Genomic DNA, 72,089 nt, shown 5'->3' with positions numbered 1-72,089 from the left:
CAGCCCCAGCTCTCTCAGTCTGGCCTTGTAGGAAAGATATTCCATCCCTTGGATCATTTTTTGGCTCTCTTCTGGACAGGTTCCAACAGGTCCTGTACTGAGGACTCCACATCTGGATGCAGTACTCCAGGTGAGATCTCACCAGCACAGAGTAGAGAAAAACTTAACATGAGCCAGCAGTGTGTGCTTGCAGCACAGAAGGCCAATGATATCCTGGGTACAGTCACAAGAGGAGTGTCTAGTAAGGCAAGGGAAGTGATTGTCCCTCTCTTACTCTGCTCTCATGTGACAAGAGCTAGGGTGCTGAGTCCCAGTCTGGGACCTCCAGCACTGGAAAATGTGGAGCTTTTGGAGAGGGGTGCTATAAAGATGATCAGAGGGCTGGAGCACCTCTCCTATGAAGACAGGCTAGAGGAGCTGGTCTTGTTCAGTCTGGAGAAGAGAAGGCTGCAGGGAGACCTCATTGCAGCCTTCCAGTATTTAAAGGGAGCTTATAAACAGGAGAGAAAGCAAGTGTACGTAGTGATAGGATAAGTAAACTAAGGGAGGGAAGATTTAGATGAGATGTCAAGGGAAATTTTTTCACCAACAAGTCTGTGAAGTGATGGAACAGGCTGCCCAGAGGGGTAGTGGATGGAGATGTTCAATATCCAATGTATGTATCAATGGAAATTGGTAGGTTCAGCTTGGTTGACAGGAAAAGATTCTTCACCTGGGGGTGGTGGGTGGGCACAGCCCTGAGCTACCAGAATTTAAGAAGCATCTGGACAATGTTGTCAGATACATGGTCAGATGTTTGGGTGGTTCTGTCTGGAACCAGGAGTTGGACTTAATGGATTCTTCCAAACTTAAGTTATTCTGTGATTCTGTGATTCTGCGTTTTTTTGATTCTACAAAGTTAGTTTTCTCCATATATTTCAAGCCAACCACACAAAAAAGAAAATAGTCAAAAATGGTTTTTGCTCTGTAAACAAAACTAAGAATCTTCCTGTGCTTCCTGTCAATAAAATCAAACACTTTCAAGATAATAGCTGTATTGTGAGGAATATGTTTCTGATTGTCAGTAAGTTGTTAACCTAAGTCACTGTTCACCTTTTTCTTCCAGTCAATTTAAATTGTTTAGGTACAGTTAGAGTGATTCTGGTATCATCCAACAGTAAAAATAAAGCAGAAAAGATTTTGTTCATACTGATAATTGATTTTCTGTATTGCATTTCTTTTAATCTGGTTGTTTGAATGTTGTTTGCATGTCTGCACATGCAGTAGGTTTAGCCATCAATTTCAGGATTTATTAACTTTGCCCATAATGCATGAAAAATACAAAACAAAACAACACACAACAAACCAATAAACAAACTAACAATAGAAAAACACTGCTAGCCTCAATAAAGTATACAAAGCAAACAAATAACTTTCAAGTTCAAATTCACAAATATTGAATGAAATTGAAATGCATTTCAACAGGTTAAAATATTTCACTGTACAAATTTGTACTATGGATGCAAACTGGTTTCTGTTAAAATTTTGTCCATCAGCTGGAGAAAAATGGAGACAGCATGAATTTGTTGTTCTGACTGCAAAAGTAATAAGAAGAAATGTAATGCATCTGTCTGCAATCCCGAATTGTATTAAACCTGGAAAGGGTATTTCAAAATATCAGTTAGTGCTACAGAAGAAACATTGAAGTAAGAAGAGTGTTTTTGTGTCTTTACTTTAACTATGAGAAGTAGAATTTCAAATAAATTCATAGTTCACGCTCATACAAAACAATCTGGCTTTGTAGGTCTCAGAATTTACAAACCCACACTGGATCCTTCTGTTCCAACATACAAGGATTGCTCCAAAAGTAATAACTCCTATTTATGAAGGCTGCTCTGAAAGCAATGTCCCCTATTTCATGTAGATTATTCCAAAAAATTATTCCTCCTTTTTATTTCCATGGAAAATACAACAGATACAAAGAGTACAGTAACAGTATTTGATAGAGCAAATTCTCAGATAAGAAACTCTGTTTTTCAACATGGCCACCACCATTAGCCAATTTGTGTGAATGAGTTGATTAAGGCACTCTTCATTTCATAGTGTGACATCTGTATATAAGCATCGGGAGCATGGCTTGTTTTTCACATTACTGTTGCCACTCCTGAAATGCACCACTCTCCCCACTTCACTGTGTTCTCATCCACTGTTCATTCACCATAAACATTCAATAGATGTTGATGGGTATCACTGGGTGCAACTTTTTCCACATGGAGGAATTCACTTCCATATCTTTGCTTCATACTCACTTCCATGCCAGATGACATTTTGTCAGACTGCCCCCTTACTGCTATCTGTCACACAGCAACAAAATGTAACATAATCATTGGTGGGAAGGTTCAATCTCTACTGGCATACCATCAAAATCTGCCTCTGACATCATGGGCCAACATAATAGGCATTACATTTGGAGCTGTATTAGTACATCTGGTATTGTTGTCTTATCTCTACAGCAGGTGAGCAGATGTAGGATGGGATTGTAGGGGTATGCTTTTACTTAAATTTTGTTGACCAACATGTTAGATTCAGGAATTTCTGCCATCTGCCTAAATACTTTTTCTTATTGCACTTCTCTTGCACACATATCTGTGAAATGTGAGCAAAGTAGGTTGCAGGACATCCTTGTTGCCATCAGGAAAGGTATCTGGAACCATGTATCAACTTACAGTTTTAAAACATCTGCTTGAAGCTGCCAAGTGTACTTTAGACAGTGGAAGAAGGGCTATATTTCTGAAGAAGATTGTTTAAGAAATAAGGTTTTCAGTTTAATTGCAAATCCTGAAACTTGTCTCTTTTTCAATGAAAATAAATATATGTTAAGAAATTTGGTAATAGCTCTACGAAAGTCTCTAAAACATCCTGAAATACAGCAAAAACTTTTTTACAGAAATATAATACAGAAACAAACACCTACAGAAATATATTGAAAGCTTACCTCAATTGAAGCCAATGGTAACATATCTAATCTTTACAGAAAGAAGTGCAGAATAATTACTATTGATTAATTTTACACTAAAATTAGACAGTTAATCCTTTCTGAGTTTTCTAGCTTCCAATCACCCTAGAAACCTAAAGACGATATAAACATGCTGGGAATTAAGGCATTCCTATTCCTATAGACCATAGTTAAAGCATGTAAATTATTGTCTCAAGATGCTATAAAGTCTAAAGATACAAATGAGTTCAAAATAGATTGGACCAATGAACAGAAAATGGGTCTATAGGGGCTGCTAAACATGATCCTGAGGATGTAACCTCTGGCTTGGAAAAGTCCCTGAACTGCTGATTATGGAAAGCTGTTAGCTGCATAACCAACAGAATTGCTATATCTGAGCCTTAGCTTACATGCACTTTTTCTTTCTCTCTGACCATTTAAAAGGGATACATTTAGCTTCTGTATGACCCTATACGGCAGCTCTTACTTTGCTTCAGATCTTTCCTGTGTTGGATACAACCTAGTTCAATCACAACTATGCCACCAGACTGAGTTAATTTGCAGGTTTTGTTGTTGTTGGTGTTTGTTTGTTAAAGACATCAGTGATCTTTTTTTCAGCCTTTTTACATTGTTTCTTTAATCCCTTGTCCACTAATCTACTTTTTAGTCTAATATAAGTTTAAAGTCATCCCTCATTTTATTAACAAGAACATTTTTATTCCTGATATCTGGCTTTGCTCTTTTGAAAAGAAATACTGAAGGCAACTTGCAGAAGACTTCTGAAGATAAATCTGTCTTTTTTTCTTGTTTTTCTTGTTATTTTTTTTATTTGTTTGTTTTTTTCCCCATCAATATTTTCCTAATTTCTTTAAAAAATGAAGAATAAAACGAGTATTTTGAAAATTTGTGTTAGCATTTATCTTATCTTAATTTAGCACCTACATATTCTTTTATTAATATTCAGATCATTATAACAGTTATCAAAGCATTGATAAGTTAACCATTCAGTGATGTATTACACAGATGATAACTCTGTAAGATATTGCAAGCAAATGAAGGCGCCATGACCCCACACGTCTAGAGCAGACAGTCTCTTTGAAGTAGATGTGCCCTCATAAACAAGGTTTGAGATCCCACTATTATTTTACTTGGTGTCCTATTTCTAAAATCACAAAATCACTAGAAATTTTCTAAGCTATCTGGACACTACTCGTAAGTTTCCTGTAGTAAAATAAGCATTACATAACCAAAAAGAAACACATGAAATATCATTAAACTACTGATCACTTTTTCAACCTTCAAATACTTTTTTATAGTGATATTTTCATATCTTGGCAGTATATTGAAACTTGTAATTAATTACGTTTATCCAATCATTTACTTTGTAAAACTCCTGGAATAAGATTATAGGGTTGGTTTATGTTTTTTTGTCTTTTTTTTTTTTTGTCTTTTTTTTTTCCAGCTCAATAGAAACAATCTCCTTCCCCAGTATAAGTGCATACAGTAGTGTAGGCAAGCATCATCAGTTAAGCTGACAACAAATCGGATAGGATATTCTCTTTAATGTGCACATCCACATTTAGCTTCCTCATCTGCATGAGGACATTTTGTTTACAAGCTGGACTAAAAACCCTTTTTCACAATGGCAATTTCAGAAAGTTTTGCTTTCTGATCGTTTTTTTATGGCATAGTCTTACTATGCTAATAAACCTAATGTCATCCATGTTCTATTGGCAGAAGCATAAATATGGAAACACACAAACACTTTCCCAGTTACTTAGACCTTTTACATAGCCTTCTAATATATATTTTGAAAATATGATAATGTCTTTGACTAATGAAATACAAGTAGCATAGGGCAACACAACAGATTTATCTAAAAACATTGCACAAATGTATTCTTTATACACTAAAACTATTCTTTATACACTAAAACTAGTGCAATATAAGTTTAGATAGAAATCCCCTGAGAGAAAAATTCCCTAATTCGCTTATCATCATTGTCTATCTTAAATAAATATCCACATCAGGCCAGGGCTGCCTGTTTCTTAAACTGTGCCAGTTGTTTTCCTGCCAGGATCCCATGCCTTACAAGTTTCACAGAACCAAAACCTTTGAAGGGAGTGTATAAACAGGAGGGGAATGACTGTTTTCAAGGGCTATTGAGTGATAGGACAAGAGGGAATGGTTTTAAACTAAGACAGGGGAGGTTTAGATTCAATATTAGGAGGAAGGTTTTCACACAGAGGGTGGTGAAGCACTGAAACTTGTTGCCCAAGGACTGGATGTGGCTCTGGGCAGCCTGGTCTGGTGGTTGACAACCCTGCACATAGCAGGGGGGTTGAAACTAGATGATCATTGTGGTCCTTTTCTACCCAGGCAAATAGAAAACAAACAGAAAAACATCAAAACTTCCTCTCCAGTATGTTTCTGTCAATATTATTGTTATGCTATACCACAAGTGGCCAGTATAATCAACTCCATTACAAGTTTTCTACATAATATAAACAAATGTTAATTCTGAATCAGAAATGTAGATGTAAGAGGTGGCTGACATTTCAAGTAGACCTCAAGATGCCAAACTAGTCTGAAGACTGCAAGCCGTCTGCAACAACAGGCAGAAAGCTCACTGCAGTTTAATATATCATTTTGACAGAGGTTTCTAGTACTTAAACTCACTACACTTGCTTTACTCTCTTAATGCACTTACTTTTCAAAAGGGTGGATTTTTCATTGCTAACTGTATAAATGCATCTTTCCAGTCAATTAAGATTGAAACAGCAGAAAACATCTAGGAGTTAAACTGTTTAGATTCCTGCTCTCATCATTATTATAAAGCAGGTGTTCACGGTTTTTACTGGGCTATTGTAAATATTCTAAAAATTAATAATACTTTTGCTGCTATGACAGGGTACCTTACGAATGTTTACGTATATACAGGGTACCTTACGAATGTTTAAGTAAAAAACTAATATCCATAACGAGGGAGCCATTTATCATAATTACAGCAGCATACATTGTGGGTGACACTCATCACTGATGTGATTCCATTGATTCAGGAGTAGTTTGTCCAGTTGAGCTTAGAAGAAAAAGAAATCACATCTCTAGTCCTGCAGTTCAGAATTAATATTTGTGTATCTCATACCACTTATACACAGAATGCTGCTCACTAAAAATGGAGAAACATGGGAAATTCAGGATTAGAAAGTGGTTTGTCTTCTCACAGTCAGAAATCCCTTTTCATGAGTTATTCCTGAATAATCTGAAAAGGATGCAGAGCTCAAAAGACCAGCAGAGGCCTAGAAAATCAATTCTATTTTCCAACATTTGCTAAAAAACCTAAAAAACCTGCTTTTGCCTAGCTCTTTTTATGCTTGGTATTGGAGCAGCAGAATAAAGTTTGCCTTATCTACATATTTTCTTTGCTTTTCTCTGGTACACTCTTCAGGAAAACATGAAGAGTGTAGTATCTGAAATAATGTTTACTGCATCTGTAGAATGGATGCAATTGTAGCCACAGGCTAAATTGTCAGAGTGTTGGCCCTTCAATAGAGTTTGCCAAGATTTCTAAAGATCATTTATTTGCTTCTAAGGAGTACTCACAAAGTCTGACATCTAGATTTAAATTAGATAGCTCTTCAGGCCTTCTGTTTAGTCAAAGGAAAGAATTATGTTCTGCTTGATTGGACCTAAGTTAGATTCCAGCCTTGGCTCACCCTTAGAGGAGTGTTTTTCTCTGTTGACTGAAGACGGAAACAGAAGCGACTCGTCTGCTAACTCAGAGCTCTGATGGATGAGTGTCGAAATCATGCCTTAGAATGGTACACCCACCTCTCGATCTTACTCTGAATTGATGGACTCCTGACCTGCTCATTAATCAATTCCTGAACCTCTCAGCTTTTTACAGTAAGATATCACTGATACCACTTTCCCTTGAGACATCCTGTTATAAACTGCAGGTGGTGATTGATGGGTGGGAATGGCTTAACTCAGATTGGGGACCAGTATCCATCTGTGCTCTACCCTTGCTGCAGGGACATCTGAAATGGACATTAATCAAATCCTAAGCAACTAGTGTTTACAGTGCAATTTTCTGTGGGGGAAAAAAAAAAAGAAAGCTAACTGCAATCAACAGATGGAAGGGATGTTTGACAAAGAACTCAGAAATCTGTCCAGCAATTAGTTAGAATGGACAGCAAAGGATAGTAAATTCATCAGTTGTCTCAAGTGTCATCATCCTTGCTTGACAGTAAAACCTACGTATGATAAGTCTAACATTGGAGAGTGCAAACACTTTTTTTTAATAACTCACTTTCTAAAGAGATTATGTATGTAGGTGCCATCAGTTTCTCTCCTGATCAAGATTGGTTCTACAGCAGCCACACTGAGATCTTTGGATGCTTATGCAGAGGTTATGAAAGAGTTTCCACTGGCTACCACTAGCAATAGTTATAGCATGACTGTTAAACTGTTAAAATCTTGTATTTTGTATGGCTTCATTAGGAACTTTTTAAATAAGACCTTACTATCACAAACTTTCATTTGTATACCCGATTAATAATTTTCAGGTTTCCAGTTTTATATTCAGTTAATATTATGCAAGCAATGAAATGTGGTGTTTTTCAATGAACTATATCTAAACTGGTGTGTACTATTTTAAAATATAATCTGAAAGGCCATAGTGTTGAGATATGGAAGAAAACTGAAGTGTTGCACCTGATGACCTTACCTTAGAATCAAGATTCAGAAATCCTTGCTTTTGCAGTGTAAAATTATTTTTCTACATAATCTTTTAATCAAATGAAGAATAATTTAAAAAATCCTGTATGAATATGCTTGATAAAACAACTGCAAGATAGAGAGAAAAAACAGTATAATCTTATATATCCATCTTAGTTGATTTTATAGTACTAATACAGGAGAATCAAAATGGAATTGATCATGAACTGTTTATTTAAAAGCAAGAACACAGGAATCAGTATTTGAATTCAAATTTTTAAGAATATAATTTAAATGAAATTCATTATGTTTTTTATTTAGCTACCACTGAGCTGCTTTACTCTTGCAACTTTCTTTATTGTTTCTGCCAAATATTAAAACCATTTGAGGAATCATTGTGCTCTGACTGATGCTGACATATACACAAATGGTCATCTTGTAATGATAGAAACAGAGACTGGACTATATTGAACAGGAGGTTTAGAGATGACATAATGTTTATAGGTTTGATATCAAGAAGTGTAGTAGGATGAAGAGTCTACGAATATATATAGAAATTAAAGCAAAACTAAACTAAATTCTGCTTCAAAGATGTGAATCTCACTTATTCACTCCACTCAAGAGCTAGTTATTGTGCCATCCTTTGTATGCCTTGGACAGCTAACAAAATTTGCTTAAATTGTTTGTGGATAATTCACTGTGGATGTAAGCTAAAATACTATTTATATTATAAAAGTAGTTGTTTTTTTTGTTGTTGTTGTTTTGTGGTCAAAGTTAGAAAGTATACTTCCCACTCTTCGTCTTTCATTTGATTTGAGAAATACTAAGTGATTATATTTAATTGGACCTTAAAGTCATTTACAAGCTATTTTTGACACAACAAAGTTACTTTAACAGAAAAACAAACAAACAAACAAAAAAAAAACAAAAAACCAAACCAAACCAAAAAAAAAAAACAAACAAACAAAAAAAAAAAACCAGAAAAGAAAGGAATGTAGAAGGAAGTTGCAATGTCTTTTCTCAGGATACATAGTTTTTCATTTTTCTATTCGCTATTTTATCTTTATGAGATTCTAAATTATTTAACTTACTGTCTTCTCCTCTCTTTATAAATGGGTATTACACTTCAGAAGCAAAGAAATTTATTGAAAATATTGTGCACTATTCTGCAGAAGGGATAAAAAAAAATCCACTAACACATTTATTTTATTGTTTTAATTTCCGCTAGACCAAAATGTGAAATGACAAGGACAAACAGCTCTTTGAGTAAGGACATTTCCAAACTGTCATTACCCAGTAGAAGGTGCTGCGGCTTTATCTTGGCCCCCATTGCTGCATTCAGGTTTACTTAAAAATCCCTGATTTTCTAAGGGAACTGTGAAAATTTTGCCATAACATCTGCTTGATATTCAGAAAACCATATTTTCTGATAATAAAGCCTGGAGAAAAGAAGGCTGTGGGGTAACCTCATTGCAGCCTTTCAGTACCTAAAGGGAGCCTACAAACAGGAGGGGAATCAACTCTTTGAAAGAGTAGATAACTGCAGGACAAGGGGAAATGGTTTTAAGTTGATGGAGGGAAGATTTAGGTTGGATGCCAGGGGAAAATTCTTTACAGAGAAAGTGGTGAGGTGCTGGAACAGGCTGCCCAGAGAGATTGTGGATGCCCCATCCCTGGAGGTGTTCAAGGCTGTATTGGATGGGGCCTTGTGGCAGGGGGTTTGGAGCTTCATGATCCTTGAGGTCCCTTCTAACCCTAGCCATTCTGTGATTCTGTGATTCTGAGAATAAAATACCTAGAAAAGCAAGGAAAAGAACTAGGTACAGGTTATGAATTGCTGATGGCACTTAGCAGTATGATATTTGGTAGACATTGATGCAACCCCAATTTCTTAATGAAGCTTTGTGTTCCTGCAAATGTCAGAAGACTTGACAACACATATTACCATAAGTTGTTAACAAGGGCAGGGCTAAAATTTCCTGAACTCCTTTCCTCCTAAGCCATTCAGGAAGTCTTTCATTCTGGAAGCCCCTATCAGTCCAGTATATATATCACCTCCTGAGAGAGTGACAGTGATGACAAAGCAAAAGATGACAATACAGGTATGACATATACAGAAACAAATTTGAAGTGGAAATGAAAATCAAGTTTTTTACTATTGGTGATAAGGATTACAGAACAGCATGCAGGGACAATCCATTCTAACAGCTTTATGATAAGGTCTATCATAAACAATATATAGGAGGTAACAGTAGCCCTTTCTTGGATCTGGTGCTTACCTCAGTTCTTCTGTCAAAAATACCCAAAGGTGTAGATTTAAGTCTAGTTCTAGAACTGCAAGGGATGTGGTAGATCACGTCAGGAGGGAATGCAGTATCATCTGTCTGCTCTACTTTTGCCAGAACTAAAGAGGTGTGTGCTGCTCCCTTCAGTGCTAAGTGAATATCTGGGCATAGTGGACCCTGGGGATCTGAAGTAAGTCTCATCATTAACAGTTTTTGCTCTCAAACTTCACATTTCACCCGCTGTCCCCATGCACCTGTGATAGCCAAAGGATAGGCTGTCTCTCCTGAGCTCCCTATTTTGATCTTCATTCTGGCAGTGGTAAAATTTAATTTTGCCATGGCTACCAAGAAACCTTAGAAGCATAGAATCATTAAAATTGGAAAAGACCTCTAAGATCATCTAATCCAATCATCAACCCATCACCACGTTGCTCACCAACCATGTCCCTCAGTGTTGCATCTCCACGGTTCTTGAGCAACTCCAGAGGCGGTGACTCTACCATCTCCTTGGGCAGCCTGTGCCAGTGCCTCACTGCTCTCCCTTGGCAGATTTTTTTCCTAATTTCCAAACAGAATCTCCTCTGGCACAATTTAAATTCATTTCCTGTATCCTTTTGCACGGGAAAAGAGGCTGACCCTCACCTCACCACAACCTCTTTTCAGGGAGTTGTAGAAAATATTCCTGATACTCCTCTTTTCCAGACAGAAAATCCCATAAGTCAATTTATAATTGAAAATAAAGTTTTTTACAAAATTCTTTGTGAATCTTTTGTTATTTCAGTTTAAATTCAATTATTGTCTTCCTTAATTGGCTTTTACATTGAAATACAGCATGAAATTGATTGTTTCAGATGCATTTCTGTACTGAGTCTGACTAGAATGGAGTTTTCATCATAGCAGTCCACATAATGCCTTACTTCACATGTGGCTAGAGACAGTGATCACAATATATAGTTGTTTTTGCCATTGCTGAACAGTGTTCACATAATATCATATATTTCTCCCTCCAGCTCCTCTCACTGACAGAGGTCAGTAGGCTGTGGGTAGGTTGGGACACAGCCACAACAGCTGACCCCACCTTACCAAAGAATATCCCATACTATGTAACATCATGCTCAGCAACTGAAGCTGAGGGAAAGGAGGAAGGGGAAGCATTTGTGGTGGTAGTGCTTGTATTTTCAATCTCCTGCTATGCGTGCTGAGGCCTTGCTTCTCAGGAAATGGACAGACACCTGCCTGCTGATGGGAAGTGGTGAATAAATTCTTTATTTTGCTTTGTATGTGTGTGTATGTGGCTTTTGCTTTTCTTATTAAACTGACTTGACCTCAACCCACGAGCATTTCTATCTTATTTTCTCTCCCACTCCTGTTTAACAGAGTGAATGGGAAAAGAAATGGGTAGAGGTCTACCAGCATGCAAAGTCAACCTCCTACCTAGAGTTTATCAACAATAAAATACTTCTAGGTAAGCCTTTTGTTTCATTTGCCATACTCCTTAGAGTTAAACTATTTCTCTCTTGCTCTTATTTTGACCATGAGTCAAAATTATGTCCCTTATTTTTCTCACTTGTGCCTGCCACAAAACCTGCAAGAAGATAATGAAATTTTATCATTATGGAAAATCTTTTTCTTATGCTTGCTGATAACCACATAATTGGATATATATTTAGTAATTCAGAGACGATCAATAAAAATAGCCACTTACAATGGAAAAAAAAAGCCAAACTAATGAGCAGGGATGTTACTCTATTAAATGCTAGAAGACCAATAGTGTTTATTTTTATTCTTTGATGACTACCCACTGTCTGAATTGTTTAGAGTGGACTTTCCTTTAGATAGTCTACTGGGGATTTTTTTTATTATTTTTATTGATTATATGTTTAATATATATTCATTTATTTTATTCCTTGTGCTTTAGAAGATAGATCGTTGCTCTCTATTTTAAGATGTGTAAGTCAGCTTACAAAGTCAGGTAGTATTAGCCAGGACTTGAATGTGAACATCTACAATATATATAATAGTTATTTGAAGTCTACATACACTTACAGGCAGGTTTGCAAAGGAATCTGATGCATAGCTCTGGAATTATCCAGTATGTGTAGACACCTTTTTATTTATGCTTCATGTGAACAAGAAGGAATTCCCTGGTCCCTGGATTAATCTGTGGATAGTCAAGTAACTCATGAAGACAGGAAGTCTCATTCTTCTCCAACACCACATGATGTAAAAAGTAGCTCATTACAATTAATAACTCTATATTGTGACTGCTGTTGTCTATATTAGATCACAATTATACTTTAATTAAAACTTAGCTGTTTTCTTTCTTGGACTACACAGCAAAAAGATTTTGTCTGCATTTACAATAGGCACAATCTAGATGAGATGAGAGACAGTACCGATAAAACAGAGGGAATGTTGTCTTTAATTCACCACTGGGCTTCCAGCACTGACTTAAACTGGAGATGTTTTTGGAGGTCAGGCAGTAAATAAGTTTGGCTTTCACGTACTTTTCTGAGATAACCTCTGCTGCTTTTAGTCAATTTACATCAGATGTTACAAGAAAACATTTAGCTTGTGAGTCTCACACACCTCTTTTCCAGTGTATTTATTCTGAAAGACTTGCTCGGCCCTTCCTGTGTTACAAATACAACTGAGCAACTTGAAAAGCTTCAGAGAGTCTGAAACTTTCTTTCTCTTATCCTGTCTCCTGACTATGAAAGGTACCATAGCTTGCCTAGGCAATTTGCTGCTCCACAGGCTAACTGCTGAATACCTAAGATGCAAGTGCTTAATTTCCACTGGCTATCCCTCATGTGGGCACTGCACCAGCCACTGACATCTGGAAGTGGAGCTTGTGGAGACAAGTGGCATCTCAACTACTCCTTCCAGCTCCTTTACTCTATGGCAAATGCCATTTTTGGCAGAAATTAGATCAGATCCCTCTTCTCCACTGAGCAACAATTACAAATTTGGGCACATTCTTTCTTATGACAGACTGAGCACCTGTAAATTGTACCACCCACAAGTATGTAAGAGTGGATTAGTATCAAGAATGCCTCAGATGGCTGGGACCTTACTTCAGTCTGCTTTTATAGATCAACAGTTTGTAGTAGATTCTTTTATAATGTTAGGCTGCAAAAGAAGACAGGATGAAAAAAAAGATTTTTATTAGTGGTTTTCATACTTAACCACACAACATAAATGTTAACACTGACTTTCTGCTGTTGGCAATTCACAGAATCACAGAATCACAGCGTAATCCAAATTTGAAGAGACCTATTAGGACCTATTAGTATCCTTGCATATAGCATGGGGGTTGAAACTAGGTGATCTTAAAGATCCCTTCCAACCCAAACCATTCTATGATTCTATGATTCTATGATTCTATGATTCTGGAGGCCAACTCCTGGCTCCAAATAGTACCACCTAAAATTCAGATCATAATTCACATTATCATGGTAAATTTATTATATGCATTATTAATTTAGTACTTAGTGCACAATACTAAAATTTGATTAGTTTTGATTCCTGTTTCTTATGCACAATCATGTAAAATATTATTGATGTTTTCTTAGATTTACACAATCATAAAATTTAGTTTTTTTAAAAAAATCCAATATTTATTGTGTGGTCATTGAAGAATAATATGTGATTTTACCAGTTGTTTCATTTCATAGTTATGTATGTATTCACGTGTTTTTCTTTTTTTTTTCTGCTACCTGGAGAGCAATACTGTGGTATTCAGAATTGTTTCACATTGGATGAACATTCTGGTTTAATAGGCTAAAAAAAATATTTTCTAGAAAAACAGACAACCCCCCCCCCCCCCCCCCCCCACAAATATTTGATTTTCTAATGCATAAATGTACATAACTCCATTGAAATCAGAGCACAGATTTTGTTACTTCCAGCAATATATGTGACAAAATTTAAAGTTGCTTAGCAAATACTTCCATAAATATGAGTAAAATGCCATCCAGATGAAGTCATAATGTACAGTTTTGATCTGATGTTGTTGTAGCAACCCAGTAGAAATCAATTGCACAATCTAGGCTGTTAATAATAACCAATATGCTTGTGGAGTCATAAAGTGAGGCAAAAGAATCAATGAATGCTTCTGAGCCACAGTGCTATGGTTCTGCAAGACTTAGTCACTCGACTCCTACTGACACTAGTGGAATTTCCAAAGTTGGGATTTTCAAAGTTGCATATGTGACAGCTATTTTGTTTATCTCTAAATCCAAGTAAGTTTTACTTACTCTTTCTAAATCAACATAGACATATGGCTAGTATGGTAATTTTCATCCTTCAAACATTTCTCTGAATTGTTTTTTAGAGAACAAAATATCATCTCTTAAACAAAGCACAGGTAAGATTTTCAGGGATTATATTGGTCAGTTTATTTGCAGTATTCAGGCCATTCTGTCTAGCTCACAACATATGCATGAATGTTGTTAATATTTAACAGAAAATGCAACAGTAAATTACATTAGCAAGCCCACATGTAGTTGATTTTTTCTTGTAGATTTATTGTTTTCTAATGCTTTCCCAATTAGAACACTTGCTTTTAAATATTTATCTGATGAAAATTACATTCTTACACTGTGTGCCTATTTCCACTTCTTTACAAAATGTGCTTTGAAGTGCATTTAACAGTTCATGCAAGAAGCAGGGAGTTTTTGAAAACTATTTTACAGTCATATCCCTCTTCTTTTTTTTTTTCCTTTTCAGTTATTGTAATGTAACACTTTCAATAAAACTTTTCCAAGTAAGGAAAACATAACAAAATCTCTTAGAAGTAGTTGAGACTTCATACAGCTGGTGCCTCAGATTCAAACTGGTATTTCAGACTCAAATGGCCTAGTGTCTCATAAATACATAAATGACCAGAATGGCAAGAACTTTTGGACAAGGCAGCCTTTAGTGGGAAAGTTTAAAAGAATTTTAAACATGATTGCTTTACATCATGATCACTGTATCTTCTCTGTTCACACTGAATGCATTCAGACAGTTCTGTCTTTTCTCTGCAATTTTCTAGAGGTTATATATAAAATTTGTTAGTATTGTCTGCTATAAAACAATATTTATTTGTAGAATAAAAAGCAATGCATTTTTTTCCTGAGACTGAAATTTATAATACCTTGTATTACATTTCTGAAACATTACACTGAATGATTCTGAATTGTGCTATTACTTCTTGCAAATGCATGAAAATATCAATTTTTGTCAAACACTGAAATTGGATTATTTTATTTTATTATTGATTATTTCTGATTAGCTAAAGAATGAACATCTTTAATCTGATTCTCTCTAGGTTTCTGACAGGTAACTCTGGCAACAAATTGGAACTTGTCATTAAATCAATCTTTATCTAAACTTCCTTGTTTTGAGAGCAACTCATTTTAAACACTGGAAAATATTTTTCTTGAACATAACTCTGGTCTTCTGGGAAAGAGCTGTATTCGCTGTAGTGGAATGATATGGCAACTTAAATTATAGTTCACAAATGTATAACTCTTGTAGAACTGAATTTACCTGGAACTTCAAGTCCCACAGGGTTTAAAAGTAGAAAATACTCCTTGGGTCTAATAGTGTAAGAGCTAAGAACATCGAATGGCATCATCACTGAACAGGCAGAAACAAACAAGAAATGCATTTTTACCAGAAAATATACACTGTGGAACTCTGCCAAACAATATTCCAGATGTCAAAAGAGCAAATTGGTTCAAAAAGCAATAAGACAAACACATGGAAGAGAAATGTTTCAGAACTTTTGCAAACAAAATATCTCTGCCTTCAGAAATCCTTAAATAATCTGCTGGAAGCAGAGAGCAGAAAACATGTAAAATAAGCCTGTATCTTAGATTCTTGCCTAGTTCTCACAGGCTTTGTCTAATCAGCTGCGACTTCCTACTGTCAAACACAGATCTTCAGTCCTGTCTGGTATGTTTTTCTATTGTCTGAGATGTGATACATCTCTCCAGACCCGCAAGTCTCCTATTCACACATTTGATCTGAATGGGTCAGTTTATCTCTCACAGTGGAGATGCTGAAGAAACTCTAAACTTGCACAGACGGGGGGATGTGGGAGATAAAAAAAAATGTACCAATTTTATGAACCATATTTGTTCTCACTCAGAGAAGAGCCCGAAGGAACAGCAGATCTGTGAGAAAAGCTATTCTTAAAAGAAAAATGACTATTCTGTTGCTGTCACCCACACTAAGGATCCCGAGCCTTCTGTTGTTGTTGTCACTAGAGACGTAATTTATAAAGCACCAAAGGGGCTGGTAGACTCAGACTAGAGCCTGTACTGAAAATATTCTCTAGTTAAGACAGAAGTTATGAAAATGTACACATTAAAGGTACTGTTTAGATTGTCTGCTCTACACATGGGCATACCTTATGACACCATGTCCCATGGCTGTTTAGCCTTTTGTCTACAAGTAACAATGTCTGCCAAGATATTCTTTCATGCTACACTGCAGCAAGTTATTTGTCTCTTACTCATGTTTCATTATTTATCGTGTACATGCTTAAGTTTGACTTCAAGCAAAATTTTATCACCAATATTTGCTGCAGAATTACAGGGAACTGGGGGAGAAAATGGCAAATCTGACACAAGACAATTTGTAAAATTAACAGATTAATCAAGATACTGTTTTGGATTTTTTTTTCATAGAAATTCTATCTTTCAGTATTATTTTTTTATCTCTTTAAGCTTAGTGCTGAAAAGCAATTAAGTTGAAAAATTTAGCTTAGTTAATGTACCTTTATAGTCTCAATATTTAAACTTTAAGAAATATCTATGGTTTGTGTTTATTTTTTTTTTCTTTGCTTGTATTCAAGTAGAAGGTGCACAATTTACTTCATAGACATAAATGTTCAATTAGAAAATCTCAGGTTATAATTAACTGTTGTGAGAATACCTAGCCCTCTTGAAGATTCACAGCAAGAATTACAAAACATGAGTCTACCATCAAAATTGGATGTAAGAATTCAACATTTTGTCTTGGAAAAACTTCCAAGGAAAATAAATATTTTTATGTTAAACATGTTTAGAAAATTTTCTTTAAACTTATCCTGGCAGGAATGGAGTTAAAGCAGCCTATACAGTTTTGTGCTTTGCATTTATGGCCTAAACAGCATTGATAACACACCGGTGATCTTACTGTTGCTAAATAGTGCATCAAGGCTTTCTTTTTCACACTTCCCTGTCCCCACCTTTTCAGAGAGCAGACCAGGAATGAGCAAGGAGATGAGAGAGGATACAATCAGGACAACTGACCAAGCCATATGGCATTGTACTTAGCAGTAAAACATCAGGGAAAGGAGGAAAAAAGGAGACATCATAGTTATGGTATTTATCCTCTCAAATAACTGCCATGCATGCTGTGGCCCAGATTTCCTGTAAGTGAATGGATATTTGCTTACTGATGGCATGTCACAAATGATTTCCTTCTTTTACTTTGTCTGTGCATGAAGTTTTTCCTCGACCTATTAAGTTCTTTTTATTTCTTTCCATGAGTCTTTTCGCATTCTTTTTATTTTCCTGCTGTATTGTGGAAGAGGAGACTGAACAAATGGCTGGGTGAGCATTTAGCTGTTAGCAAGACTCAATCATAACAACATGACTCAGTTTTATTTCCAACAGTAAACTGAAATGTGATTATTTAATTCACCTCAGAGCCTTCTCCTCTCCAGGCTGAACAGCCCCAACTCTCTCAGCTTGTTCTCATAGAAGAGGTGTTCCATCCCTTGCATCATTTTTGTGGTCTTCCTCTGGACATGCTCCAACAGCTCCATGTCTCTGCTGTACTGAGGACTCCATATTTGAACACAGTACTCCAGGTGAGGACTCCAGCGTAGAGCAGAGAGGCAGGATTACCTCCCTTGTCCTGCTCACCACACTACTTTAGATGCAGTCCAAGGTATAGTTGGCTTTTTTTGGCATTGAGGACAGACTGCTGTTTCATGTCCAGCTTATCATCTACCAGTACTGCCAAGTCCTTTTCAGCAAGGCTGAGCTCTATCCTTTTGTCTACCACCTTGTGTTGATAGTGGAGGTCGTCATGACTCAGGTGCAGACCTTGCACTTGGATTTTTCAAACTTCATGTGGTTCACCTGGGCTCACTGCTTGAGCCTAAGTCTCTGTGAATGGCATACCGACCCTCAGGTGTGTTGACTGCAATGCACAGCTTAATGTCATCTACAAACTTGCTGAGAGTGCACTCAATCCTACAGTTGATGGCACTGATAAAGATGTTAAAGAGCACTATTGCCAGTACTCAACCCTGAAGGATACCACTCATTACTGATCTCCATCCAGACATTGAGCTATTGACCACTACTCTCTCAGTATGATCTTGCAACCAGTTCATCATCCACTGAACTATCAACCTGTAAAATCCACCTTTATTGAGGTTTATTGAAAAATGTAAGGAAAAACAACATCCCATTGGAAAGGAAAAATTACAATAGTTTTTTTTTTCTTTTTAATTGAATTTTAAAAGGTTTTTTTTTTTTTTTTTTTTTAACCTATCCACTTTCTTCTATTTCTCTGTTTAATAGGAAGTGCCCTGGAATGCACTTGTGCCCTCAATCCCCCTTTTTTTTAAATTTATTTTTTACAAACTTCAATTTTAGCATGACTCTTATTCTATATCTTTACTTACTGCTGCTTTAAGCTAACCCTTAAAACTACAAATAGACAAGTTAAAAACAGTGTAACTGAATATCAAATTTATCAGATAGTTTCTCTTATTTTCACCAAATAAACAGAAGTGTATCTTGAGAAATCACTTTCAGTAACAAAAGAAAAAAAGTGTTTAAAACCAAACCAGAACAGTGAGAAATAAAATAATTTGAATTTTTCTGAAAAAATAAAAAAGGGACATGTGAAAAAAATAGTGTGATATCAGAGATACGGTTCAATATAAGCTCAAAAAAAAAAAAAAAAAAAAAAAAAAAAAGCCTACACCTGACCGTGTTATTCAGGTATGGTCCTTTTTTAGAGATTTACGTACTTTAATAAAAAACACTAAGTTTGCCCTCAGATTGCCTCCTCACTTTCACTCGTAATGGAAGCAGAGGATTAGAGACTCAAATATAGAGGTTGTACTGAGGAGATGAAGACCATTACATACATGTTGCCTTCTCTATTTATGCTATCTTTGCAATCTCACTGTTTAAGTGGTGATAAAATGTTGATTCCAAATCTATTTACTGCTTTTTTCAATATTAATTCTTAAGACAGTACATCAAAAGTAAATGGAACCTATACCAGGCTTTCAGAATGGAACTGAACTGTTATTTTTTTCTTCTGAAGTAACTTTGTCAAAGTAGACTCTTATTCTGTCAGTATAACTCCTTAGACCTGGACTCCCTTTAGTCACCTGGAAAATCTATGTAACTTTTGTCGCTAACTACAGGTCAGGGCTAAGTTCACTGTGCTAGCATGTAAAAGCAAATGTGAAAAGAAATATTGGCTTTTTCCTACTTCACATAGGCAGACAGATTCAGGAAGAGATTGATCTGAAACAAGATATGTCACTGTCACCAGGAGCTCATCTATACTATAGTTTATTTACTTTAAATATTCTACAGGAAATATTTCTAATTGTATATCTATCACAAGATTTAATCTACCATTTGCCCACTATTGGAAATGATTTTTTTTTGTTTTTTATTTTTTACAGGGCCTCTGATCTTACCACACTCCCTTGTTTATACTGAAGTTTTCTATCTTGAGTTTCTGAATCATTTTAAAACGAAGTGTGAGTAAAGTGTTTATACTGAAATTGGAAAGATGACGTTGTTGGGTTGTATTAAAGACTCTAGTGAGAAAGCCAATATTGATACTGCTTAACTAGGAGACAAGGTCTTAGTGTTTCGACAGCTGACAATACGTCTTTAGTTTCTGGATTCTCTATGAAAGTGATTCAGTGTAGAACTATACCCAAACACCCCCAACAACTGTACAATAGTGGAAGCTGGAGAGTTTCATGGTTCACTTTGTGAGGATTCTGTATGCCACGTGCATGCTGTGAGACTGTGATGCTTCAGCTGAGTAAAAGTGTGAGTGCAGTTTTTGCTCCTGGGTGCCAAGAGATCATTGGAAGTGAAGCCTGAGTACAGACAGGCTGACTGTGAGCAGTTTGGAGCACAAAGAAACTACTCCACAGCTCAGGAGAAAAGATGAAAGGTCCAGAGGAATTAGAGAACAAAATAAGGCAGTCTGGGCAGTCTGCAGGTATCCTCAGTCCTCACTTTTGTCTTCTGTCAACAAATATCTGGGAAAGATGTGGGTGCTGATGTTATTACTTTTCGTATTTTTACACAGAATTGCAAGGGTTGGAAGGGACCTCAGGAGATCATGGAGTCTAAATTCCCTGCTAAGGAATTCTCCCTAAAACAGGTAGAACAGGTAGGTGTCCAGAGAGGTCTTGAATATCCCTATAGTAGAAGATTCCACAACCATTCTGAGCAACCTGCTCCAGTGCTCTGTTACCCTTACTGTGAAGAGATTCTTCCCCATGTTAATGTGAAAATTCCTATGTTCAAGTTTTAGGCCACTGCTCCTTGTCCTATAGCTACGCACCATTAAGAAGAGCCTTGCCTCATCCATTTGCCTCCCGCCTCCCTTTACATATTTATAAACATTAATCAGTTTCTCTCTTAGTCTCCTTATCCCCAGGCTTAATAGACATAAATTACCCAGCCTTTCCTCATATGAGAGACGCTCCAGGTTCTTCATCATCTCTGTGGCTCTCCACTGGACTTTTTCTAAGAGATCCCTATCATTTTTGAACTGGGGAGCCAAGAACTGGACAGACTATTCTAAATGTGTTCTCACTAGTGCAGAGCAGGGGGGAGGATCACCTCCCTCAACCTGCTGGTCATGCTCTTTTTAGTGCACCTCAGCATACCATTGACCTTCTTGACCACAAGGCCATACTGCTGACTTTTGGCCAGCTTGCTGTTCAGCAGGACATCCAGGTCCTTCTACCCAGTACGTGAGACTCTAACCTGTACTGTTGCATGGGATTAATGAATTTCCCTTTCCAAAGGCTGACCCAAGTAGGAGTTATTAATGGAAGTAAGTATGCAACATGTCCTATCACAGTCTTCTGAATAGCTCTTTATTTGACTCCCAAATAAACACATCTTAGTTGCAGAGAAAAGGATTTCTTTTCTGTGTTCTTCCTTGACAACAGTGATTTTTTTCATGTTTTTAAAAGCTAATTATAATTGATACATGAGGAGTGTTGAGATTGCAAGGTCAATTATTCAGAAGTTAGAAAAATGTCAGAATTAAGGTTGCCTGTGCAGCCTTAATTAGTCTGTCTTAGATGTAAGTATTACCATCTATAATTACATTAGCACTTGCAATTTTTTATCATAGCATTTCTTCCTCCTTCACTTCACAGACTGTAAATCAGGCTTTATAATGAAAGAAATTGTTGACTGTGGGATACCAGTGTAATTTTTTTTCAGAAATTAAAGGTACACAGCTAATGAAGCAGGAGCTGAAAGAAAGAAGATTTAATAACAGTGAATGTTGTATACTTCTGAAAGAAACTGAATTCTATTAATGTTCTTTTGTGGTTCTAGGAAAGTCACACTCATATTTTCATCTCTTATCCACTTGCTCTAACCTGCTGATTAAGAAAGTAGACTATGATCATACATATCATAAAGCATGTGCAGAAAACTGGAGTTGCATTTAAAACCTGAGTTCTGTTTTTTCTCAACATTTATTCTTCATCAGAAAATATTTTAATTTAGCGTTTACTCTTTTACTCTATTTGGAGTGTTTTGCATATATCTGACTTGGGTGGAAGACATAACAATGCTATTCGTATATTACTGTCAATCTTAATTTTAGACATCACAATGAAGGAGTCTAGAATTGAATAATTTTGACTAATGACCATTCTTTTAATATTCAAAATACATTTCAGTCAGCATTGTGAACAGCTGTGGTGAATTCTAATACTTTCTTGTACCTCCTTCCTCTATAAAAGTGTAAATTTATTGGTGTAATGTTAAAGTAAATATAGTGTCTAAATTATCTGTAAGTTAAAATTAACAAAATACACAAAACTAAATGTCTGCGAAATATATCCATGACAAATCCTGTCAGGATTATTTATGTATAATTGCTCTTGTCAGATGATGAGGAAGAAGTTAGAATTATATATTACAAGTTTATTCTTCTTCATAAACAAATTCCAATTATAGAATCATAGAATCAAATTCCAATGCTTCTATTTGAGCAAAATACATTTTGTGGATGATGTCTTGGCCTAACTCTCACCTCTGAGGCATTCTTACTGAGAAGTACTGCTGAAGGTGCATTGAGATGCTCCTTATCGTCACAGAATCATAGGATCACAAAATGGCCTGGGTTGGAAGGGGCTTCAAGGATCATCAAGCTCCAACACGCCTGCCACAGGCAGGGCCACAAACCTCCACATTTAATACTAGACCAGGCTGCCCAGGGCCCCATCCAATCTGGCCTTGAACACTTCCAGGGATGGGGCATCCACAACCTCTCTGGGCATCCTGTTCCAGCACCTCACCACTCTCTCTGTAAGGAATTTCCCCCTAACATCCAACCTAAATCTCCCCTCCCTCAACTTAAAACCATTTACCCTTGTCCTGCTGTTATCTACCCTTTCAAAGAGTTGATTCCCTTCCTGTTTGTAGGCTCCCTTTAGGTATTGAAAGGCTGCACCCCGCAGCCTTCTTTTCTCCAGGCTGAACAAGCCCAGCTCCCTCAGCCTGTCTTCATAGGGGTGATGCTCCAGTCCCCTAATCATCTTCGTGGCCCTTCTCTGGACCCTCTCCAACAGCTCCCTGTCTTTCATGTACTGGGGGCTCCACACCTGGGCACAGTATTCCAGATGGGGCCTCACAAGAGAAGAGTAGAGGGGGACAATCACCTCCCTGTCCCTGCTGGTCACCCCTCTTTTGATGGAGCCCAGGATCCCGTTTGCCTTCTGAGTCGCAAGAGCACACTGCTGGCTCATATTAAGTTTTTCATCTATCAAGACCCCCAGGTCCCTTTCCACAGGGCTGCTTTCAAGGACTGTTCCTTCCAGTCTGCATGGATGCCTGGGATTTCTCTGTCCCAAGTGCAAAACTCTGCATTTGCCATGTTGAATCTCATCAGATTCACCCGGGGCCAACTTTCTAGCCTCTCGAGGTCCCTCTGACTGGCATCCCTTCCTTCCACCGTGTCAACCGCACCACTCAGCTTGGTGTCATCAGCAAACTTGCTGAGGGTGCACTCAATTCCATCACTGATGTCATTGATAAAGATGTTAAAGAGCACAGGTCCCAAGACAGACCCCTGGGGGACGCCGCTCGTTACCAGCCTCTACCTGGACATGGAGCCATTGATGTCCACCCTTTATCTGCAGCCTTTCAACCAGTTTCTAATCCATCCAGTGGTCCACTCATCAAATCTACATCCCTCCAATTTGGAGATAAGGATGTAGTGGGGGACCATGTCAAAGGCCTTGTTCAAGTCCAGGTGAATGACATTGATCGCCTTTCCCTTATCCACCAAAGCCATCACTCCATCACAGAAGGCCACCAGACTGGTCAAGCATGACCTTCCCTGGTGAAGCCGTGTTGGCTGTCTCGGATCACACACCCATCCCTCATGTAGTCCAGCATGTCATCTAGGATGATCTGTTCATGATCTTCCCAGGCACAGAGGTGAGAATCACCGGCCTGTAGTTACCGGGGTCCTCCTTGCTTCCTTTCTTGTAAATGGAAGTGACGTGACCCTTCCACCAGTCATCCGGGACCTCACCTGACAGCCACGACTTTTCAAAGATGATGTAGAGCAGCTTGGCAAGCACCTCAGCCAGCTCCTTCAGAACCTTGGGATGCACGCCATCCGGCCCCATAGACTTATCACAGAACCACAGAATCACCCGGGTTGGAAGGGACCCCAAGGATCATGTAGTTCCAACCCCCCTGCCTAGCAGGGCCACCAAACATACACATTCAGATCAGGTTGCCCAGGACCCCGTCCAACCTGGCCTTAAACACGTCCAAGGACGGGGCATCCACAACCTCCCTGGGCAGCCCGTTCCAGGGCCTAACCACTCTCCTAGTAAAGAACTTCCCCCTAACATCCAACCTAAATCTTCCCTCCTTCAACTTAAAACCATTTCCCCTAGTCCTGCTATTGTCAGCCCTTTTGAAGAGTTTACTCCCCTCCTGGGTGTAGGTTCCCTTCAGGTATTGATAGGCTGCAATGAGGTCACCCCGCAGCCTTCTCTTCTCCAGGCTGAACAAGCCCAACTCCCTCAGCCTGTCCTCATAGGGGAGGTGCTCCAGCCCCTTGATCATCTTAGTCGCCCTCCTCTGGACCCTTTCCAATTATGCACATTCAGTCTCATGAGGTGGTCTCAGACCTGCTCTGTCCTCACAGTGGAGGGGATTTACCACCACAGTCTCCACCTAGAGGTTTAGGGATGCAGGGCTCAGGGACATGAGATGTACTGGAATCCTGGACACCAGTGAAGAGCAAGGCAAAGAACTTATTCAGTACCTCAGCCTTCTCTTCGTCCCGTTGAAGCAAGTTCTCCTTTTACATTTACCAAAGGAGGTACACTTGCTTTGGCCTGTCTCTTCTGGCCAATGTACCTGTAGAAAATCTTCCTATTGTTTTTCACGTCCCTCGCCAAGTTCACCTGCGCCTTGGCTTTCCTGATCCCACGTCTGCAAGTCCAGACAGCATCCCTGTATTCTTCCCAGAAGACACGCCCTTGTTTCCAGAGCTTGTACGCACCTTTCTTCACCCTCAGCATGCCCAGCTTGTTCTTACCAAGCCAAGCCAGCTTCCTATCTCCTCTGCCTGCTTTCTTATTCAGAGGGATGGAGAGTTCTTGTGCTCTCAGGAAGGCATCCTTGAAGAGTAGCCAGCTCTTCTCGACATCTTTGTTTTTAAAGACAGCATCCCAGGGGATCTCGGCCAACAGTCCATTGAAACAGCTTAAAATTCGCTCTTCTAAAGTTCAGGGTCCTGACTCCACTCTTTGCCACGCCCACATCCCTCGAGATTATGAACTCAACCAGGGCATGGTCACTGCAACCCAGGTTGCCTTCAACCTTAACACCTTTAATGATTTCCTCTGCATTGGTGAGCAACAGGTCCAGCAACGCTTCACCTCTGATCGGTCTGTCCAACACCTGGACCAGAAAGTTATCATCAACACATTCCAGGAGCCTCCTAGACCTCTTGCATCTTGCCTTGTGGTCTTTCCAAGAGACATCTGGATGGTTGAAGTCCCCCATCTGGACAAGAGCCCGTGAGCACGAAGCCTCCCACATCTGAAGCAAGAAAGCCTTGTCAACAGTCTCCCCTTGATCAGGTGGCCTGTAGTATATTCCTATCACCAGCTGGCCTTTGTTAGACCCATCCCTAATTCTAACCCACAGGCTCTCAACCTGTTCCTGACCATTTCTCAGAGGGAGCCCCTCACAGTCTATCCACTCTTTGACATAGAGGGCAACTCCCCCACCCTTCCTACCTAGCCTATCTCTTCTAAAGAGCCGATAGCCCTCAGTGGTGGTATTCCATTTATGGGAGTCATCCCACCACGTTTCCGTGATAGCAACAAGGTCATAACTTTCCAAGCACATCATGGTTTCCAACTTGTTCTGCTTATTTCCTAGGCTGCATGCATTGGTATAAAGGCACTTCAGCTGGGCTTTCCATCTCATCGCATTTATAGAAGATCTAGGTTCCCCTAGAACAGCAGCATCCCCAACACCCCCTGCCCCAGTCCATCCCTTTGTACTTCACTGTCATCACCCATCAAGTTCAGTATGAGTCCTTGAATGACCCGCTCAACACCAGCGGCCCTGATTTTGTCCCCTTCCCCCTTCATACCTAGTTTAAAGACCTTTCAATGAGTCCTTCTAGTTCCTCAACTATCAATCAATCCTATTCCCCCTCAGAGACAGACTACTTCCATTTGCAGCCATCATGCCAGGTGCTGAGTAAGTTGCCCTGTGGTCAAAAAAAAACCAAATTCCTGTGTTTGCACCAACCTTTAAGCCAATTATTTATGAGGTGGGTTTTTTGGTACCACTCAGTATCCTGCCCTGTCACTGAAGGTATAGAAGAAAACATCACCTGCACATCTGCTCCATCGACTACCCACCCCAGTCCCCCGGTATCGCTTTCCAAGCTCCTGTCTTGCTCTGATTTCTTATTCTTTGACATGCTCCCTGGCATGTCTTGCATCTCATCTTAGTTGCCTGATAAGAGTGTTGTTCTTCATGGTGTTCTATAACGTCAACTACTGCTGAATTCCTACCTTTTATATCCAGAATCCTCAGGAGAAAGTCTATGTGAATAGCACACAAGTGAATGTTTCTTCACCTCAGCTCTTCCTCTGAGTTCCTAAGCAAGTAAGCAGCAGGAATCTGCTTGGTCTTTTGACCGAACTCTCTCTTTAGTCTCTCTTTTGTGAAGTGCAGTGAATTTAATGCAACTGACAAATGAGCTTCTAAAGAAGCTGCAGTAACTGGGGTTAAAATAAAAAGTTTCAGAAATTGCATCATAGTCCCTGCCCCTGCTAATAAATAACACCTGGTTCTTTTACAGCAGTTTTCTTCTTTGGATATCACAATACTTTATAAAAAGAAGCTTTTTGTTCATATTTTCTTTAATGCTTTGTCCAGTCTAGCTTTAAATGTCAGTGCTCAAAAATATGCTATATTTCCAGTACACTTCTGAAGCCCCAAGGCAGAGAGAAAATTAAGAAGCATTTATCCACTTGTCACATAAAAATTAATGATGAAAACCATCAGAGGATAAGGATCGAGGCACACTGCATGCAGTCTTCCTTTGTAATCACTATTGCCATTTTCAGTTCCACATAATAACCTGGAAACCAAGCTTAACCAGAAAAAGGCAGAATGAAAGCAAAGTTTCAAAGTTGACTAATTGAGTTTTAATGTTTAGAAAGCAACATTTAATTCTGAAATTATATCTTTTGAAAAATATTGCCCTAAATTATGTAACTGAAACCATCAATACTATTAATATATTTAGGCTGTGGTGATCAAAGACACATGCAATCAACATCAAAGATAGTTCTCAAGAACCAGAAACATGTCAGTCTAGTTTGATAATCAATACATCACCTTCTCATGCCATCACGATGCATGCTAATGTTCTGTGTACAGTTACATGCAGCTGCTTTACAGTTCTGCAGAAATAATGGCCAAAGCTGCTTTTACACCTTGTGTGCATAGGAATGGCTTTTGTGTGCAAGAACTTTGCTTATGTCCTAAAATGCTCAAATCAAAGATGAAGCATGAGTGTAGAGCAGAAATTTTCCAGCAAATCTGTTTTCCAAGCAAAAAAAGATAATTTACAAAAGTGGAGGAAAGAGTATACTTAGAAAGGAACTCAAATTCATTTCTTTTTAACATTTCAAGGTTGTTCGTAAGTCCTTCAAAGGTCTTTAAAGTGAGGTTACATTAATTTGAATTTTCACTTTTAAAAATATTGTCCCCAACATATTTAGTCAAATCACTAAAAATGCAATAAAATACATATTCAGTATAAAATGTTTCCACTTCTCTTACACTGCATTATTATTTATTATTATTTTTTAATTAAAACACATTAGATTTAATTTTTTTCTTCTTATTCTTTTTATTATTATTATTATTATTTTTGATCTAGAATAAAATTTGAACTCTTATTGAGATACAGTTTTCCCTACCCATACATATTTATTAAAAATTAATTTTGGCCTAGAAAACGAACAGCAACAACAACAAAACTGGACATTATTTATTTGACTATCAAAATTAAATTCAGTTTATAACAATTGAATTATACTTCATAAAACTATAAAAAAATATATTTCAAACATTTTTTTTCTGTTTTGCCACAATAGTGCCCCAGAAAGAATTCGTGTTATTTGTGATGGGCTGTTTTATTCACATTTCAGTATAAATTGGCTTAAGCTATCCTAAGAGTGTCAGAACTAGTGTACTACATAGAACATATATAACTTATGAAATATTAACACACAGCATGTTATCAAATTAAAATAACAGTATTATCAAATCATATTCAGTAGTCTGCATCTGTTTAAAAAAGTGAAAAATGTTTATACCTGCAACAGAGCTAGTTGCTAAATTTTTATGCTAGTACTGACACATTTTATCTCATTTTTACAAAGTTCCCAACTTTTCTGCTCCTTGAAAAGACTTCAAATAGCAAGGCAGGAAAAGCACTACAGTAGGCAATAGCTTGTATCCAACTGATTTCTGCTTAGATTTTTTTTTGTTTAGAAGGCCTTCCTTGTTAACTGATTTGAAACAGTAATTTGAGATAGATCTCTGCAGAGTTGCTTTATTCAGTACACTTACAAAAATTCCTCTCCAGGACTGTATGTGTGTGTCTGTGTATGTACATATGCATATGTGTAGTTTAAAGAACATCAGGGAAACTTCACGGCTTGATGGATTTTCAACCAGTTGGGCAGTTAAATTCCAGCCCTGCTTCAATGAGCATGTAGGTAATTATATAATTATATATTGCTTGTATAGAGAAGACTGTAAGTGTATTACATTACTTACCCAAACCATGTACAGTTCAGCAGGATGCTGCTTTATGTAGAAGAAGTCAGAAACCTGGATGTGCATCTCTACTATACAGGCGAATGTGCTGTTATCTATCTATCATGTGAAATGGAAGAAGTAGTACTAAAGAGTCCCCTGTCTGAGCTCTACTAGCCTGCGAGTAGACCTAGAAATGCTACTGGCAAAGCAAGAGCTTTAACTGTCATATAAAATTGATTTGATGAAGCCCAATTAATATTTGTTGATTTTGCTAGACTCATCTCTAAACAATCTCTCTAAGCTTCCTGAAAAAAGTCAAAGATTTAATTCAGCAGAAGTATAGGTCTGAGTTAACACTCTTTATCACTAAAATTAAAGTGTCTGTTTTTCAGTAGGGTTTCAGCTTGTTATCTTTTTTCTTTTTCACATGGCCTAGCAATAGCGGGTGGTCTGGCATTAATAAAAACTGCTCTGGGGAAAACTCTGAAGAATCACTCCTTTAAACATGCCTCATTTTATCTACTTTACATATTAATTCTGCAACATTTTCTTACACATATTGAGACCAATACATTAGGGTGTCTAATTTTTATTACCTACACAAATCACTCTTTGCATTAACATCAGACGTACATTAGCAATTATTAGAGTATTACCATAATTATATCATTATTATAACTTAAACTTGCAGATAATTTATTGCCTCAAACCAATTCTATCAAAACCTCAGATGTCTTACAAATGGCATATTTCTGTTTTTCTTTTTAGCCGATAAAGATACTTTTGATTATGAATGACATTCTGAGTATTATGATAGCTTTCTGCATCATCTTCTCCATTACGCAGTTTTCTTATATGAAACAGACTCACTTTTTCTTTCACTGTGTGAGTAGTAGTCCTTTAGAAATTAATAGATAGAAGTCATCTGACCCATCTTGTTCTGATGAGCAGCTTGTCTTTCAGGCTAGATGATGCTGATTCTAACCTTGCTGGGCAGGTTTACTGCTTTATTTTTGTTCTGTACTGAGTGAGTACGTGTTCAGCTTTTGAAAAAAACTGATGCACAACAGAATTAGGACTCTAAACTTCTGAGGAGATGACTTTGGATTACTCAGATAATATCTGGAGAGAGCCCCCTCTGAAACTGTTCTGAAGCAGAGTGGTGCCCAGGTGCCTTGCTCAGGCATGAACAAATCTATTGAGGAGGAAACCAGAAGGTCTGGCAAAAGACTTACTGTGCTAAGAGAGAAACCCCTCAATAAATTCAGTGTGAAAAAATAAGGTTACAAGATGTAGACAACAACACATAGATAAAAAATCATTGCTTGAGTACGTAAGGACAAAATCAAAAAATGTTAAAACATATCTGGAGCTAATGATAGTGATGACTGTTAAGGGTTACAACAGGATTTTGCAAATATCACAAAATCACAGAATCACAGAATTGTAGGGGTTGGAAGGGACCTCCAGAGATCATCATGTCCAACCCCCCAGTATGTAATTCATAACAGGAAATTTAGGGAAAAAATCGGTACAGTGAAAAATATGGAAGATACTATAGTGACATAACATGATTTATGTATTTGAAACTATTGCACTTTACCAAGAAAGCCTGCTTCATGAGCTCTGCAGGTACTTGAGAATGTTTGAGAATAACAGCAGTAGAAAAGTAACAGGTGTGAAACTAATTATAGAAGCTGAAAGTATTTGGCTTAATGAGATCAGATGCAATTCACCATAGACTGCTGAAAGAGATGGACTAAATGACAGATCACTGTCTAAAATTCAGAGAAATAAATTTACGGTAAGAGGAAGAGATCCATAACCACTGAAAACAGTTCTAATGGTACAACCATTTTTAAAAAAAGGTAGGCTAGTGTGTAAATTTAAATATTCTTTCAATTAGTTTTTGTATGAAATCTTATTTTTTTAAAAAAGTAACAGAAAATAGAAAACATATGCTCTGAATTAATGAAGATCCATTCACCATGTTTCCAATTTAAATTTTTAACAAAGTCATCGACCTAGTTCACAAGATTCTGACCAAATGAAGCAAGTTCCTACTGGTTGCTATTTTTAAAATATTTTTATTAATTGTTGTGTCCATACTCTATGTCCACAGTTTGAGGTCTTAGAAAAGGTAGTCTGGATAACAGCAGGGTGCAGGAAACTCTCAATTCTGCAACAGATTCCAGTCTGGATAACTGAGGTCAGGAACTCTAGATATCATTCATCGTGTGCCATAGGAACAGGTAGTAAGTTACTAAAAATCTTGCTTGCTGATGTAAAATTATATACTGAATTTTAACAGCTAGCACTGGTATAGGATATTTAAGGGTTAATATATGTATAAGTAAGAATTATACCTTGTTTTTTTATATTATAAATAACTCTCGTGCTGTTATGAACTCTCTTAAATAATCTTCAAATTGTCTCTGAATGTGTAAATTGTATATTCACTATCATATTACCATTTATATTTGAGAGGACTTGGAGTCCTTTCATGAGATAGGTACTTGTTGTCAAGAAAAAAAACACCTTCCATGTGAAACATGTCCAGTGCAAGAAATTTACTTTATTATACAAATTACACTTCCAAATTTGTGCCTATCTGGAAATATTCTGGCCAAAACAATTTGCCTCTTCTGCTGTACAGAGTTGTTTTTTTTTGTTTGTTTTTGTTTTAAATCATGTTTTGCTTTTGATAATCTTGCAGATCAGATCTTCAGATTTCCCAAAGGCATAAGAATAATTATTCTGAACTGAGCCAGTGGTTCAGTATGTTATTTCCAAGATGGGAGGGAATGACATGTGACAAAAATATATGAATATGTATTTTTCAAATACATTATGTATTTGAAAAATATGCTTATTCTGATATTTCTGTCCTCTCAACACTTTTATTGAGAATGGTTTTTGTTTGTGTATGTAGACATGTAGAATCATCTAGGTTAGAAATAGTTTATCCCTAGAATAGTCATGTCCAACCTTCACCTAATGCTACAAATTCATCACTAAATCATGATCCCAAGTGAAACCTATACACATCTTTTACATACCTCCAGGAGTGGTGACTGCACCATTTCCCTAGGCAGCCTATTTCAATGCCTACTATTCCTTTGTGAATAAACTGTTCCTGAAATCTAATCTACACATCTCTTAATTCAACATGAGGTCATCGCCTCGTCCTTTCACTTGTCTTCAGAAAAAAAGAGACAAACACCTACCTCACTAGAATCTTCCTTTCAGGTAATTGTATACACATATTTGCCTCTGTACATTTTGTAGGCATGAATATACATATATAGGCCCATGCAGATGCGGATATACCTGTATAACACTGTATTTTGGTTATTCTTATTAACTCAATGTTTTTACTTAATTTCAATTAGACCTGGAAATGAATTAGCTCAGGAGTAAAATGGTGACTTATATATGTGTAATCATATTTGTCTGGAATAAAAATTCTTGGTTTTAGTATTATTTAACCAACTTTAAAACACTAACATGAAGAGAGTTTAGCACCTGTCTCAGTCCAATTCATAGGAGGGAGAGGAGGTTCTTTTAATACATGTATACCCAATAGTGAGATTAAGACACAATGGGTAAAATGTTAGCCTAATTAGTACTAGTTTAATACAAATCCTAGTCATTTAGGGAGATGGGAAAGGGAAGACAGGTGATAGAAAAGATAGGAAAGAAAAGCAAGGAATCTTTGTAGGAACCAAGAGAGATTGTCACCATGGTCCAGGATGACTTGTAGTTCAGACATTGATCTTCAGTAGTGATGGGTCATAAGGGACTGTTGTTCAATTGATGACAGTGATGGCAACTATTTTAAATAGTAGTACAAACTTATTTACAAGTCTAAAGTGGTCGAATCAGTTCCTTTTGGAGGGTCAGCTTCTGGTATTTGGATTTCAGCAGGAACTCCTTTTTTTCCTATCTTCTGGGCCTTGTCAGCACATAAGAGGAAGCATGGAGGCACCAACTTGCATCTTGCCTTCACAAGATGCAATGGTATCATCCCCCAGTCTTCCATAGCAAGCAGGATTTATTTGGTTACAGGCCAGATTATCTGCCAGTAAACATTCCAAAGCACTGTCTTCTGGAGACAAACAGCTCCAAAGAAATGCTTTCAAATATAAAATTGTCCACGGAGTGATACCAATTGCCACACAACAATACCTCTCATCTCCTAGATAGGTCAGAGTCTTATTGCAAGAAATGCCTTACAAAGCAAGCTTTGAGCAAAAAACAAAGGTTCAGACAGCATCTTCTACACATAGCAAAGAAACCACATGGCAAACCACAACATCAACAAATAAGGTTAACATTAAGTTATTTAAACCATTAAGGACAATCTTTTCAAATTTCTGTGTTCTTGCAGAACTAATAAATGACATGTGAAATGTGACAACATAGCACTAAGATAATCCATTAGAAACAGGAGAAATAAATTGTGTTGCTACTTTGAGCAGATGTCTAATTAATCAAGATGTCTAGGAAGGTCCTTTGATTTCTTGGATTCATAGGAGTACTGAGGTGAAGAACAGAATTTCCTCACTCTTGGGTAGGGACACAGAAGAGGCCATTAGATTACTCAAATATTGGGTGAGCAATTCAGGTTTTTTAATGCAAGGATTGGTTCTTGTGGCAGAAGTTGAATAATCTTTTTCACTTGTCACCCATCTCCAGCTATAAATCTAAAATTTTTGTTTCACATTTTAGTTCCATGCTCCACACTATCTCAGAGCAGCTTTGCAGAAAAGGACTTGGGGGTGCTGGTGGATGAGAAGCTGGACATGAGCCAGCAGTGTGAGCTTACAGCCCGGAAGGCCAACTGTGTTCTGGGCTGCATTAAAAAAGGGGTGGCCAGCAGGGAGAGGGAGGTGATTGTCCCCCTCTATTCAGCTCTTGTGAGGCCCCATTTGGAGTACAGAGTCCAGGCCTTGGGGTCCCCAGTACAGGAAGGATGTGGAGCTCTTGGAGAGGGCCCAGAGGAGGGCCATTAAGATGATCAGAGGGCTGGAGCACCTCTCCTATGAGGAAAAGTTCAGGGAACTGGGCTTGTTTAGCTTGGAAAAGAGAAGGCTCCAGGAAGACCTCATTATGGCCTTCCAATATTTGAAGGAAGCATACAAACAGGAGAGGGAACAGCTGTTTACGAGGGTGGATAGTGATAGGATAAGGGGAAGTGGTTTTAAAATGAGACAGGGGAGGTTTAGGTTAGATATTTGGAGGAAGTTTTTCACACAGAGGGTGGTGACACGCTGGAATAGGTTCCCCAAGGAGGCTGTGGATGCCCCATCTCTGGAGGCATTCAAGACCAGGCTGGATGTGGCTCTGGGCAGCCCGGTCTGGTGGTTGGCAACTCTGCACATAGCAGGGGGATTGAAATTGGATGATCACTGTGTTCCTTTTCAGTCCAGGCCACTCTATGACTCTATGTTGAGACGCTACGTACATGTGTAAGGACTCAAGTGCAATTGACTAAATGTATGCAACTGTAGAATGATCAGCTATTAAAAAAAGAAATGAAAAATAGAAGCTAGTTCACTTAATCATTCTCCACGAGTCCTATAACACAGCTGAACATTTATTACTCTGGGAGGGTCTGTCTCCAGACAGAAAGCTATTTTCTTGGGAAAAGGTCATTGCTCTTGTTATATCTGAGTGGTGAAATGAAGAAGCTTAGGGTATTGATGCAGCTTTCACGGTAAACTGCTTGTCCCTGTAAGGCAGACATAAAACTTTGTGTCAGATATTGGTAGAAAGGAAAAGTGAGATAAAGATATACATGGGATTGACAGAACTTCTACTTAGTATAATTTATATCCGTATAATTACCTAAAGTGTTGCTAATATAAACATCATAGTTGAATTCTAGTCACATACAATTTTTAGGGAACACATTATTAGAGACAGTCCCCCTCACAGAGATCGTCTGTATTTATTTTTTACATGCCTCTGTCATCTATGTAACAGCCATTTGGAAATGTATAATAGATAGCTTTATAATTCAAGGCAGGTCAAAACAATTGCAATACACGCAGCTTCTGGCATCTGAGGATCTGTCTTGTTTAATTAACATTCTGAACTCCAAACTATTCAATTGTATTTTGATTTTCTGTTTTTTTTAAGATTACATTTCTGTTCACATCTGATTTATACAACTGCAGTGAGTTTCTACCCATTTAACAGAAATAAATGTTTAGTAGACCTAAGTCCCCTTTAGACTTACACACTGGCAAGCTTCCACCAGGAGAATATTTAATATCTAAATAAGAAATTATCGTGGAACATAGTGTTAATGCTATGGAGATTTGTATTGTGTGATGTTGAACTGGGGCATTCTCTCTCAGGACATGTATATCCTTGCCAGTTGAAGTAGCTCTTTGGTGGGTATTATTTATTGCCATGCCTTTTTTTTTTTTTTTTTTAAGAAGCAGCTGCCAATGCCCAAATGAATAGTGATGGCACAGTTGGAGCTTCTCTGTTGTAGGATGTGAAGGTTTATAGACAAGTTTATAGAATGTCAAGTCATATTATCTGCTACATGGGAAAATGACCTGACAGGCAGAAATCAAAGCTTCAAAGTGCCATCTTGATACACTGGGGACTAAGAGCCACTGACCTACCTTTTAGTGGTATAAATTTGTGTATAGTGATATAAAAATAGCCTCCACGCTGGATCCAAAAGGATTACAGATTGAAAGGCCAAGAATTTCATAATAATTCTTCAATAAAAGTGCATAGGCATGAGGTGCAATGTTTTTCAATTCCTTTTGTTTATTCTCTTTAACCAATAAGCAACTGTATTTCAACAAGGTACCAGGAGGGACATTATTCTAGCAAGACTTGCAGCTGGCTTTGCAAAGACGGTATCAGCACCTAACTTCTGTTTAAAGTCACTGAGGATAAAATTAAGACATCAGAGTTCTAGCAACTTTCATGTGGCACTTGGCAGTGGCAAGTGAAGGAGTTGGGTAAGGCATTGCTGTCATCCACCTTTTGCCCTGCATGGGGCTGGTGACTCTATATTAGCTGTAAAGTACAGCTGTAAATTCAAAAATGTAGTTTTGCTTGCGCTAGTGCCTAACCTTGGAACTACTTCAAGCATGTAAAAAACTGCCGTCAGCAGTAGCATTTTCCAGGAGAGTGAAATTTGGCATCTGAGCAAACCTGGCTTCTTCACTTGTTCCCCCTGGGGTCCATGATGTAGCTGTGTCTTTGTGTTATTCATGCCACACTTATCGTAGCAAGCTTTGCACACACCATACCTGACACTTTTACTGCTGCTAGCTCACTGGCTAGAGACTCTAACCAAGGAACAAGAGACCCAGATTCCTTCCTTTGTCTGAAGGAATTAGAGCTAATCTTCAGGCTGATATACTTTTTGTCACTTTTCTTTGAAGTTTCCTGCTTAGAATGGAATAAAGATGGCACAGAACTGCTATTTTAAATGCTTTGACTAAATAAGCACTTGGGTCAGCATGCTGTATTTTATCAGAGTTGCATAGGAAACTTAGTTTTTAACTCCAGGCAGTAAATTTCACTAAAAAAGCCTCCAAAGTGCCTATGATGTTATAGCTATGGCCTTTTTTCTTTCTCTCTCATTTTTTCCTTTCCTTCTTTTTTTTTTTTTTTCTCTCTCAATCTTTTATGTATGTAAAATGAAAGAGCAGCAGTGCTAAACCATGCTGAAGGCTCACCTTTGATTTTGGCCCACAACAGGTGTTCAGGGAAAGAGTACAAGACAGAGTATGCAACAGAGTGATACTTATATCTGCTTACAGTATTCCAGTTTTTGGCAATCTCTGGTTCAGGTATCTGTTGAACTCAAGCCAGAGGCTGCAATCAGACCATCATGTTTAGTAGTCCACAGCGGAGCTTTGTTCCATTGGCTTGCTCAGCCTTCTTATAAGTCCATTTATAATTTTGGCATCCAAAGCATCCAGCAGCCACAGGTTCAACAATCTACTTAAGCACTGAATAACAAAAGTATTCCTTTGAGCATTTCAGAAAATTTTCTTTGTAATTCCATTTTTATGTTCCCTCATTTCCATGTCATCAAAAACACAATGCCCTTTCCTGTTCTGTATTATTTATGTTTTTATGGATCTCTGATGTATTTCATTCATCTTTTCTCTAAGCTTAATAGTCTCAATCAATTAAATATTTTCACAGAGAAGCCTTGTATGTATTTCATCCTTCTTGTGGTAGCATGTTCTTTTTCAGACGAGGTGACAAGAATCCCAAAACTTTCAAAATGAGAGTACACCAGAGATTTTTACAGTAGAAAGTAATCAATTAGACAGTTTTCAATGTTATTTCAGTTCTGTTCTCTAGTCAGTATTTCTTAACATTTTATTTTGACTACAGCTAAGTATTAAACACACATTATTAAAAAGTTGCCTAAAATATTTTATTTATTTATTTACTTTTAACTGGAAAGTTTATTTAAACTTCAAGGTATACAAACATGAATGTATAGCTAAATTAATTACACTGTAATGGAAAATAGAAAATCAATATAGAAACTTAACATGAACTAAGCTAAAATATTAATTAATGGCTTAACTAAAACATATTGTTTAAAAAAAGGACATTACTATACTTTCATGTGACTTGAGCCTACTGTGTTTTTTTCTATTCTGTTCTTTAAACATAGGAATTTTAAAGACTCTAGCAATGATCAGGTTTCCATTAGTATGACACAAAAAATCAAGTAAAATTTACGGAGTAATGAGATGAAACAGATCAAGCAATTGAAATATTGTTGCAACATTTGACAAAGAACAGCAGCAGAGTGGTTCAGTTGTTTTTGCCACACTACACAAGAAAATCTATAAATCTTTATGAAATGCATTTGAATCTTCTGAAAATCTTTGCCATTTAACCATCCAGCACTTTTTAACTCCTGAGCAGAAACATGACTTCTTTATCTGCTTAGTTAATCAGAAGCACTGTCTACCATTACAAGGAATACGCCAAAGTAATTTGCAAGCTTTTGGAGTTTTGATAGCTTCAGATCAGAATTTTGTAAATGGGCAAACTTAGTGGTGGAGAATGTAGAAAAGTAGTCCTTCTTCAGGTCACCCTAATCTTGTGCATATTTTCTGGATCAGTGATTTGATAACTTCATTCTGGCTAATGTGAAATGTTGCTTTAGCAGCATCTTTGGTAGGATTACCATTCTGATTTCAGGACAGAAATGAAGAGAAATACACCCATCTAGAACCCACTAGTAATATTTGTAATTATTCTTCTAAAGAAGATAGAGACTATATTATTTTTTGTGAATCAACTTTGTAGATTTGTAGAGGTGAAATTAAAAATTAAAAAAAAAAATCTTTACCAGAGCTCTCTCTCATCTCACCAGGATGGGATTATTTCTCATTTATGGAACAAAAAAAAAGTACTTTCTAAACTGCTAATAGTATTTCCTGCATTGCTTGCTGATGTGTCCTTAGAATTTTCCTCGACACGTCTATACTTTTTGTTTCTCACTCCCACCTTTCACCAGTAATAGTGGAACTGAGCCAGTTCTGTGAGAGGCTGCTTTTCTTTTCTTGACTGACATACACATCCAGTTAGAACTGTAAATACCACAAGAGGTGATTTTAGGATCAATGTAAATAAAACTGACAGTTTACTGATGGGTAGTTCTTTGCTATTGTGCCAGGAAGCCACAGCAACAGACAAACTTGGAATATGGTGTGACACAATATGAATCACTCTTTCTATGTTTATACTTTCCTTGATTTATTGGACAGTTAAGATTAAGATATAGGTGTTCTATATAATATGTTTCTTTATGCATGCAAAAACATGACTTGTAATAAATCCATTAATTGTTCACTTTTTACTTTTAAGTCACATGGTCCTTCCACTAATTCATCTCCCTGATAGTCTAGTATTACAGAGATGTGAAGAGCCACTGAGAAGCAGGCAGCAGTCTGATTCTTCATTCTCTCACATGCATGTACAACCACTCACTGTATAAAGCACCCCACTCAAGTTTGTGGTGGACAGAGCTCAGACAATCAGTAATCTGTCTTTTCATAGAAGGGCAGTGGTTTTCAAGTAAAGTTAAATCTTACGGAACCCCTATATTTAGGAAGATAACACTGAATATTGTAGCAATACATTTAACAGCAATGTTAAAGGTAGATTACTGGCATTCTTCTTATCCTTGAAGATGATAAGACAAGAGCCAAATTCAATCTGAAACTCAAATCTATGTGAATGACAAGTTGAAAGCAAAGAAATCCATCTCTCAGTGAGACTCGGTTTGTACTCAGTGCCCTAAGGTGTGTGGGTATGCATTTCTGACTGATTGGTAGCAGGAAGGATAGAAAGACCATGACTCTCTTATCTCCAGGTGAAATGTAAGCATGCTCAAAATGGATCAAGCAGCAAAAAAAATGTAGAGTAGCAGATATTGCATGGGAAATAAAGTATTAACTAGAGGTGATAAGAGCAGAATAGCACTACTGTAAAAGGAAAAACACAACTAAACAGAAACCAAAACAACACATTGCTACAATAGGTGACTTTGCAGCATGATTTCAAGAGGGGAAAACTACTTTTTTGCAATTATGTTTCTGTAAATTATACTGAAACTCTGAGTAGCCAGTGTTTAGTTGGGTGCCCCAAGAAAGATGTTAGAGTCAAAAATAGAAAGAGTGTAATGTGAGCCGTTGCTAAATACGTGTTTTGCCAGCTTATAACTTTTACCATTTAATTTCTTGATAACTTGTGGCATATAGATCACTGTAGAATTAATATTAGCATCATGTATCTTTTAGTACATGTATCTTTTGTATACTAGAAATATCAGACTTCCATAGTAGGCTGCTAAAATCATTCAGACCCCAGAGGGCCAGGAGGGATTAGTAGTTTTGTGGGATTTCTCTTTGGCATGTTATAAGTATTTAATTGACATTTATAACCATTTTTACCAGGTATGAATAGTATCTAAAATAAATTTACTTCTGCTTAACAGTATTTCCTGCTCTCATCCCTACCTGGGGATTGCTCCTCGGTTGTACTTTGCTAACATAAAAATAAGACATAAGCTAGATTTTCTGGCCAACCCTAAAAAAATAAGAGTATACAATGGATTCTTTCTCTGTGCCTATTAAACCTTCCTGACCAGACTCAATTCTCATTAGGCAATATTGTCTCTTCAAATAGCAAAAACATTCTAAAATAAATAATAAGCCTATTTGCATATATAATAGAATCACAGTGTTATAGGATAGCTTATGTTGGAAAGGAGATAAAATAGCATTGAGATCCAACCCCTCACTATGGGCTGGTTGCCCCCCACCAGCTCAGGCTGCCCAGGGCCCCATCCAGACTTTGAGCACCTCCATGGATGGAGCATCACAGCTTCTCTGGGCAAAAACATATGCTCAAATTACTCAGATAATCATAAAAGTGGTGAAATAAAAATCTAGGACATATACTGTTGGACAGCAAGAGCTACTCAACAATAGATAGAGCAAAAGCCTATACCTCAGAAAGGAGTGTATCTTCTGCATGGATGGGCAAAAGTTCACAGATTGAGGAATTCATTTGTTAAAAGTTAGGAAGTGAATTTAAAATAACTAGTGAATTTAAAATAACTTGGGTGTGTTCAAGGAAAGGCTGGATGTTGTGTTGACGGACATGGTTTAGTGGGAGCTACTGGGAATAGGTGAATGGTTGGACTGGATGATCTTGAAGGTTTTTTCCAACCTTGGTGATTCTATGATTCTATGATTCTAGTTATTTACAGAAATACATCTATATTTATTCAAAGCCATGTTATTCATCCGCAGCACAATAGGTTAATAAATAGCAGGATGAGCTATTCATTGTGAATCACTGATGGAATTTACTGCTTGTTCTTGGAATTTCTAGGAATCACATCGTATTTTCCATGAGATTTTCATTATTCAAAAAAAAAAAAAAAAAAGCCACTGTTTTTAATAAGCAATATTTCAGTATTTTCATATTTATGAATAGTCATGTATAGTTTACTGTTTTTTAACTTATTCAGAAATTCAAATTTCTTTTGTCTTGTTGACAGATTTAGACATACTGATATGTCCCTAAACCTGCCTAAGATTGAAAGTTCTTAGGGTTGGATTTCTGGGGCAAGTATTTACATCAGTGCATTTAGTACTCTTCTGAAAAAAAGTTATTTAAAATTCTCTGGATACTGTCTTTAGAATTTGTCTTATACACACACACACATATATAGCCAAGTTATTTACAGAAAATGAATAGATATAAGCAAAGAAATCCTAGAAACTGATTGGAAGCACTTTCTTTTTTTATTTCTTCTTGTCTTCTTGCACATAAGAGCAGCCCTTTTCAGAGGCTATCCTCCACACGCAGTGCATTTTGGATGGATAATTTTATCTTCATGATTAACATACTTAGGTTCAAACAAATAAAATCAAACTTCAATTTAAAATTCATTATTTCCCCTTGAAAAGACGAAGTATTTTCATTCATTGCTTCATACTCTAATTAGATGCTTCTGTCCATCTGCCCAGTCAATTTCTTGTTTAGGGGCCAGTCTTAAATTCATGTATTTTAAAGGCTCCAAAACTTCATTTAATTTAGCAGCAATATTCCTGTTGTGACTAGAGTAATCACTACTGTAGATAGAATAAAAATGACTGAGAAAATATATGTTTATTTTAACAGTTTTCAACATGTTAAGACTTGGCAAGATGAGACTTCTTAGTCTTATTTTCTACACACAGTAGTATATGTTAATGTAGCTGAGGAAAAGTAAATGTAATTAAATGGATTTCAAGCTGGTTTTGGTTTCTCATCAAGGATAAAATTACACAAAATGCCACTGGTGAAGGTGTATCTCAGTAACTAATGTCTAACTAATCTTGGGGATTGTCACTGGATTTCATGTTTGTCTTTTTAATATCAGGTATTTGCTTAATCCCTTCATATTTTCTTACAAGACAGCAAAGATATTACATGTAAGAAAATCCAGAGAAGCCTTGAAATGGAGTTCAGTCATGGGAATTTCTTTTTGCAACAATGATCTTGAATTCTTGCGATATCAAGGAAAAACAAATCTGACTGAGTATTGCAACATTGAAAGGAAATTCTCATTTTGAGATCCTTTGTTATAGAATCTTCTATCCTGGCAATTATAGAGAGATGAAATTCTGACTTATCTGCATATATTGGACTGGACTCTGTAGATTGATTTTGGTCTCCAGATTTGTATTTCTTAAGCTTCTCTTCTTCAAGAACACAACTATTATTAAGTGATGTACAGAACAAATAAATAATATGGAAATAGCTCTACCTAGATCAGACTGAAAGCTCATCTTTTCCAATTACCTTTCTCACCTGCTTATATTCATCATATCTTATAAAGTTATATGTTATACTTTGGAAGATGTATGTCATCACATATGATTCCTTTAATATTTATATATTAAAGCAATAAAGAACTCGAAGCACAAGATCCTACAAATCTAAGTCAAAGTACATAGTTTATAGCTGGAATTAGTGAATTCTGGCTAAGAGTAATCTCTTACAACTATTTACATTTTTATTATAACTAATTATATTATTATAATATGTTTATTATTATTATATATACATATATATATGTATATATATATACATATGTGTATATATATATATACATATAATATGTATATTATTATTATATGTTTATTACATTATTATTATAACTAATTACAACTATTCCAGGTACCAAGTGAGAACCAACCTTCTTCAGATGCTGTATATCTACATATCAAAATAAAAAATATAAAACAAAACAAAACACAATACACAAACACTTAATGTAAATCACAAAATCAATCACAGTAATAGTTTGGATTACATTTATCATTGTCAGTGCGTCTATGCTCAGCAGATGTTCTAGCTAAGAAATCAGAAAGATAGGTGGTGCATTTTTCCTTTCCACAAATACTGATTTTATTTTAGTTATACATGTTTTTTTTATTTTTGGAGTGTAGTACTTTTATAGATCTTTTTCTCTTACACTGTTTTTCCACATGTTTATTTTCATGACACTGAATTTGCTTATTTAAAAACCAGATGAGGCGCAATAGCTTCTCTAGGCACGCTGTTCCAGCATTTCACCACTGTCCGAGTGAAGAATTTCTTCCTGACATCTAACTTAAACTTACCTTCTTTCAGTTTAAATCCATTCTCCTCGTCCTATCACTATCTATTCTATATTGAAAAGTTTAAAAGATAGCAGATGTGAATATAAATAAATAATTAAATGAAGAGAAAGTGGACTTTGGTAATTATCAGTTTCTAATGCAACTAGCTTCAAAACCAAAAGTACAAACAAAAGGTAACATTTTTTTTTAATTATTTTTAAGCTGAAAAATGAAATTGGATTTGAATTTCTTGTGGTTAACTTGTTTTGCCTAAGCTGTCATGTATTGCTAAGGGAGAAAATATGCTCATTATTCATGTAAAAGGGAAATAGGATACAGTAGGAAGATAGCAGCTTAGTCTGGGCAGCTTCGGAAAATCAGAAAAGCAGTCATGATTCTTCTCTTTTTCTCTTCCCTTCCCTCCTCTACTCAATTAAACATTGAAATAATTAAATGATCAAAAAATCAGACACTAGTTCCTGAAAATGTTTGATTGATTGTACAGTATAGTAAGATGGTTAGAGAGGTCATTTTAAGTTGTCTCTTTTTAGTCTGAAAATGGAATAGCAAAAGCTATATTTTTGTTACTTAAATTCTCGGCACTAGTGAGGCTGCATCTCAAGTACTGCGTTCGGTACACTCACTACAAGAAAGCCATCAAGGCCCTGGAGCGTGTCCAGAGAAGAGCAACAAAGTTTTGAGGGATATCATGCACAAGTCTTAATGAGGAGCGGCTCAGGGAACTGGGATTGTTCAGTTTGGAGAAGAGGAGGCTCAGGGGAGACCTTCTTGCTCTCTATAACTACCTGAAGAGAAGCTGTAGTGAGCTGGTCGGCCTCTTCTCTTGTGTAACTGGTGATAGGACTGGAGGGAATGGCTTCAAGTTGTGCCAGGGGAGATTCAAGCTGAATATTAGGAAATACTACCTCTCTAAAAGAGTGGTCAGGCAGTGGAATGGGCTGCACAGGGAGGTGGTGGAGTCACTGATCCTGGAGGTGTTCAAGGAATGTTTGGATTTTGTGTTGAGGGTTTAGTGAGAGCTGTTGGTGATCTGTGGATGGTTGGACAGAATGATCTTGAAGGTCTTTTCCAGCCTTGGAGATTCTATGATTTTATGATTCTGATATTAATAGGAGAAAGAATAGAAAAAACTTAACAAAGTTTGTCATGGCCTATTTTCAAAGAGTAAATGGTAAAGAAATGCTTTCTGCTAATCTAAAGCACAGAATGACCTGAATAAAACGATTTTTTTAAATCTAAGCCTATCGTGGTTTTATGATTTTTATTTATTAGTATTCCACATCATAACATCATGTAATGCACTGGGGGTTTGACTGCTGATGCTCAAGTTCCCGGTGCCTGTCCAGAGGAGAAGAACTGCATTTCCCCAGGGGGCTTTGCGGTCAGCGAGGAGATATAACTCCCGGCAAGGACACCTGATGCTCTCTTCTTTGCCTGCACTTCTCTGTCTGCTCTTCTCTGTCTGCTTTTCTTCATCAGCTCAACTGGACTGCACTTCTCGCTTCGGCATTGTGGAGAGGCCTATCCGCCTTTCAGACACAGTTTCTCTCTCATTATTTTGTTGCTGATACTATATTGGTAAACTAGTTTGTTTCCCCTCAGATTGTTGCTGCTTTTTTCAGTTATTTTGGGGTCCCCTGTTTCCCTTTTCTGGAGGTGCAGATCCGCGGATCCCTCCACTCTGCTGGTCACGGAACCGGGCTGAATCAGCCCGTAAACCGTTGACAAAGCCAAATAACTAAAGTATCAATGTATAAGATTTTGCCATCAGAAATTTCAGATCTGTACAAGTCTGTTTTTTGTTTGTTTGTTTGTTTTTTGTTTTTTTTTTTGGGGGGGGGGGGGGAGAATGGAAATAATATTGAAGAGGTTATTTTTGCCATTTACATTGATAGAATCATAGAATCATAGAATCCTTAGAGTTGGAAGGGACTTTTAAAGGTCATCTAATCCAACTCCTCTGCAATGAACAGGGAAACTAACAGCTCGATCGAGAGATCAGAGCCCTGGCAGCCTGACCTTGAGTATTTCCAAGGATGGAGCATTCACTGTCTTTCTGGAAAACATATTCCAGTGCCTCACCACCGTTACTGTAAAAAAATTTTCCTTCGTATAGTCTAAGTCTCACCTCTTCTAGTTTGAAACCACTTCCCCTTGTCCTATCACCAGAGATCCTGCTAAAGAGTCTGTCCCCTTCCTTCTCACAGCCCTCATTTAGATATCGAAAGGCCGCTCTCAAGTCTCCCTGCAGTCTTCTCCAAGCTGAACAGCTCCAGCTCGCAGCCTGTCCTCACAGGGGAGGTGTTCCATCCTTTGGATCATTTTTGTGTCCTTGCACTCCAATAGATCCATACCTCTTCCTGTACAGATACATTTAAAAGAAATCACTTCAAAATATTAATTTAGAAGAACCAGTAATTTTTTAAAATGTCCACATGTTCAAAAGAAAACTCTCAGTGTTTTCTATGCTATAATTTCTCTTACAGTACCACAGAACTTTTTCACTTCACAAAGTGAAGAGGTATTTTTATTCCCAAAGCTTCCAGAGTTCCCACTTGGATTTGAAATGGTACGCAAATACAAAGTATCAAAACATGTTCTGTGAAATATAGATAGATAGATAGATAGATAGATAGATAGATAGATAGATAGATAGATGGATAGATAGATAGATAGAAGATAGATAATTGACTTATTTTTTCTTGCTGGAGAAATGATTTTAAATTACAGAGACAAGAAATCAATTCTCATGTACTTTATAACAGACCAGGTGGCCAGAAATTAATTTTCAATGTTCATGAAAGTTTTAATTGTTTTAGTCCTTTTTACACTGGAAGTAATGGAATTTTTATACTTATGACAATCTGTTCTGATTAATCATACTTGAGACTTTACTACTTGTAATTTAAAAGCTTGCATAGTCACATTTGTTAACTTTCTGTCCTAAAAATACCTTTCTTCCCCCTTTACAGTTCCTTACTGGCAGCTGTATTTTTTTCCAGGGAAAAAAGAAAATACAACCCACAACTGTCAAGTGGCACTCCAGCTGTCATGAACATAACTCCATATGGCAGATTATTGTGTAGGTGGTAATCAGACCATGACACAATTACATCCCATTTTTAGGAGGGGCAATGTCTATACTAGTAAGTTCTATTTTGCAGTAGGAATACTCAGTGGTTCAAAAAATTTCTAAGGACTCAATACTAATTCCTTACGAAAGATTAGCTTCAGAATCACATGAAGACACAAATCCAAATATGAAAATATATTATCAGGGAATGTTCTTCAAAAGGACTCTACTGGTCTGACCTAAAATACTGATACAGATACAGCCTCTAACATCTCTGTTTTTCTTTCTTTTCTTTCGTTCTTTTTTCTTAATTTCCTACCTTTCTAACAACAGATTAAACACACAAATCAGAGACTGGTTAAACAGACTTAATTTCAGACTTCTTTTCCTTAGAATGCAAACAAGCTGTGTTATTCTCTGTGGTGATTTCTTTCTTTTCAGCTTACAAAAGTAGACTGGAAAAGAACAGGCCCTTCTCCACTTTTAAGATACTGACACCAGCTGTGTTCAGTACTTCAATAGAAGGGTTGTTATTGTTCAACTGTTGCTGCAGAATCAAACAGTGAAAGAGGCAGGATGATTAACTGCATTCTCTGCACTTTCTTACTCTTTCTGGAAACTGATAGATATTTCCCTAAGAAATATCAATTAGAGATTACTAAATTCTGTCAATTTTATTAATATTAAATACATATTTTATTATGCCATATGGAAAGCTGAGAACATTTAGTGTAGGTCTTTTGATGTAAATCAAAGCTACAAACTGCCACAGGCTGAATACTTTAACCCCTCTACAAACAATTCCACATATAACCACATAAAGAGATTAAATTAGATTAGGTTAGATTGAAATCCCTTTGATATATGAGATTTTTCACATCTCTGAAAGGAACCACAACTTCCTCTTTTGTAGTTGCTGTCTCAACTCAAATTTAGCTCTAGTCATTCTCCTTTTTTCCTAAACAATTTTTTTCTATTTGTTTCAACCTTTTTGTTCTACCATTAACAAGGAGATGGCTGAAGCCATTGCCATTGTTACCAGGTGTATTTCAGCATTTTCTTTAAAACAGAACTATACCATCCATGATCCACATACTCTGCAACTCATAGGACTTGCACTCTTCTTTGCAGTCTTTTTTTCCTAATATTCCTAAAATGTAAGCATGTTCCAGTGGATGGATCATAGAATCGTAGAATGGCTTGAGCTGCTGAGGGTGCAATTTTTAACAATATAGAGACTGTCAGTGTCTGGAACCTGGTCATGTTCACCTACATAGCAGAGTCCCTGACTTGTGGGAAGGTGCCACAATTAGTGCCATTTTGTCAGTTAATGGTTCAGGAGTGAAATATGAGGTTCTTTCATGGTTTCATATCCAGTCCTCTCCATGAAGTGTACTGCTTCAAAGTATCCTCAAATAAAATGTGCTAGTGATGTGAGAACAAAAATCAATTTTCCCATATAAATCCCTGTAACACAAGGTTTCTTTTTCCCAGTTTCTGATTCCTCACCGTTCCCATGAATTGAACAACAGGCAAAGAGGTGACTGATACAGGCTGGCAAGGTTACTTACAGAATCACAAGACCACAGAACAGGTGAGCTGGGGGAGGAACTCTAGAAATTATGAAGTCCAGCCTCTGTGCAGATAAGAATCACTTAGTGCGGGTGCTGGAACATGTACAGTTGGATTTTAAACAACCCTAAGGTGGAAGCTCACAGACTCACTGGACAACCTGTTTGAGTGTCTGATAAACATCTGAATAATTAGGTTTTTTTAATTTTCTTTAAATAGAATTTCTTGTATTTCAGTTTATGCCAAAGTCTTTCTATGCTTTGTTAGCGCTACTGACCAGTGTTATTTCGTTCAAGTGAAGACACTTATGTATAGATACCTAAATGTAAGTGTCTAATCTTGACCTGAATGTTATTCCATACAACTGCAAATTTCACTTGAAAGAATAAAATCTTGAAGGGTTAAAGCTTAAAGAGCTAGAGAATATCAAGAGAAGGTAAGCAAAAATAGGCACAGTGCACAAGAGATCTTATTAGCAATATAACTTACTTTACTTAACTACTTAAGTGGCAAGTCCATAATAAAACTTAACGGAAACTTTATTTTTGGTTTATTACCAAAACTATGAATGTAAGGTAATTTCTAAGAACCTGTTCTGTGAAGTTTCCAGATGGTATATTTCTCCACGTATTAAAAGAACCCATATGTCTTCTGTCTAAATTACTTTCTGCCTTAAATGAAAGAAAATAAGAAGAAGATAGAACATTTTGAAAGGGAAAGATCTTCACCCTCTTTGGTTTATGTGCATTATAGGAACACAAGTGAATTATCAAGTGAATGACCAAAGATCCTACATAAAGGAAACTACCAATAAAATGAAGCATACTGCCTGTCTGTTGATTTTTCTACAGTTTGAATCATTAGTGACATAAATACAAGAAGAAAATATTAGAAGCTATGTGGATCATCTCTAGAGCAAAGAAAAATTATTTGTTTGTATCTTCATTGGTTTGGATTAGCCGGGTCATACAGCCAGTTTGTCTCAGAGAGCTGAAGCAGTCTCCAATAGAGCCAGGGAACAAGTTTGTAAAGCAGAATCAGCAGTCCAGTCTAGAATTTACTCTTTGAAGCTCTTTTATTCACAAATTTAGATTTTATGACCTTTTTTTTTTAGCAATTTAATTAGTTCGTAAGGAAGAGCAACATGAAAGACAATATGGTCCCTTATTGTCTTTAGAGATGGTGCTTTTTTACTGGACGTAGAGCAATGCACTACGACATGAGAGATTCCCAAACAGGCTCTGAGTGAGACGCCAGGTCTCTGCAGACATAATAGTTTGAGGAGTATAGACATTTTAGAGCAGTTACTTGATCATTCTAATTAGCCCTTCCTAGGCAGACCAATCCAGTAATTCAGTTATAGTTGTTCTAATAGTGATACTGTGGTCAAATTATTCCATTTTGATTCCATTGCCAGTAACATTTTAGTAAAACATATGATATGTTGGAATCCCTTCTCAGTAGTTTATAGTAACTCTAAAAACAAAAACTGAGAATTTCCATGTGAAGTAAATAATTTCACAAATGGGCATCAAAGAGAGCACCATTTCCCAAAAAATCCCAATTAGTATAAAATTTCACAGAAATGAGAGCATGCTTTGTATCCTGCAGAGATATAAAACTCAGCTCAGTTCCAATTATAAAGTGTGATGATTGGTATCTTTGCAAAACAGTACACATTCAATGATTATACAGTAATAATGGCACTGGGAAGTGTTTATCCAGTACAGACCAAATAGTCATCTCCATCCAAATTTTCTATAAAATGTAACAGTCATAAAACAAAGAATAATTCCATCAGTACAATTTTTAAAATTCTTTTTAACATATAGGAGTTAGGGTCCATTTATAGAATCTAGTCTCAGGGACCAGACCCATTATTAAGTACAATAGTTGATTCAAGAAAGGTTGGTGAGTTGTTCTACTGAATCAATTCATATCTGTTTAATAGCAGTTGCAAAAAGGAATGCAGAAGTAATGCAACACAGCCTTAAGCTGTAATTAACTCCCCATTTCAGCTCAGCAGATAAAGACAGTTCTGTGCCACTGTTACAGACTGTCCAAAATGACCTAGACGCAAATCCATACGAATGAAAGTGTACCTAGAGTCAGAATGCGCTGTAACAAGCCCGCTTGTTGCTATTATTACTGTTGTTGTTGTTAGTGGCCCAGATATGCACTACAAAATCACTTTTCTTTCCAAAGGAAGACAAATGTGAGATTCTATTTAAATTCTCCTTGCTTTGATTTTCATCTTGCCTTCAGTGATGCATTTTACAAAAGATAATTAGGGCCATGAGTGAGCCATCTGCATCACTCATGTTGATTTTCCACTCCCTCTAGAGAGTAACCTTTGGCCTTTATCTTATTTGGTGCCTTTGAGACTGGCTATATGTCATGGTCATTGACAGAGACAAATAATGATGTCCTACTGAAGTAAGCTGAGGCTATTAATAAAAATAATGTGAAATGGTCTGATCTGAATGTTTCTCACAAGCAAGCTTGATGAAAAAGGTTCAGACTGCTATTAGAAGGAAAGCTTCCATATATAGCATCTTGGAAAAAAAAAAAAAAAAAAAAAAAAAAAAGAAGGAAAAAAAAAGAAAGGGAAATTAGTGAAACCATATGTAATCTGCTTTTGTCTTTGTGTGGAGTTCAGTTAGAGCAGTCAAGACTTAAAGGAGCTATCTGAGGCAAAGAAGTTTATGGCCATTTTAAAACTTGAACCTTCAAATCATAATTAGGGATGCAACAGGCAGATTTAAGAGATATGTAACTAGATTTTTCAAGGTGTTAAGCAAGTGCAAGATTTATTATTTCTGATTTTGGAATAAGTGCTAGTTGAATGTGACATGCTCTTCTTGTCTGCCAGTTTGGAGAATAGACAGAAAATGTCTCAAAACACCTGCTCTACCAGCCCTTGTCCTTAATCAGATCTTTTTTTCAGTCAGAGGAGAAATATTACTAAAAGATGATTCTCCATCAGTATGCTTTATCATCCTGTAGCTTTGTTCACTCATTTTTCACCTACTACAATGCATATTGAATTAAAATCCCTGAAGATTGTCTCAGAATTTCTTCAAAACTTTGGCAGAATGCTGTGGTTTCTCAATGTACCTTCTTGAAAAACAGCTGGAGAGATGCTTATTGTCAAAAGATTGACCCCTCAAGATTGCCTAGTTAATGTTTGGTGGTTCTCAGCTCCCTTGGGCTATTTCAGTAGTTCAGGATAGTTGTCATGGTTCTATGTTTTTTTGTTTTTGTTTTTTTTTGTTTTTGGATTTCAGTATTCCACATCAAAACATCATGTAGTGTACGGGGCATTAAAGTGTCACTGCCCCAATCCCAGGTACCTATCCCTGTACATTACAGCAGTCATGGGATCTGGCCCTTCCGGGTGGGGGGGCGCTCTCTTGCTGCCTGGCAGTGGGTGCTGGAGGGTGCTTTCCTAGCTGTTCCAAGCTTTTCAGGTTTGAATCGGTCCCGGGAACTCTCTCTCTCTCATCTTGTCTGATTTATTAATCTCAATTGCAATTAAATTGTATCTATTGTGTTACCTTGTATTCCAATATTATAGTAAAATAAGTTTTCCTCCATAGATTGTTGCCGCTGTTCTTTTCCTCCCTTCCTTCCTTCCCATTTTTGTGGGACTGGGGTGGGGGGGGGAGGGCAGAGGCCTGTCGCCCCTGTCATGGACATAGATTGATCTGGTCAAATCCGTGACAATAGTATATCGTAGACAGTGCTCTTTCAGCTGCATTTCCTGCTTTCTCCTTGTGAGGCAGCATAATGGACATGTATCACAATGACAGTATTAATAAACCTGGTAACCATGAATTATACATTTCAGAAGAGAGGATAAAATGCTGCTAAGTCAGGGACAAATGAGTTGAGGTTTTGCTTTAATTATTCATCTACATTTTATTTATTTATTTATTGCATAGTGGACAGCTTTCATACTGAGTTGTTAAGCTTTAATGTTTCATTTGAAAAGGGCAAAAAATTGTGATATGATTGTTATCAATAACTTGAATATGGGTAAAATATGGAGGAGAGAATAATCCTTAATCTTGTAAGCGATTTGAAACTATCATAAGTCATCTTAGTCAAAAAAAAGAAAAAAACAACTATGTCTTTAGCTGTCTTTTGATCTATTTTGTAATGTTTATTTCAAGTTACCATAAGAAAACAAATATGATACTTGCCCTTCTAAGATCTTCTATTGTTTTATTGGTATTTCATTATTTTGAGTTCTGATAGGAATATCAGTTTTGTGGACTTCCTGGTGAAGTGTGTGGTAAATGGAGTTCCTGTTGGAAACTGTATGTCTTTCTTCAAGGTAAGATGTCAGTCAGAAATAGTGTCTCAAGTGACCAGCTAGTGGGTGCTGTTGTCATCAGACCATTTTCTGGCACTGCAAAAACCCTATGTTTTTCAACTTACCAGAGAACACCTATTCTTAAAACAAACAAACAAACAAAAACCCACAAACACCTAATTGCATCTAATCTTGAAAGTCTAAAGAACTAGTCAGTAAACATCTTTAGTGCAGAGACATCTAGTATATTTTACCTAATATATGTTAATGTAGGACCTTGATTTAGAGGTTCTATTTCATTTTGACAAAAGAAATAGTAGTCTATGCACAACACTGCATAACACCTCTGATTAGTTTAGAAGTTGGATGCATGGAGAGAGCTCTTGAGCTTAGTTGTAATTCTATCACAAGAAAGGAGATTTTCTCAATATGCTGTAGTGCACATAAGAAGAACAATAACAACCTTCTGACTACACAGAAAAAAATTAATGATGCCTTATGATGAAAATTGCTCTTACACTGATGTTAGCTCTGAAAGGTAATATGGAGATTTATGCATTTTTATCCGTTAAAGATGAAACAAGATAAGTAACAATATTTTTGTCATATCTGTTGTTCTGATGCATATTAAATTTTCATAACTTAGTTGTTGCAGCTGCTCCGAAGTCAAGAGAACAGAAAATTACTTAAAAAATTTGGCATTTGGGGGTATCAGACTGGCTTTCAACAAAATCACTGTGGACATGTGGACAATCATTAGGGACATAGTTTAATGGGCAATACTGGTGGTTGGTGGACAGATGGACTAGATGGTCTTAGATGTCTTTTTAACCTTAGTAATTCTATGATTCTTTGACAAGCCATCACTGCACTTGACATAGAAAATCTGGATGTCTAAAAGTGTCCTGGTTTCACTCTTATGGTGGAAAAAATATTGTGGTATTAAAGGCATGAAATTATTCCTATGTTGATGACATTCTGATGATTGCTAGATGAAACAATCAGATGTCTAGAACAATTAATGGTCTAGATTGGGTTTATTTTTACATTTATTGTTTTTTGTTTGTTTACTGCTTGTGGTGTTTGAAACATATTATCAGGAGAAATATCCTAATAGGTTGCTTGTAAATCAACTTCAGCTGCATGAACTTCAGCTCTTGTATACAAAGTGTAGTTTCAGGAGATCTAAGAAAGGCATGCTAAAAACACAGCCTGCAATACTTAAACAAAGAAAGTGTCAGAGTGTCTGGTTTAGGATATAAGTTAATAAAAGAACAAGGAAAGGAGTGCTACCTTTTGTGACAGTTCCAAACCCAGTGATCCTCATTAATGAAGCAGAGGTTGACATTTCTAAACCCATTCATAATCATCTCTGAACTCCACAGCGCTGGAACTGTTTTCATTTCCTTAACAGTTGACATTACCTTCCTGAATGTTTTGATAGCTCATACCAGAGACTTTGTGCTATGTGTTGGGATTCTATTTAAGATTTCCTTTGGTGAATGGCACATCAAAATATATAAAAGGAAAATCAAAACTTTGTAAAAACAAATATTATTAGATAATTTAACAAATGGAAGAATGTAAGAATAAAAAAGCATGTGTCTTTTATTCATGTTGAAAGCTGATTTAAATCTTATATATTTATTTAATTTTAATTTTGAATTTTGTAGGAAGCATATCTAATGCAAAACAGGAATGCATCTAGGAAAACAGCAGATATTGAACAACTTGGTGCATAAAAACAAACAAACAAAAAGTGTATTTCCTTAAAGAGGTGAAACAAATACAAGGAGATTTTCACAACTAAAGATTACTTAAAAAAATTGAAAAATTAGCATGTTATGATTGGATCTACAGGAGTGTCATGTGTGCCTAGGGGAACAATGTGGCAATATATCAAACAAACAGGAAGTGTCAACAAATATTTACCAAGTAAACTACAAAAGATTATTAAACTATGATTCAAGAAATGCGTTATGCTAACACAATATGCAAAAGCAGTGTTCTGGAAATTTTGCAACTTTGCCTTACCCATCATTGAATCATAGTAAATAGATAACTAAGATCTGTGTGTTTCTAAGTCATCTCTGCCAAAGCTAGATTACGTTTAAAACCCTACTCTACTTTAAAGTGATTAATGCAATATGTCTTCCACAAACAAGTCACACTTTCATTGTTTAATAAATTATAAAGGATTTATTCAGAATATTTCATTTCATTGTAAAATATAAATTAGGACAAAATTCAATCGATTAATAGGGATTTTCTCTTCCAATTCAATCATTTTTTCTTCTTTCACTAATGCCACCTTATTACTCCTTCACTATTCACCTTCTTATTCCTTCCTTCAAATTCCCTCAGAACCTAAACTCAGCTGCATTTATTGTTATAGTACTTATTAATGTCATTCAGTCATTCTGTCTTTTTTTTTCTTCCAATTCAAATTGTCATATAAATTTAGATTTCTTATTGTGGAAAATTGTGGCAGAGTTTTATCTGGATGAAAATTATGTATGTGAAAATTATTATTCCCAAATTATTTTCTTTGAGATGTCTATACTTTTGAGATGCACTGTAAGACATACTTCATACGATTTAGGTAAGTTTAGATAACATATTTTGATTATTACTTTTTAAATATACTTTGAACTAGATTTCCCTTTTTGCATTCTTATAAAATCTGGTTGCAAAAATGTATCTTAAGTGGAGTTGTTTCATCTCAATCAACACTGAATTATATCAAGAGATCTTTAAAATTCACTATTGTTCAATACGAAGCCCATGCTTCGGAATTTCCAGATCAAATTGGATGCATCTTTTTATTTCCTTGTCTTGCCAGATTTACCTTAAAGGGACACAAATGAAACTAGTGCATTTAAAAAAACAAAAAAACAAAAAAACAACAAATAAACACATTTAATTATCTAAAACATATTGTGATTGTCATATGCATACTTGATCAGCAGCAATAGTTGCTCACTTCTTAGTCTATCTATACAGCTCTTATTATATGAATGTTTTATATAATTTATCACATAAATTCTTACAACTACCCAAATTATTGATCATTAGCAGAACTTCAATCGTATTTCTCCATGAAATTCTTGGAATCACAAAATCACAGAATATCCTTAGTTGGAAGAAATGTTGCCAACTAGGAGAAAAAAATTGCCTTTTTAACGGTATTTGTATTTTTAAGTGAACATACGAAAAGCTTTACAGTTTAATTTGCTGGGATGTCCAGAATGGGATTCAAATGTCATGCAATAACAAGCCTGATGCCTACATCAATAGCTAAAATATTCCTCAGAATGTACACTGTCTGCAGAGATAGCAGTTACTGAACACCCAGACTGACAAAGTACAAAGAATGTGGAAATTTTGAAGGCCAAAGAGAATAAAGTCTAAGTGATTTTAAATACTTATGACCTTTATCTCTCCAGTGAAAAAAAAAAATACTGTTGCTTGCAAAAATGCTAGCAAAAATCTTAAAGATAATCTTGAACTCCAAAACTGTAATAATAGATGAAATGAAATGTAAATGAAAACAACTGAATTGAAATTAGTGAGGCATGTTGGCACCGTCTCCGCTTCAGGTGCACATTAACTCTATAGACTACAAATTTATATTGAAATAATTATTCAGGACTGAATTTTTTTCAGATTATATGAGACTTCTTGAATGCATCTTGTGGCATTATATTCACATTGCCACTGAACACACCACTAGGAACAGCATAAACAAGAGGCGATTTGGTGCTGAGATTTGAAAGTGTAATAAGTTTAATCAAATTTTATTTATGTATAGTCAACCAAATGCACAAAACAGGCAGCTTGATATCCCACACAGTTAATGGAGAAGCATATAAAACAACAGTTATCCTCTTTTAGATGTTCCTTAATTCCACAGCTGCTATGTCAAAGTCCCTGATTTTAGTTTCTGTGACTAGGGACTTATCTGAAAGTATGTTTTCTCATCTATGACACCTCTTCTTTCCTCAGTTCCCATTCCCTCACTTTCTTTCCCCATATCCCTGTGAATAAATTAAATATAAAAGAATGAGCATTAAATGCATCAAAGTCAGTTAATGGATTCTAACATCTCTGTGTGCACACTGTTCCATGATATCAAATTTGAAGCAATTTTGCCTTAAAAAAGAAAAAACGAACAAAAAACCCCTACTGATTTCCTATATTGGAAGCAGTAGATATTAACTAGATACGCTGTATAGCATAGTATTATCAATAAAGCTGTTTCTGCTGATGATTCTTCTACACAAATATTCTCTGAGTTACATATCAGAGTCAGAGGGTCAATGAATCTTAATACCTAAGACGAAATGCATGACCAAGCATTATTTTTGGAAAGGGCTAATTCAGGAAGAACTGTCCTATCATTTCAGTCAGAAACTGTTTCTGTAGTTTTCTTTCATTGCATGTAAAACAAAATCTAAAAACCCAGTTGATGCTAATTGGACTTGGTGTGAAGTAAAGGGCCTCTTGCTTCATTTGACATGTTGTAGTGAATTAAAAGGAGCTAATAAGAGCATGACAAAATTCATTTTATGTGAATAGACTGTGAGTAAATATGAAATACATCAACTGCTATGTCAGTGTTCCACTGCTGTCTATTCCTCACTTCTACTTTTTTTCTAATCATGGACCTACACACAGACTTCGAACTTTAACTGCAATTCATGCAGCTTTTCTGATTAAAACAGGATGCAAACATATTCTTTCTGTCAAATAAATCCCTAGCAGAGCAGTTGCTTAAAGTGCTTTCCTGAGGAGGAGCTGAAAGGAGGTGGTAGGTAACAGTCTTTCCCTAAAAACAAAGAAATTACTGCAGCTTGATAGGAAGTAAATTTTGATCAGCATGTGTCAGGAGACAGAGCACCCAAAAAGCCATTACAATTAGCAGATTCATGTGGCTGCTTTGACTAAGTATTGGATCCCCTGTGGTCATAGGAAATCTCCTTCCTGTGCAGAGCTTCTTTCTTTTTAGTTTCACTTTGCAGGAAGCTTTCACACAAATTGTTTGTTTGTTTGTTTGTTACAAATGAACATTAAATAACACGAGTACTAACAAAACCACATTTACTGTTCCATGATACATTTATGCACATATGAGTCACTGAATGAATGCTTACAGTAGAAGAATCATAGAACCATGGGATATCCCAAGTTTGAAGGGACCCATAAGAATAATACCTCTGCAGATGGGCACTCATGAAGCCTGTTGCACTCGTGAAGCTCAGTGAAAAGTGCAGAGTGTGACCGATTTACGTTGGCTTTATCTCCATTATCTTAGGATAACTAGTATGAAGAGTTCAGTGGATGAATTTCTAGTTTAAATGTTTCTCTGAGTTCATTAGAAATATGTAAACATCTCAGAGAGGTAGCAGAACAAGTTTGGGAAGAGTTAATATATGATTAAGCAATAAGAGAGCAAAAAAATACCCAACCAAAAGAAGAATTCTGAGAAGATCTATGGGGTTGAGTTAGCTTTTCTCAGTGTATTCTTTCCTGGAAACTGGGGACTTTAGCACTGCAGTGGTGATTACATTACAGAAACAGCTAATGGGAATCACATTACAATTGCGTTTGAACAGTGTAATGCAATTTGGTTAAAGGTAGTTTATCTTTGCACAGTGTTTTCATTATATTTTTTACCACTCTGCTAAATCAGAAGATCCTTGTAACATGAAATACCTTTAAATAAGTAATTGTGATTCTATACATTACACACACCATTCATGGAATACTAAATGAACCCGATCAGGGAGTGTAGGAATCAGACAAAGCTAAAAGTAAACATGACAGTGGAAATATTCTCACACAATGGACCCTGGGATACATTCAACTTATCACTGTTACATGTTTCTACAAAAGTAGAGTCACAATTACAGATTCTGTTACACTTGACTCAAGGAAAATTCCTCCAACATAAACAAGACATTTACTCACATAAATATGTTTCTAAATTAAAAAGATCTGCCCAGCTGAAATAGTTCTCCCCTTACTTTTCCTGTCCCCTAGAAATAAGGATTATATGTATTTTTCCTTGAGATAGCTGACAGACACTTTTCTATAGTTAATGGTGGCACTGCAAATCAGATAGCAAGGGGTCGTTTAAGAATTATGGCTTTCAGAAGAATTTCTAGAAGATGGCATACTAGGTAACTTGAAAATAATGTGTTTGCTGCTTCATGTCTTGAACCACTCATATCCAATTCTACCCTTGCATATGGAAAGCCAACTGCATTAGTAGCACTTTGTATCCTCTTTACATGCAGGAAGTAGTGAAATATAAATTTTTACATTTACATTTTCAGCAAATTCTCATTTCAGTGAACAACAATTTGTTAAATTTTTATCTTTATGCTGAGTGAAGGAATAAAAAGGAAAATTCAAAGCAAAGTGAATATAAGAGATATTCTCTTATCTTTTTTGTTTGTTTTTTGTACACAGTAAAGTTGATCGTTTTCTAAAAAGTTCTTAATTCACTAGTGTTCTTAATTGTATAATACTAAAATTATACCAACTACAGAATGTCAATTTTGACTTTAACTGGTGGTTTTATTCTTGTATGTGATGACTGAGAGCATTGTTAATTTTACTTTGTGGTAGCAGAGGATATCCCAACTTCTATTATAAAAATATTAATCGAACACAATTTTTTACAGAGGCCAAAAGTAGAAGAAGATAATGAAGGCTGACAAAAGTCAAATGCATATAGGAATATTCATTTCAATTCAAGACTGTCTTTCTTATTTCTTTATATTTTAAAGTTCAGATACATTTACACGGTGAAAGTATTGGGACAACTTGAATCTTTTGCTGCTATATAGAATCATAAAATCACAGAGTGGTTTGGGTTGGAAGGGACTTTTAAGATCATCTAGTTCCAGGCCCCCTACTATAGAAAAGGGCACCTCCCTTTAGACCAGGATGCTCAAAGTCCCATCCAGCTTGGCCTTGAGTACTTCCAGGGAGGGAACATCAGCAACCACTCTGGACAACTTGTTCCAGTGTTTCACCACCCTCAAAGTAAAAAATTTCTTCCTAATATCTGTTATAAATCTACTCTCTTTCATTTTAAAACCATTTCCCCTCATCCTGTAACTACGTGCTTATATAAAAAGTCTCTCCTCACCTTTCCTGTAGGTCTCCTTCAGGTACTGGAAGGCTGCTGTAAGGTTCCCCCACAACTTTCTCTTCCCCAGGGTGAAGAGCCCCTCAGTTTGTCCCTGTAGGGGAGGTGCTGCAGCCCTCTGATCATCTTTGTGGACCTCTTCTGGACATGCTCCAACAGCTCCATGTCCTTCTTGTGTTGGGGGCCCCAGAACTGGATGCAGTACTCCAGCAGAGCAGAGGGGCAGAATGACCTATACACCTCATAATCCTGTTCAAAACAGTATATATAAAATAAAATTTTGTAATTTGTACTAAAACTTTCCAAAGTGACACCTAAAAGTATCAGTAGTAATTATTTTATTCTTTTCATCTAAGTATTTGGTAAAATCACCAAATGGAAGATTCTGCTCTTCTAGAAACGTTTGAAAACATGTCAACCTCAGTCATGTAAAGAAGAGTCCAAGTGAGAATCTATTTAAGATTTTCTGTATAAATGGCATAATGAGAAAGTGAAATCATTTATTTTTATCTTAGCTTAGTGCTCATTTCATTATTTATTCAGTTTTTGATCTTACATTTTTCATTGCAGACTTCCAGCTCCCTGTAAGGTAAATAGATAAATAAATAGATAGATAGATAGATAGACAGACAGATAGATAGATAGATAGATAGATAGATAGATAAATAAATAGGAGTATTTACTGCTGGTTTGTAAGCCCTTAGCAAACATATTTATTCTGATTATATATGCTATGTTGCTGCAGTTTCCTATCCCTCTTAAAGATTTAGATTGTATACTTTGTGAAATTTATAGAAAAGCTATATGACTAAGTTGATCATGGAGGTCCAGGTGAGAGGCTTTCTAGGCTATTTTTTCTAATTAAATAAGAATTTGAGGGTTGAAGGTGTAGCAAAGGTGATGTAAAGTCAGTACTACATAAATGAATGAATGTCTGAATGACAAGGCAATGATGGATTTGGAAGATCTGGAATGTTCAGCCTGGAGAAGAGGAGGCTCAGGGGAGACCTCATTGCTCTCTATAACTTCCTGAAGGGAGGTTGTAGTGAGCTGGGGGTCGGCCTCTTCTCTCGTGTCATTAGTGATAGGACCAGAGGGAATGGCTTCAAGCTACGGCAGGGGAGATTCAGGCTGGACATGAGGAAGTATTACTTTTCAGAAAGGGTGGTCAGGCACTGGAATGGACTGCCCAGGGAGGTGATGGAGTCACCAAGCCTGGGGGTGTTCAAGGAAAGGCTGGATGTTGTGTTGAGGGACATGGTTTAGTAGGAGCTATTGGGAATAGGTGAACGGTTGGACTGGATGATCTCTTAGGTCTTTTCCAACCTTGGTGATTCTATGATTCTATGATTCTATGATTCTATGAAAAACTGTACCCTATCTGCTTTGCATCGTAATAAATAATCAAATAAAAAGTAGAAATACCTATGAATTACCTCTTAAATGAACATAAAAATATATATTAGGTAATACTTGCTTATTTAATGCAATAAAGAAAAAAAAAAGACCATTTTTTACCAAGCACGACATATTATTGCTAAATAGAAGGGGAAAACTGCAGTCTTAATCAGGTAAGTACAAGAACTTTGATGTTTAGAGCTAATATAACAGGCTTTTGTATAATGATCAGGTAAAATAAACAAACTGTATGTCTAATCTTGAAATGAATTCAATTTAATTTTGTCCAAGTACTTTTTTGATTCCCGGAACTGGCATGCAGCTGTAAAGACAGCTAACCTAGCAACATCTCTGCATTGTAAAACTGGACACAGACTAATTCCAACGAATTCCGGTATGAATTCTTGGAGAGATCTCTGAATGAAATTGAGGTAAATTACTATGACAGAAATATTATCAACACTAGCATGTATTCCATATGTTTTTGCACCTGAGCACTAATAATGGAAGACGTTTTTTCAGAAGGCATGGTCAGAGCATAACAAGATAAAACAGTATATCACTGAGGGCAAAGGTGTTGTCTGTAAACAGCACTTCAACTTCACCGTATAATTCAATATTTCTTGTAAATGGTGTTCCATTGAAAAAAGCATGAGTCCTGCCAGCATCTCAGCAACACAGTGTAATTCAATAAAATTTTTAAATGCCATAATATTCTAATCTTGATACATTATGAACTGACAAACAGTATGAGTTATTTGCTCCTACCTACTTACATAGAGAACAAGTGTACAACATGCATTTTAACTAATATCCTTAAAAAATTGGAAGGAGTTAACAAAAAGTTGTGGTACATTGATGGATGAAACATGGAAATTGCAAGATGACAAAATGATTTCATGAGTCCATGGTTCCTTCTCCTGTCCTCTGACAGGATTTACCTAATCTACAATAGACTAGTCTGTGTAATCTGAGTAAATTTTAATAATGAGAATTTTATAGCCTCCATCAATTAATGCTTGGCTGTGCTCTTAGACTGAAAGTTGCTCCAAACAAGATTTCTTCTGCTACAAATTAAGATTATTATTTCTCATTCTGTCTTCATTGGAAATGTAGAACAAGAAATCTTCATAAATCCAACTAAGGAAAATTCTCAGTATTTCCTCTATCAGGAGAACAAAACTGTCCTCAGTTACCCCAGTCTTTTATTTTACTTATTTTTCTAAAGATTGTAATATTTGTGGTGTTGCCTCTAGTTCTCAATATCCATATGTTCTATAACATGGTGAATCACAGAATCATAGAATCATACTCACAAGGTTGGAAAGGACCTACAAGATCATCTAGTCCAAACGTCCTCCCATAAACTACTCCACCATAAACTATGCCCCCATAAACGTCCCCCCTTTACAACCACAACCTACTAAACCATATCTCGTATTTCCTCATCCAGATGCCTCCTGAACACTGCCAGGGACAGCAACTCCACCACTTTCCTGGGCAGGCCATTCCAGCACCTGAGCACTCTGTGAGAGAAAAAGTTTTTTCTTATATCTAATCTAAATCTCATCTGATGCAACTTGTGGTCATTTCCTCAGTTCCTGTTTGTTGCCTGAGAGAAGAGGCCAACCCTCTCCTCATCACAACCTCCCTCCAGGAGGTTGTAGAGTGCAATGAGGCGTCCCCTGAGCCTCCTCTTCTCCAGGCTAAACGATCCCAGCTCCCTCAGTTCCCTCAGCCGCTCCTCATAAAACTTGTGCTCCAGATCCCTCATGAGTTTTGTTGCCCGTCTCTGGACATGTTCTAGAACTTTGATGTCTTTCTTGTATCGATGGGCTCAAATCTGAACACGGTGCTCAAGGTGTGGCCTCACCAGTGCTGAGTATAGGGGAACGATTAGCTGGACTTAACTCCATTAACCACTACCTGCTGGGCATGGCCCTGCAGCCAGTTCTTTACTTAAAGAAAGGTATACCTGTCCTGGCCTCAGGCAGCCAGTTTCCCCAGGAGAATACTATGGGAGACCATGTCAAAAGCTTTGCTGAAGTCTAGGTAGACTACATCAATAGTCTACAACTTCCTGAAGGGAGGTTGTGATGTGGATGGGTTTAGGCTCTTCTCCCAGGCAACAACAGAACACAAGAAAATGACCACCAGTCTACCAGTCTGGTCATCCAGTCATAGAAGGAGATGAGGTTGGTCAAGCACAACCTGCCTTTCATGAGCCTATGCTGGCTGGGCCTGATCCCTTGAATGCCACGCACATGCTGTGTGATCTCACCCAAGATTATTTGCTCCATAACTTTCCCTGGTACTGAGGTCAGGATGACAGGCCTGTAGTTCCTCGGATCCTCCTTACAGCCCTCTTGTAGATGGGAGTCACATTGTCAAGCCTCCAATCCTCTGGGACCTCTCCAGATAACCAGGAATGTTGATAGATATCAGAAAGCAGCTCAGCAATCATATCTACCAGCTCACTCAGCACCCTAGGATGGAGCCCATCTGATCCCACGGACTTCTGACATTCCAGATGTTGGTAATGTGTTTCACACAAAACTTGACATTTTGCTTCCAGATGGCTTCCTCGGGTGGAAACAGAATGAAAAATTGCCTTTGATATCTCTTGGTATTCCTTATTGATCCCTTCCAAGACAGGAGACAAGCCCCACCTCTCCCATTCCTATACTCATTCATCTATTCCAAGATTTAACTTATTTTGATAATGAATTATTAATAAAACATTAAATTATAAAGACCTAGGACACTTGTTTCCTCCTGCAGAATTCTCAGAAATGTGTTACAACACTAGAAGGGCATAAAACTGTACGATTCCAGAGTATGGAACACTTCTCATATGAATACAGACTGAGAGTTAAGCCTAGAGACAAGAAGGCTTTTGGTACAACTCATTGTGGCCTTCTAGTTCTTGAAGGGAGCTTAAAAACAGGAGGGAGAAAGAGTAAGACATTATCTGACTGTGCTAGGACAAGGGGGAATGATATTCAACTGAAAGAGAGGAGATTTAGATTAGCTGTTAAGAGGAAATTTTGTACTCAGATAGTGGTGGGGCACAGGATGCTCAGAGATGTCGTGGATGCTCCATCCCTGGGGGCATTCGGGCCCAGTTTGGATGGGGCCCTGGGCAGCCTGGTCTGGTTGTTGACAATCAGAAGGTGAACTTAGTGGGCTTTAAGTTCCCTTTCAATCCAAGCTATTCCATGATCCTAAGATTCCACGATTCTGTGAGAATTGTAATAAACATATTGTGATATGGTCTATTAGAATTTTCTACCAGAAACATACAATTCAGTGTAAAAAGGTTTGTTGAAAGATATTAAATAGGTTCTAAATTCCTTATTTTCTATGTCAGTTACCGCATCAGAGGAAAATTAGGTCTGACAATGTTTTGACACAAATGTCTTGGAAAATGTTTGTTCTATTATCATCTTGTTACTTGCTAGACAGATCATTCAATACTTTCTCTGGATATTTATGTGTTTCAGAATGAATATGTACATAGTTTTGTTCAAAAAATTTTCCTTTACAAAAGTTGTATTCTGGTTCACCTTCTCTAGTCCTGTGGGAGTTCTTAAAAATAATTTCACAATGAGTTAGAAATTGATTGATACATTTCTTAAGTACTTTACTGCTGTGTCTTGCTATTTGTGGCCTGTGGACTTGTAGATGTCTATAAGACACCAGAAAATAGTGATTTAGTTATTTGTTAGGCAATAGACAGCAAAAAAGAGAAACATGAGAAGGAAGACAAAAGCTTCATCCAGCAATAGCAAGAGGTTCAACTTCACTCCTTCTTTCCAGACTCTTTTACCTACTCCTCCCATTCATCCTACCCTCCCAGGATTCAGAGTCAGGTTCAGGGCTTTACTGTAAGCTGTAAAATTGTTTAACTGTTTAAATTCTGTGAACTTCAATATCAAACCACGTGTTAACAATAGATTGTTTGATTTAAAAATTTAAATCCATAAAGATAATGTATCTAATAAGAAATAGTTATCGCTTTTAGTTTAGAATATCTCACTGGCCCAGGAAAAATAATGAAGTTTTGTAAATTATAGACTGAATGTTTTAAATCCTTCTGCACCTCAAAAATATTTTAAATTCATGCACAAAGCACATTAAAAAAACATAATATAATCCTTCAAAAGCCCAATGAATGATATAGAATGCTTTTGCATTGCTATTTTTCTGACCAGAAACCCATATTTTCTCCCTCTTATTTCCACTGTGCTAAATCATAAATGAAGAATTGCATAAATACTATGCCATAGGACATATGTAAATACACAGCTATTTTATTTTCTGGAAAATAGACTGCTAGTGGATAATGTTTTCTTAGCATACTGTGTCACTTTTCCTTTGATGAAAAATAAAAAAAAAAACAAAGGGGACTCTTGAAATGAAGTTCTACTTGATGATGGTCCATTTCCAGAGCTTTAAGATTATAAGGCAGAGAATATGTTATATAAAAGAGCACTAGAAAACTATCACTTATCTATTTGCTAGATCTCCTCATGGTGCACTGTCAAATTAGATAATTCTCCTTTCAGAGATGCAGAGGTGATTAGGCTGACAGAGGAAAAGGTGTAAGAGGGTAGGATAGTGAATAAAGTGCCAGTCTCCTCTTCTCTGTCTTTTTGGACAGAATTCAAGTTTGAGCTGGGACATAGAATAGAAATGATCAATATTGCTACCTTCCATATGCATCTTGATAGAGTACAGCAGCAAAGTAACTCTCCTTAGAGGAAATAGCAAATGAAAGAAGAGCTCTCAGTCACTCCAAATTGTTGGGAAATGTAGAAACATCAGAGAAGGTATTATGTGGTCAGTCTTGAAAAGATACTTCATTTTCCTCCTCTTTCTTCTCGTTATTAAATATATCCACATTAAAAAATAATCAAGGCTTCTTAGGATCTTGTGCCTAATCCCAGTAGACTATTCCATAAAAAATCTTTAAGATTTCAGTTTCTCTCTTAGATTTCTGCTATACAAAATAAATGAATAACAAGTTTAGCTGCTAGTGGAATAACTTGCACTTTTTTACCCCTTTTCTCATCCATTATAAAATATACAACAACAACAACAACAACAAAAGAGTATCTTTCTGAGTAGTCTATATGTTCTGCTGCATTTCTGAATGGCAATTAAATAGATAACATGAAAACTTGGAATGCTGCACAGCAGATCAGATCTACCTTCAGAAACTGAAAAGTGATATTGTGCATAAAACTGGGTTTGCACCTTGAGTTCAGTTTGGATTTTTCTCTGAAATTATCAGTAATCCCTCTCAATCAATTTTTTGAAGTATTCTAACTGCTATAAAAAAAGTAGTATTAGTATAAATTCAAAATACTCAGAATAACTTCACTGACATTTTCCTTAAGTAGCAATTTTTGAAATAAAGACAACCACAGTTAGGTGGAAGGACACATCCAGAAAATATCTGGAATATTCATTTGTGGGTGGACCAGAGCCTATACAAAAATTTACCTCAATCTCTTGAAGAGATTGTTTGATTAGAACTGAACATGATTTTTGTTATTTTAAAAATTTATTTCATAAGCAATTATCAGAACAAACTAACTCAATAATATTAACAGATTTTTACCCATTTATGAAGAGGAAAATCAGGATTCAATTTTGTCCTTACCTGAGGATTTTCATGTTCAAAATTTTACTTTCCAAAAGGGTCAGTTAACCAGTATGTCATAGGTTTAGACAGGGAAGAAAATCTACTCCAACTGTGCCACTCTACACTGAAATAAAGAATACAAATTTGATGGAAAAAAAGATGGAAAAAATTATGCAGCCACACAACAAATAATAGGGTCTTCCAGCTTTTATTATTTGTTTCTGGAACAATACTTATATTTAATATACTGGATGTTGTATGTTATATTTAATATACTGGATGTTAATATACTTATATTTAATTTACTGGATGTTGCGTTGAGGGACATGGTTTAGTAGGAGCTATTGGGAATAGGTGAACGGTTGGACTGGGTGATCTTTTAGGTCTTTTCCAACCTTAGTGATTCTATGATTCTATGATTCTATGAATATAGAGTAGGCCTTTTGATTGCTTGCATAACATGGTCTTTTTGGGAGATCATGCTTTCTGGGAAGACAAAGATGTGCTTTTTAATTATACTGCATATCTACCTGCTCTATTTCTTTATTGAGGTTACTTTGCTTCAGGCTTTTATAACTTGTATTGACTTGTCTTCAAGAAGTAAAAAAAAAATCTGTACTTTTTTTGTTTGGGATTTTTGTTGAGAAGGAATACCTTTACCACAAATTGTATTAATTTTGAAATCAAACACGGAAATATACTGTTCTGAAATCAAATGTGGAAAGGCAGTGAGAATGCTTTAGGCACAGTTCATGTCAGGTGTACTGAGGCAATGCATAACTTGAATTATCTTGGAGTGCCTGGTAAGGTGTAAGTAGCTGTGTTCTTTTTGGAAATCAAGAAATATCAAGAGATAGCCCATTAGTCCTGAACTTTCAAGCTCAAGTCCCTTGTCACAGAAGAAATCAAGGACTTAATGTTAGAGAAATAATTCAAATCATTTGCCTACTCTTTCCTTCAAATTAATAAGGCATATTTCCTTCAAAATTTACAGATCTGCTGGCCAGCTCTCTGAGGCAAACTTGTCTTTTTTTTTTTTTTTGGTGGATTTGTGTTGCACTATGCACAGCAGGTCAATGTTTTGAGTACTTCTACAATAGTGTGTTACAGATTATTCCATAAAGTTTGTACGTGTGTCTTTATTTCTTTCCTGCATGACAAAAATAATGAATGCAAAATTTTGCTGGCCCCTGTAGAAATAGGAAAGCAGAAACGGTTGACAGCTTGCCATAAAATTCATCAGTTTGGAGAATTAAGATGTGGAAAAAATATAACCTTCACTGAAGGGAAGAGGTAGTGAGGTTTTGAACGCTTTTTCTTAGAACAGTTCAGTTTATTGTAACATTTTCTTCTAGTAAATACTCTGACGGAGAGTACAGAAGAAGGGAATGAACAGGAAAACAAATTCCTGTTGCCCATGACTTCCTGCTGGCTTTTCCAAGCATTATTTTCAAACTGTTGTCTTAATATATGCAATTAACTTCATCTTCCATGTACTAATTTGAAAGGTTTACTGTTCTAAAACTAGTTGTTTGGTAGAATCTGTCAATTCACCCCTTATGTCTTGGAAAGGATAATGTTACTAAAGGGTAATGAAACAAAAATGTAATGTGCAAAACAGTTAAAATTTTACTCATTACAATATACATATATTAAAAAAAGCTCACTTATGAAAGTGAGCAGACTGTTTCTTTTACTGAAATTTTTATGTCTAATTCTCCCCGAGATCTAGAATGTAAAATGTTAAAACCAGTATTTTTAGTAATTAAATTCTGTCGAGGGCACTCTTTACATAGGTAAGGTGATTAAAAACTTTAATAGCAGGAAGATAAATCTTATTGCTCTTACTGTGTATCTGGTCCCATTGGCTGGACATTGCTTCATTTTAGTAGGAGGCAATTAGGATGGTGCAAGATCTGTGAGATGCATATCAAATTAGCCATACCTGTGTAACATTTAATTCAATGAAAAGAAAAATTACAAAGAGCTTTCTCTCATGTAACATACTACATATGTTTCTTATCATTACACCTTCAAACACAGAGAAAAGGGAAATGATATAAGGAAATTACATAGACAGAAATGCAGAGAGTTTTTTTAGATAACAATATTTAAATATATGCACTCTTTAGTTTTTAGAAGCAATTAATAACATGGTACCTGTACATTTATTGGACAGTAACGTACTGAAGAACATACAACTGCTCCTATTTATTTTACCATATGAGAGCTGGGAAAAGGCACTCAAAGGAAACTGACAAAAACGAGCAATTCTAATCAGCCTGTGAAATTCTTTGCTACCTTAATTTACTGTTACCAATGAATTAGGTCACATGGAAGACTATGTATATATGAAAATGTAAAGTATATTAGATGTTCAAAATCCTCCTGCTTCTGCATATAAAATCAGAGTTTGCCTGGAGTTAGACAGAAATATATTTTATTTTGGAATTATTTTATAGGAGAAAATCTGATATGCAAAACAACAGGCAATATCTGCTTTTCTCTGAAATTTCCAACTGCTACACTGACTAGTGTCACAAAATGAACTGGCTGAATCTTTAAAAGCCCTTCTGCACTGAGAGAGTGTGATGCAACCAAGCTGAAATGCTCAAGACAATGACATATTCATGGGGTAATCCCTATGTATCCCTGAATCTCTGCATAAGATTCAGTAGAGTCACAAAAGATTAGCAGAATTAAAATTTAAAACTTTTAAGTCAACCAAGTTTCTGATAGTCCTTGTGTTTTTCCACAAAACTGTCAAAATTACTACCTGCTTAATAACTAATTCACACCAACATAAGGATACAGTTATTTTGCTATGAATACATTATCTTGACATGATAGTTTGCTCTGAACAACAAGATTTAAGAAAATTACAGCAGTCTAGTCAAGCTATTGTCAGGAATTTCAAATCAGCTGGCTCTTCCTCTCTTTCTTTAGTATCATCTTGCAACCTTCAATATTTGTGTAAGGACAACATTTTGTTCTTTAAAATGCTAGATATATCACTGCATGTTTATATAAATATGTGCTGGTTTTTATTCCTTTATTTTTCTGTGAATAGTGTCAGAACAATTCGGAGAGCAGACTATTTCAGCCTGATAAAAATTGACCACATCTTTTCATCTCTTCTAATGTTACTGTCACAAAACTATGATCCAATTGTTTACTTCTATTCTTCCTAACCAAATCCTCATTCAGTACTTATTTTCCTATCAGCCATGAAGATTATTTTCTACCTACAAACAGAATTATATTTTTTTTCCTTGAAAATTAGCTATGGAAAGAGTAAGCCTTTATATAAATGAAGGGGTAATGTCTTTCCCTATTATCACTGTCTCTCAGAGGATGAATGTAAATACACAAGGGTTTTACAGCAAATATTCAAATTGCAGGTGCAGTTGAAAAGGACTGATGTAACAACTGTCTTACTGAGGGTAGTTTTGGCTTAGAGATGCCTTTAGGGCATATAGAAGTAACCTCCCTGACACTGACAGGATTGTTGATAGGACTTCACTCTGAAACTTGAACCATATCCAGCCGAAAAAATGATCTTGCATAAGTTGAAGAGATTTCTGAGTACATCAACCAGAAAAAGCAACTGTCATGAAGCATATTTTCCTCCAAAAATGAGGGGGAATAAGCCCAGTTTTCATAATTTTGTGACTTCATCTACCTGACGAAGTTAAATGGAAGATTCTTCTACTCCTCCATTAACAGTTGCTTTTTGCTGTGTTTGGTCCCAGTGGAGTCATATGGTAAGATATCATTCATCAAAGATGAGAGTGTCTAGCCAAAAGTGAATGTCTGACTACCTCCGTCCTCTTGAGAAAGCTTTCGCTGGTTAGTGTTGAAGAATATATGTCAATGAATAAAGTAATTTCATCTTTACTATCATTGATCTGGTATGTTTCATGGATAATAAATTCACTCAGACAAAAATGTCAGTTCTCCGTGACATCATGAAGACTAAAATCTACTTTCTAAAATTATCATACTTCAGCAGAACTTTTAAAAGTTATCTTTATTGTTTAGCAATATTCTCTCCTTTTCATATCTGAGCTTGCCTAGAAGTCAATAATTTTAGTACAGTTACTGCACAGAAAACATGGGTCACAAGTTATAGAATTAAGAAACACTGTGCACTGACTTTTTTATTCTGAACTGTTGTGCAAGGAGAAGGCAGATGTATAGAGACAAGCAGAAGATTTAGCTATTTGTCACTATTCTCCGACAGCAAATTATATGTGATTTGTGTTCACATTTTTATGCATGAAATTCTTCGTAATTTAAATAAAATTTCTCATTGCTTCACAGAGATCTTGAAACACATTGGTCTTCTGTACACACAGAAGTACACTGATTTTTCAAGTCACTTTTGTTCATAATAAATTCTTAATAATTTACGCCTTAATATGATCCAACTTCTCATGATATCTGGACTGGAAATATAAAATGTCCCCATTTAGTTGAAGTTGTAAGTTTGAAGAAAAAAAAAGTATTAAAAAGTAACTAAAAGTAAAATGCACAGAACCTCATAAAGCATTTCACACTGAGGATTAATGAGTTCTAGTTGCTCTGGCTTTCAGCTGTAGATCACTGATTTTTAACCTAGTTTAACAGTGCCTCAAACTTGTTACCCTTTGAAGTTACTTTGGCAGTTCAATTGAACTAATCTATCTGATACAGATTTCTGCAGAAAAATGTCCATATAAAGGAAATCAATTCCATGAAAACAAAACTTGCTAACAGTCTTTATTGATGCCATGCAATAAATGAGCATGAAAAATGTTAAGGGATTATTTACTTTGCTGAGAGTAAAACCCCTAAAGAATTCATATCTAGAGGGAAGAAAAGAGGGAGGAGAAAGGAAAGGATTTTTTCCCTCAAAAAATGCAGCTTCAGATAGAAATCTCCTCCAAAGTAGGTATAACAAAATAAAAAAGGCTAATAATAAAATTATGGAGAAAATACTACATATGAAAATACAATAAAATATTATGCGATAATCTCATTTACCTCGACCAAACAGACAGCTTCCAGAATGTCCTCTGTCACAGTAGGTAAACTGCAATGAAGTTCTGCTTTCCATCACTGGAATTACCATGACAAATGTCCTGATTCCATCTGGGAATGAGTTGATTTTCTTAATAGTAGTTGGTATGATGCTATGTTTTTTGCTTTAGGTTAAAAATAATGCTGATGTAACATTGATGTGTTAGCTGTTGCTGAGCAGTGCTGCAAAGAGCTGAGGACATTTCAGTTTTCTTAGCTTCTTGTACCGTCCTGCCAGCAAGGAGGGCTGGAGATGCACAAGGAGCTGTGGGAGAACAGATCCAGGACAGCTGACCCAAACTGACCACATGATGCTCCATACCATATGACATCATGTTGGACTTGTATTTGCTAGGGGAGCTGCTTCTTCCTGGATCTGGATGGGCATTTGTCAGTGGGCGGTGAGAAATTGCTTTGTGCGTCATTTGTTTGTTGTTGTTATGGTTTGTGTGTGTGTGTGCAATTATGCATCTGTTTATTATTACTGTTATTTTTCTTTTCTTTTTCTGTCTTAGTAAATAGTTTTTATTTCAACCTAAGTGTTATATATATTTTTTCAGTTCTCTCCTCCATCTCACTGGGAGGTGGGAGGAAAGATTGAAATGCTGTGTGGTATTTAGCTGCCTGCCAGGTTAAATCACTGCAGCAAAGAAGTCTTGTTTTTCAGGCCCTGGAATAACAAATTTATACCTGGATTTTTGGGAAATGAACACAGCACTGTCTTTTAAATAATACTTGTGAAAAAAACTTTCATCCTTAAACCTTGTAACAGAATGGAAAGAACAGTCTCTTGTAACCTCCTGTATTAATGAAATGTCTGCAAGCTCTGGTCCTTAAAGTCATTTCCAAGTCAGTGGTTTCAAAACAGACTCTTGGTACTACCAGTGATTAGATTTTGGAGTGTTGAATTTAAATGGGTAGAAAAACACATGCAACAATGCATCAGCATTGCTGTAGTGTGTGCTTTATGCAGAACAGAAAGGTCCCAGGAGCCACTAAAACACCAAAATGTACACAACTCTGAAACATAAACCCATACATAGAATAAGATCAAACCCATAAAGTTTTCCTTAA

This window comes from Lagopus muta, chromosome 1 (assembly GCF_023343835.1).
Source record: "Lagopus muta isolate bLagMut1 chromosome 1, bLagMut1 primary, whole genome shotgun sequence".
In the NCBI taxonomy this organism is placed as follows: Eukaryota; Metazoa; Chordata; class Aves; order Galliformes; family Phasianidae; genus Lagopus; species Lagopus muta.
The sequence above is the reverse complement of the archived record's forward strand: the minus strand, read 5'-3'. Positions refer to the sequence as shown.